This window comes from Neltuma alba, unplaced genomic scaffold (genome assembly GCF_004799145.2).
Source record: "Neltuma alba isolate B1F8T4 unplaced genomic scaffold, ASM479914v2 tig00004532_pilon, whole genome shotgun sequence".
NCBI lineage: Eukaryota > Viridiplantae > Streptophyta > Magnoliopsida > Fabales > Fabaceae > Neltuma > Neltuma alba.
In genome coordinates, this window is record NW_021633751.1 from 201329 (window position 1) to 273417 (window position 72089).

General features: G+C 32.7%; 5 protein-coding genes and 2 long non-coding RNA genes across 12 annotated transcripts; 3 read left to right on the plus strand and 4 right to left on the minus strand.

Annotated features, from left to right (window-relative positions):
* Positions 1-4743: 4743 nt before the first annotated feature.
* On the minus strand, positions 4744-8793 carry LOC114745122 (ankyrin repeat-containing protein ITN1-like). The gene is made up of 5 exons (XM_028933267.1): positions 8722-8793; positions 8277-8345; positions 7532-7678; positions 6807-7144; positions 4744-6028 (listed from the first exon to the last, which is right to left on the minus strand). The coding sequence occupies exons 1-5, from the start codon at positions 8759-8761 to the stop codon at positions 5327-5329; spliced, it is 1296 nt and encodes a 431-aa protein (XP_028789100.1). The 5' UTR covers positions 8762-8793; the 3' UTR covers positions 4744-5326.
* A 307-nt stretch (positions 8794-9100) lies between these two features.
* LOC114745108 (serine/threonine-protein phosphatase 6 regulatory ankyrin repeat subunit C) lies at positions 9101-9755 on the minus strand. The gene is made up of 2 exons (XM_028933250.1): positions 9233-9755; positions 9101-9141 (listed from the first exon to the last, which is right to left on the minus strand). The coding sequence occupies exons 1-2, from the start codon at positions 9753-9755 to the stop codon at positions 9101-9103; spliced, it is 564 nt and encodes a 187-aa protein (XP_028789083.1).
* Positions 9756-11731: 1976 nt separating this feature from the next.
* LOC114745124 (uncharacterized) lies at positions 11732-13627 on the plus strand. Its single transcript, XR_003740168.1, has 2 exons — positions 11732-11806; positions 12969-13627. It is a non-coding gene; the product is annotated as an uncharacterized LOC114745124 (long non-coding RNA).
* A 1356-nt stretch (positions 13628-14983) lies between these two features.
* Positions 14984-51248, minus strand: LOC114745120 (uncharacterized). Of its 5 annotated transcripts, XM_028933263.1 has the most exons (8): positions 31810-32360; positions 31574-31735; positions 31368-31436; positions 31005-31109; positions 28574-28750; positions 28002-28357; positions 27560-27894; positions 14984-15415 (listed from the first exon to the last, which is right to left on the minus strand). In XM_028933263.1, exons 1-8 carry the CDS (start codon positions 32336-32338, stop codon positions 15079-15081), a joined length of 2070 nt encoding a protein of 689 aa, XP_028789096.1. In that variant the 5' UTR covers positions 32339-32360; the 3' UTR covers positions 14984-15078. The 5 variants fall into 5 exon arrangements, with proteins under 5 accessions (XP_028789096.1, XP_028789098.1, XP_028789097.1 ...); XM_028933265.1 differs by lacking the exons at positions 14984-15415; positions 31810-32360 and adding an exon at positions 50819-51248 and having other exon boundaries at positions 26979-27894; XM_028933264.1 differs by lacking the exon at positions 14984-15415 and having other exon boundaries at positions 26979-27894; positions 31005-31097.
* Positions 16025-17881, plus strand: LOC114745123 (uncharacterized). Of its 2 annotated transcripts, XR_003740167.1 has the most exons (3): positions 16025-16133; positions 17113-17193; positions 17412-17881. It is a non-coding gene; the product is annotated as an uncharacterized LOC114745123 (long non-coding RNA). The 2 variants fall into 2 exon arrangements; XR_003740166.1 differs by having other exon boundaries at positions 17113-17881.
* Positions 51249-58767: 7519 nt separating the features above from the next.
* On the minus strand, positions 58768-59835 carry LOC114745109 (ankyrin repeat-containing protein ITN1-like). The gene is made up of 2 exons (XM_028933251.1): positions 59536-59835; positions 58768-59403 (listed from the first exon to the last, which is right to left on the minus strand). The coding sequence occupies exons 1-2, from the start codon at positions 59833-59835 to the stop codon at positions 58768-58770; spliced, it is 936 nt and encodes a 311-aa protein (XP_028789084.1).
* Positions 59836-68252: 8417 nt separating this feature from the next.
* On the plus strand, positions 68253-69036 carry LOC114745110 (ankyrin repeat and sterile alpha motif domain-containing protein 1B-like). The gene is made up of 2 exons (XM_028933252.1): positions 68253-68830; positions 69006-69036. The coding sequence occupies exons 1-2, from the start codon at positions 68253-68255 to the stop codon at positions 69034-69036; spliced, it is 609 nt and encodes a 202-aa protein (XP_028789085.1).
* The last annotated feature ends 3053 nt before the right edge of the window (positions 69037-72089 follow it).

Consider the following 72089-nt stretch of genomic DNA (forward strand, 5'->3'; position numbering starts at 1 on the left):
CGAAATAGTGTGAAAAACTCTTTTCAATTGAGGACTTCAATAGAATGAGTAACAAGTGTGGATATACAGTCCACGAGAATAAGTAACCAACAAGCACCGCTAAAGTCATGAAACAAGCATGGGAACGTTGCCCATAAATATCAAGTGAGCTCGAGAGCATAGCGCACCAAAACAAGCATAGACGCAGCCACGAAACAAGTGAAGCCGAAGCCACGGATACAAGTGTCAGAACAATGCCCACGGATAACAAGCGCGGCCAAAGCCATGAATAACAAGCAAGCTTGATATTAACCATGGTGCACCTAGGGCTAACAGTATTGTTGTTAGTGACTAGTGTTCTATGTTCAGTCCTCTAAAAATCATTTTCAAACATGCATGGGATCAATTTATCATTAAACGAAAGATATCCTTTTCCCATAATGAAATCTCATAAAGAAAGAATATTTTGTAATAAATGATCCCACCATGAAAGTCTTCAAATAATATTTTCAAAACTTTCCTTCAAATTCCATTAGTCACCGAAGAAGGATTATTTCAAACGATATAAGTTCATATAGGGATATTTTAAAAAATATATAAATCATAAGTCGAACTCATTATCTTGTCCAAACATTCAAATATCAATAAACAAATGTTATAGTTCCAAGAAGCCTGGTAATATAAATAAATATATATATATATATATATATATATAACATATTGAAAAACATATCATTTATAAGAATTACCATCGGGTGCATTTCACTAACCAACTACTTTCTTAATCATAATATTTGCTTATATTTATACAATTATGCAATGTGCTTACTCCTCAGTCCTCTAATGTCTAAGAACAAGATATTAATATTCCAACCAAAAATTTATTCAAGGATTTTTCATAACAATTTTTTCAATTCTTCTTCGCCAAATTTCAATAAAACAAAATACAAGATTTTGTATATAGATATTGCACTCAAGGCCAGCATCAAGGATTTCATTTTAATTTCAACAAAATTTAGTATTCGAATATTAAGTCAACATTTCAAATACATTTTCTAAGCCAACTCAATAACAATCCACAGTAACCTAATTCCTCTTCTACACCATTCCACAAACCAATTTATAAATATCCAACAATCTTAATTTAATTAAATTCTTCAACAAAATCGCACAACCATTCCAAGCATATCTTAGCGTAATTCATATAATAAACATCACACCTTAACAATCAACAACCATATAGCTCTTAGCTTCCAAGACTAGTTACAACACCTTCATTATTGCCTTCTATTCTTAGCCAAGTAGCTTCCAAGAAACCCTTAGCACAACACGAGGTCACATGAGTAAATTTCTCAAGACTATTTTGTTGCAGGCTCAAGGGGATTGGACTTAGAATGTGGAGACCCAAATGAGAAGACGGAGCCCAATCCAGTTAGAAGGAGCCAACACAATAGGAAAAAAGCCATGACAGTTGAGGGATCTAGAAGATATTGCAGGTAAGGGTAAAAACAAGACAGCCAAGGCCCTTGGCCTGAGCCTGTTAAAAGAGCTTGTAATTTTAAAATTTTCAAAATACATATTAAAGAATACATAGGCTAATAAAAAATGTAAAATATACATACTACATAATAATTATTTTTTATTATTATCTTTTATTTAAATTTTAATATCATAAGTAATATTTGAAATCTTAATTATAGTTAATATTATTGACAAAAAGTTATAATTATATATTAAAATTTAAAATAAGACTAGATATAAGTACAAAATAAAAATTAAAAATAAGATTAAAAAAGAGGCCCAAATCAGGCCTGATAGGCTTAATAGGCTTTCCAAAAAGCTTAGGCCTGGCCTCTTAGGCTAAACAGGCCATCAAAAAGGCTCAACCTGAGCTTTTTTCTATTTTGAAACAGGCCAAGCCACACGTCTCTGGCAGGCCACCTGGCCTATTTCTACCTGTAATTGGGGGACAAAAATGACAAAGTTGGGTAGAGTTGGGTATGGAATGCTTTGAATTGTTTCTCTCTCTCCCTTTCTAATTTCCTCTCTGACCCACTCTCTGCCTTCTTCTGTGATTCTGTTTCTTGTAGCTCTCTTCGTTGCATTGAAATAAGTCTTGTAATTATGATACCATTTAATATATATACCTTGGGAGCTGGTTATATTGATCATAGTTGTGATTTGCAATTCTAATGTGACATTCTGTAGTTGTGATTTGCAATTTTGATGTGACATTATGGTGGTTTCACTGATAGGCACATTGCTGAGAACACGCGACTGAAGGAGCTGCAAGCCAATATGAAGAAGACGAATGATTTCATAGAGGAGGCGCGCGGGTGCATTTTGATGGTATAGATAAGCGGTTCAACTCATTGGAAACGTTGTTACATGCACTGGTGCAGTCGATAGACAGTCTAAACAAGCCAGCAGAAAGATCTCAGAGTACGAGCAAAGACGGCTCACCATCGTCGACCATTCTAGTGTTCCAACCTATCAGCTATGTTTCGACGGGGAAGACATTGATTTTTTTTTAATGGCGCTTAATGTTTAAAATTGGAGATGATGGTGGGTGGGGCAGTGTTCATTGTCTTCTTCAAGGGCTGAACGAGGGACGGAGTGATTGAGGGAATGCGAGCAACATAGGAAAAAGAATCATCAACAAGCTATTGTATTCTGCCCGTATAAAAGAAAATAAGTCTTTTCTCTTGTGTTTTAGGAATTTGCTTCCTTTACTGTCCACTCTCTTTTTTCCCCCATGTAACAAGGAATCTCTTGAGGGTAATTTCATGCTGTGGTCTTCCTGCCCAATAGCTCAAGAATAGAAGGAAATACTAACAATATGCTGAGCATACCAAAACTGGAATTAGCTTCTGCAACTGAAATACTGTGTAGCTCAATACAACTCAAGATGATAGGTTTTGATACATAAAAGTCACCAAAACACGGAAGCAGCTAGTACTCATAATAGCTGAGAAATAAGAAAAGAAATCATGGAGAAAGGAGAGGAAAACAGCAGAAAGAAGAGAAGCCTTCCAGGAGAGATAATACCAAACTCAATCGCTCGCTTTCCCCCAATCATAATAGCTTACATTTGCCTTGCAATAATTTCATTGCTTCATCGAGGTAGGTCGAAGGCATAGCTTGTGCTCCCTCAATGGCTTCGTCCCGGGTTTAGCCCTTGATGAACAGTGCCCCACCATCATCTCCAGTTTTAAGCATTAAGTGCTATTTTAAAAAGAAAAGAAAAAAAAACCAATCCCCAGCTCTCTTGAAAGAGATAACGGAGTGAAAACAAAATGTTACGGTAAGGGTGGGATTGCCCCACTTTTATTTTATTAAGGTAAAATTGCACCATTAAAATTTTGAGTGTTGGTTTTACCTTTAAAATTTTTTCAAGATGCTTGGTGCACTTTTAGCCAAAATAAATTGAATTTTTTTTTAGATACTTCTTTTTGGATTTTCTTTTATAAAGAGGAGTAAAAAGATTAAATTAAAATCTAAATGAAAGAAAATCGATTAAAGAGTTAACAATTTAGATGAATTCCCCTATACAGCTTCAAACCGTGCCTTGACGAACAGTGCCCCACCATCATCTCCAGTTTTAAGCATTAAAGGCCATTTCAAGTTAAAAAAAAAAAATCAATGTCCAGTTCTCTTGAGAGAGAAAACGGAGTGAAAAAAAAATGTCAGGGTAATGGCATTGCACCGTTAAAAATTTTTAGGGTGTTGGTTTTACCTTTAAAAATTTTTCAAGGTACTAGTTGCACTTTTACCCCAAAATAAATTGAAAACTTTTTTAAATACTTCTTTTTGAATTTTCTTTTATAAAGAGAAGTAAAAAGGTTAAACTGAGATCTGAATGAAAGAAAATCGATTAAAGAGTTAAAAATTTAGATGAATTCCCCTATGCAGCTTCAAACCGTGCCTTCGTTGCTTCAAAAGATTTATGGAGTTTTAATTTCTAAATCAGTTACTTAAGCTTAAGTTAATTTACCTGTCAATGAGCCCTTTAACTAAAAGATTTCACAACAAAATTAACAACCCTCATTAAGCACCATTGGAATATATTAAACAACTGCGCACATTAAAGACTGAACAACAACTTAACTCAAAAAATTAACATTAAATCAACTCAATTCAATGTCAAGCAAGCAAGTCAAACATTAAACAATTCAAATCTGTACGCAATTATCTAATCTCAACATTCAAATCCCAAACTATACTACAACTGTAATATAATAATTCTAGAATCACAATCGAAATATCTAACTAAGATAAACCAAAATGCAAAATTGAAATCGGAGATAAGAATACAACCAAAACTCCCTAATTGATGCTCCGGCACAGTCTTTGCAACGAGGGAAAATGTCACGTTCAGCTGCTCATGGTCTGATTTAGTGCTCCACCGAGCTTCTCCAACCTCTTAAACATCATCACAGTGGCACGCACGAGCTGGAAGAAGAGGAAAGGGATGGGTTGAGAGACTGAAACAAGAGAGCAGAAGATAGAGGCCAAAGCAGTGATGATGGTGAAGAGAACGTGAGATGAAGATGAAGGTCGCTGGCTGTGCAAGTGGGAAGATGGAGATGAAGTCACAGTCGATGATGATGGAAGGGGTAGAGGTTGCCAGCCTTTATGGTGAGTGGAGTGAGATGGAAACGATGGTGAGTTGAGAGGAGGAAGATGACGATGGATAGTGAAGGTGGGATGCCGTGCCCCCCTGGTTCCCTCTTGCAAATGAAGATGATAATTTCCTTCTCCACATGCCCTAATCTGAACGCTGCGTTTCAGCAGTTCTTTTTTTTTTTTTGCCCCCACTTTTCTGTGGTCCTTCTTCGTGCTTTCAAACTTCACTGGTCCCTCATAGTCCTTTTTAGAATTTGCCTAAAATGACTAAAACGCCTTGCTATGCCAAATATATATATATATATTGGTTACACTTGTAATGCCATTTAAGTACCCTGTTATACCATATGTCTAATTAATCAAGAAGATAATGGCATTTTTTCCTTTTTCTCATTAATTCATACAATCATTCTTAATAAATATTTATGCATCAGTAATGTAACTCCAATCAATAAAAACACTGAAAGAGCTCAATAGTACATGAATTAACATATAAATAATTGAACATAACACCGTCTCCCAAACCACACCCATCCTGGGTTCATAAACGTAACATCTAAGGCCCTCAAATTAATTCTCCAGCAAAAACAAAACCAAATTAAATTACAGCATGATTTTCAAACAGTACTTTATTTATTGCAAGCAAAGGACGAACAATAAATATTAAATGTCACAAACCACAAACAAGCTTTCAAAATACATAGAAGTATTTAATGTTTGGTCATTTTTCATAATCTTCACAAATTTTCACAGTTTTGCTCGAAACATCTGCACATGCAGATTTTTGGTCTTTCTCAGGGGGCTTGGTTCTTGCAGGGAAGGAGTTGTGGCTAGGGGCCGGAAGCTTGGAAAAGCTAGTAGTCAGAAGATTCCAGAATACTGGAAAATTTGTGATAGCATAAATGGTGGCTGGGATTGATATGATAATATAAATAGGAATATAAACTTTTCGTGCCTTGTCAACAAGCAAGAAGGAATGACTGGCGCAGAAAGATATCCACATACAAAGAATGGAAATGAACATGGTGGACATACCAAGGAAGAGCCTGAAAGGCAGGTCTATGTAGAACTGAACAACATTAAAACGAGCAGTAGCGAGGGAGAGTAAGAGGATGGTGGCTATGAGAGAGAAGCAAAGGGCCGCCAGTGACATGGCCACAAAGAATTGGTATATTTGCTTGTGTATGAGGAGTGGGAAGCCGTGGTTTTGATCAAAACCGCCAGGCACACTGGCGGCTGTGGCAAACGCCACCGTCGCAATCAGCGTCGACACCACCGAACATGCTCCTGAGGTTTTACTCAACCACTCTTCATCCCTTTGGGTTATTAGGTCCTTGTGAGTCTCTTTGAAGATGTCATCTGGGCTTTCCAACTTCTTGTTGTATCTCGAAAACACACCACGCCGCATTGAACGTCTCACATACTGCATCACCCCATTTTGAATACAGCTCAGGTACTTCTTTTTATACTTAATATAAAAAAGCTACTTAACTAATTTATTGTAATATATGATCTATCTGAAATATCTCTGTGTAATGCTAAATTATAAATCGATTTATAAGTATAAATTAGTTTGGAAAAAATGATAAATACAGAAAACAAGATAGATGGAGGTATTATATTCAAAACCAAATCCAACCACATAACTAGCTCTTATATTAAAAACTAGAAGTAGTACTAAATAAAATACCTCTGTCTACTATGTCTGTTAAATTTAAAGTTTTATTCTCTCTAAGGTATTCCTACTGATTGCATATATTAAGAAAGTTTCTATCGGGTAATTCTAATACATATGATTAAAAAAAGTATTTTAAGAAAAACCAAAACACAGTTATTATAGATAACCCATTTGGTTAATCTTTTTAATATCCTCAAATTAGTAACATGTTTCTTCTATTAAAATACTAGAGAGTATCATAAAAAATTTGTAGCAACTTAACGTTTTTAACAGTGCGAAATTTCTATATATATGAAGACACAACACTTCCTCTAATCCTTATTATAGGCACCTAATAACAATTTTATATAAATATTAAAGTAGTTATAATTAGTCATTCTTGTAAAATATCAAAATTACACTCAATAAAATTCATAAGAGGAATTTGGTTAATTGGTTAGGAAGGGACGAAGTAGAAAAGGTTAATACTTGAGAACATGAGGAAGTATATATAAACACACACATATACCGGCGGCTTACGTACCTCAAACCACTTAAACTCCCATTGCATGAGAAATGCTTCCCCATGATGGTTCAAATTACGGCCGCCTCCATACCTTGCTGCCAAGTGCAATGCACTGTTTCCATCATTATCCACTTGCTGAAACAGACTTCCGGTGAGGGCAAGGATTTCCGGTTTGCATAAAAACTCGTATACCTTCGTTTGCTTCTTCTCTGCTGCTAATAAGACTATATTTTTCCCCTCATCATTCACGTCGTCAATATTAATGGATGATGGGATTTTTTTCAGAGCTTTTTTCACTATATCAACCACACCGTTCTTCGCAGCGATCATAAGAGGCGTCTCAATTCTTTCACCATCTATTGAATCATTCGGAGCCGCACATACATGCGAATTACGAAGTTAAGTTATTGCAAATGGAATTTGAGGGGGGGAAAACACAACAACAATGTTATAAGGACTTTGAATCTTCTGTAACATTTTGTAAATTAAAGGGGTCTGATTATGGTCGAAAACATAATAATAATGCATGCAATCATGTGGTCCAATCCAATCTACATTCATTGAAGTTCAACATAAATCTTTAAAACCAGTCTGTACCTACACGTAAATATATATAAGGAAAAATTATCCATTAAATTCTACGGGATCTTTGGTGTTTAATTTTTTTTACTTGGGACACGGATATTTTTTTCCTCTCAATATACAATGATGATGATGCCTTACAAGGATTTTTTTTTTATTACCTTTGTTAGTTGACATCTTCAGAAATGAGGGTGTCCCTGGTGACATAACCGAATGGGCATGAAGAATTTCATCCGTTATTTGACAAGACCATGTGTGCTTCTGCTTCTTTTGTCGTACCCCAAGAAATTCATAAATTGATTGTCCAGCTGGGAAAGTAGACAGCAATAAAGAGATATGTGTGTGTACGTATATATATAGAGTGAGAGAGATGATGGTGATGATAACGGTATATCACACTATATCGAATTAATCAATATAAATGTTATCCCAACATGTGCTCAATTGTGTGTGCGTGGTGATTCTGGTCCCTAGGGTCAGACAGTCTTTCTATGCCGTGTCCCGTCTATTTTTTAAAGATTTTTTAATTTGAAGCCCTGTCATACATATGGTATAAAGTTTCATGATAAAAACTATAGAAAGAAAATAGATAAAAATTGGCTAAAATTTTGGCAGTACACAAAAACATATAATCCATCTAGAAAAACTTATAAACGACATAACCAAAGCAATAAATGATAGGTAACATAAATTTATAAAATTAAAAAATATAATATACTAGGATGAGACACCTGTCACATTTCGAAACAATTTGTCCTATCCTATTTGGTCTTGCTTCAAAAATTTTTAAGATGGGATTATCCTATCCCAAAATGACTGGAACGGGACACTAGAATAGAGCATCGTTGGACTTAGAATAAACCATACACGGACTCTACATATTGCGAGCTAAGAGAGGTTGCGTACCTAGTTCAAAGTGTTGCAGGACCCAAATTGTGGACTTGAAAAACTTGATCTTTTTATATTCTTTTCCTTCTGTAATAAACACGACAGTCATAGAGAATTTTTATGTGGTTGATATACATATACATATACATATAGATGAGAATAAAGAATGTGTTTGACTGAAATTAAAAAAAAAATCACCAGTATTGTGAGCACAGTAAACTAACTACAAGAAAATTAAAAGGGCCTTTTTACAAACAAAAAATCTGCAGTGAACATCATGAAAATTTATAATTAAATATCAATATAATGCTCTCGTTAGTCATTAGTTTGTAAGTATATCTTTGCAAGTGTTTTTTAAACTGTGAGGCCTGCCTAGGCTCAAGCAAGCCTCAAGTCAATTTTTTAAAAGAGAAAAAAAAATCAAAGAAAATAGGTAGGGAAGGTTCATGCAAAAGGTAATTACTATTTCTAATCCACTTTTGGACCGCATCCTTGAGAGCCATGACGCACGATTTATGTTCTTCCTTCTCTAATTCTTCCTTCGTCGTGGCCTTATTCTTTGTCATATCGCCCAAAACTTCAGATTTCCACCAAAACGAATCCCATGTTACATATTTATATTGATATGTAGTAGAGAATTTAGGGGAGGAAAAAAGGTATGAATATTTATAGTACTTACGATAATACGCGAGATGTCCAAATGGCCGACCAAGGAGGGCACCACTTTTGAAAGCTGAAGGCTTTTCTGCCAGTAGATGGAGTGGAGACAACCCTTCGTCATTGAAAAAGCTCTGTTTCACGAGATCTTTATAAAGATGAATTATTTCGATGGCCACATCTGCTCAAAATAAGAAAAGAAAATGCATCGATCCAACATAGTAAACTAATTAAAACAGCAAAAGCAGAACATAACAACATTCTTATGCCACTAAATGGGTGAAAAACAAAAAATAGCATCATCAGCCTCAATGTACCCAGATGTTCTTCTGCAATTGCACAATGTAGAATGGTATCGTGGTTGTCCCTTATACAGTGAGCATATTCGGTTGAAGAGACTCCAGTTTCCATATACTGATAATGAAGCCAAAGAAAAGCTTTTCTGTGGCCGTGGAGAGCTGCCAGGAAGAGGGGTGTCTCGCCGGCTTTATTGCGTTTAGCAATTAAGGAGGGATTAACACCTCCAATCTTCTTGCACATTTCAATGTTTCCAATTGAGGCTGCTAAATGCAGAGGAGTGTTACCTTTCACATTCGCAGCCTCAAGGACGTAGCTCCTCTCACTACTCTCTTCATCTTCCAGAACTAAGTCCACCATCGCGGCCACCACCACCGTCTCGTCCAGAGCATACATTGCCATGTGAAGCACAGTGTCCCCTGTCGCGGTAACCTTGGCCGTGCGAAGCCCCCTGTCTTCCTCGAGCGTTTTAAATACTTCCGACCACTGGTTTTCCATGGCATTACGAAATAGGTCGTTCTTGTTGTCCTTCCAATTCTCCATGTGGTCGCCTGCTGCAATTTATCTCCTACACAATTGAATTCAATGGATGCATAAAATATGTGTCACACACACACATATATGTATGTATAATGTGTGTGTGTGTGTGTGTGTGACTTTTGGGGCATGCGGGTTTGCTCGGGCATCAAGTTATTCCCATTCTTACCATTGAATGTGATGAAGGAAAGAGAAAGTTGAAACATCATGGACAAGTTTGAACATAAATGAGTTCCACGTTGAAAACTACAAATTATAAAATATTAACAATACTCCTCAAGTCCTTAATATAAGACCTATTTAACTAATTTGATTAGATTAATGAAGTTAGGTAAGTTAGTTAATTATAAGAAATATGATATGTTTTTACTGAAACACCATAATCATCTTTCTTAATATTCTCCCTTTCTCTTCTACTTGATTATGGTTAAGGTAGTATCTATAGAAGTAATTTAGAAAAAATTGATAAATATGAAAAATAAGTCTTATATTTGGAAAAAAATTAACTCAACAATTAGATCCTATATTAAAGATCAGAGGAGTATTAAATGAAGTCTAAAGTTTCCCATCATATTATTATTTGATATCTGATTCCCGCAGGATCCATCAGTGCTGTGCTTTCTGTATTCAGTAAGTCATCGTACCTCAACCCCACGGGAGAAACTATAAGCAAACAGCATAGAAAACATTCAACCGAATATTTCACATCAGATTCCGCAGGAGATAGTAATTTTTAATTTATGGAGGCCGAAAAAGATCTGGTCTTACATTATATACTCCTCCGGTCCTTAATACAAGACATTTAATTACTTTGATTAGATTAAGAAAGTTAAGTAAATTAGTTAATTATTAAAAAATATGACATGGTTTTCTTAAAACACCACAATCATCTTCCTTAATATCCTATCTCCTTATTCTACTTGATTATAATTGAGGGAGATCCATAGGGGTAATTTAGAAAAAATTGATAAATATGAGAAAGATGTTTTATATTTAGGACCAAAATCAACACAACAATTAGGTATCATATTAATGACTGGAGGAATGTGTGTGTGTGTGTGTGTGAAATATCCAGCTTTAGCAAGCGGAAACTTCCCATTGCAGATTAAATAAAGCAACGGAATCTCCAGTTACGGCAACACGTTGAGAGAGATGGAAATGAAACAGAGAAAGAAAAAAACCAACACATCTTATGAAATCATGATTTGAAGAATTGTATCTTATGCTTTTCTTCCGCGTGCATCATGGGATGGAACATTTGATCTGCGTAAAGAAATGATGAAAGAAGCAGAAAAGCAAGTGGAATACTATATACCGAAACTTGGAAGCAAAAATTAGAGACAGCCGTTGCTTGCTATTGGCCTATTCGAATTTACCGTACAGGAATCGAAAGTGCAACGTAGACTTAATGATGGTTTTATATTTTATTGTGATTAAGCATATAAAATTAAATTTCAATTTTTAAATTTATTCTTTCGCTTTGGTGTTACTTTTTAGCTCCTCTTTACTTTACAAATTAAACAAACGATGCATTAAATATAAATTGGACGGACGTTGTAATATCCCAAATTTTATGGATTTGAGTAAAGCATGATGAAGGAGAAATTTTTAGAGAAATTATTGAGATTAAGACCTTTCAAATATGGTCTGAATAATTATAAAGTTAATTTCAGGAATTTAGGCCTATTTTCTTAGAAAATTCAAAGAAAAATAGTTAGAGGATAATTTTTAAGCTGAGATTTTTAGGATAATTATTTTTTTGGACTAAAGAAGCTAATGGAAGAAGAAAATTCATATAGATATCGAAGTGTGATTTCTGGAATTATTTGATTATCCAAAAAAAAAACGCAGAGAAGGATTAAATTGAAGGGAAAATGAAGACCAAAGGGTCACATCCCGCATCCCTCTAATACGCCCTAACACATACTCCCTTCTCATTTTGCTCTGGTATTCGAAGGGAAAACAGAGAGAGAGTTGAGAGACTTCGAGAGAGATCAAGAAGAGCAAAGGTAATCGGAGGAGGGAATCGATTTATACCAAAGTGGAAATCAAACAAGGTGAGTCTCATGAATCTTCTTCCATCTTTGTTTTCTGTTATTTGGTCATGCGTTGCAAGGCGATGATGAAGATGAAATCTGGATTTTGAGGGAGAAAGTGAAGAGTATGACAACCAAGCTATGAAAATCATGCTGAATGGTTAGAATGAAGTTTGTGGTTGAGATTTCTGCACTTGCTTTTTACGGTTGATTGCTCTGGTTATAATTTCTGAAACAGGGGTTTGAGGATTTAAGGAAATGGCTTCTGGTTTGGGTAATAGATGATTAACAAGTCTAAATATTACTAATTATTTTCTGGTTGTATGATTATAATATGTTGATTTTATATGCTCTGTGTAGTTATTGAGGGATTGGAGATGGTGTGCTTTGAATGAGGAAAATTCCAGACTTAATGATGGAAGGCCACTGTTTGATTTTGCTGGTCAAGAAGCATTTGAATGCTAAACGCATGAGCTATAATTATATATATTTATAACAAAGCCTTTTGAGACCGGAGCATTGGGAGAAAGAATTGGGCTCTTTATATATTCTTTTGGTTTTGGCTCCACGTTCTGAATTATAGTGAACAGATTTTCTTGGAGTTAAAATGGAAAAGTAATGCCAAAATCTAGAATTTTCATGAGTGAAGGAAATTGTTGAGATTGGGACCTAATTAAAGCATGATATGTATGTATGTGTTTGGTGTTTATCTCAGCAACGTTGATGTTATAACTTGAGGGATGAAACTAAATCCCATGGTATTAATTATGTATACCTGATTGATAGAGCAATCTGGAATTTTTGAAGGAATGGTGTAGAGGGTGAATAAATATATATATATATATATATATATATAATGAGGAATAAAAATAATGTTTTAGTTGAAGATTGATGCTGGAAAAATTTAGAAACAATGGCAGAATGGTGCTGTTCGAATTATGGTAGGTGTTTGGGGTGTCTAAATGCAAAATGTTTAAATAGGAAGTTTATAGGCTTATATAAATGTTATGTTATAGATATGTATGTCAAATAGGAGTCTTAAGAGGATGGAAGTTAAATGTGATGCCCCGTAAAAATGATCATAAAGGATTTAAATTATAAGGAATGTGTTAATGTGTTCACGTAACGCTCTAGATGAATATCTAGATATATATTAATCTGTCCTTGCTCAAATAATTTATAGGATTTGATATTTGTTTGAATCCATTAAGAAAGGAGCCAAGAAGGAGACCAAGGGAAGGGAGTAGGGAAGAAAAAGCAAAAAGTAGTCACTCTTTTCCTTTAATGTGATTGTGCATTGATTGCCACATGCTTGGGTATGCTTTTATGCTGATTTTGCATGAGAACATGTAACTTGCCTTTGCATGATAATATTTGTCATGACAATATGTGCTGGTTTCCATTTATTTTGGAATGTGGGTGCAATAGATAGCGATTGGCTATATGGGTGTATGGTGTATGTGCATCATTGATTATATTTGGAGTGTTCTCTTTGGCCTGTGTAGCATGTTGTTTGTGATCTTGTATGATTACGCGAAGGAAATTTGTTACTACTGAGATTCTTTAGAATCTCATCCCTTCTTCCATGTAATACAGCAAGAGCAAATACTCCTAAAGGCAAGGGAGTAGTGATCGGTGGAGTTTGAAAGGAAGCTGGCGATCTTTTGTATATATATATTTTGCTTAAAATGCATCTTATTTTGAAGTAAAGATATATTGTATATCTATTTTGGTATGTAAATATTCCTCCATAAGGAGATGGCTAAGGGCAGATAAACCATGATAACTGTTATTGAAGGAAATGATCAATATTTTGATATATAGTTATTATTTTGTCTAAAATTATGTGTATCTGTATATGTAACTCGTTGTATGAGCCAATGGCTAGAATATTGAATGTTAGATCCTAGTAGCTATAATTTATTTGATATAGGATCCAAAAGGCTGGATGGAAGAATGGGTTCGATGGTTGAATATGAACCATGGGTATTAGACAGTTTTTACCATTTTTGTAAAAAAGTTAAATCAGATACTCAAACCACTAGACAGGTTACTTTGAATGCGAATTTTTGAAAAGTCTTCAACTTTTCAGAAAATCTCGTTCCTTGAGGAACAGAATCAGACTTTGTGTTTGGGAACTGTGAAAAAAAAATTGTCTTCCCCAGAATTGGAACCTGGCTTTTAATGATTCAAGATTAAATCAAATAACTCTATTGGTATATAAAGGATAGTCATGACAGACGTCATTATCCAAAAAAAGATTGAATACTAAAAAAATTGAAAGATGATTGGAAGGATTAAAAAAATTGTAGAGTCCAGTAAATAAATTTTTTTTGAAATAATTGAAAATTTTGATGACTGAGAGGAGCTTACTGTTTATATATAGTTTATATGCAGCACGGATTTTTATTTTATATTAATTGTTAAAATTTTACTTTATTGCCATGTTTTCAATAAACATGATAATAAGACTGTGCCCTTACTTTTTGGCCGTCGTTTAAGGGATGGCCCCGCGATGAAGGGATGGATCAATATCTGAAATTAATATTTTCCAATCACATGATTTTGAATTTTTTGTACAATCGAGTTATGATTATAATTTCATTTGCTCTTATTACCAACGGTTAAATAAACACCACATGTCATGCTTATTATTTATAATAATTGATTGAATAAATATATTTTCATTAATTTAAATAGGTATGATTTATAGCGATTAATGTTTTATAGTAGTATATATGAAATGCTATTCATTTTCGCATTCATATTACTGATTGTTCCCTAATTTTATAAAGGAAATCAATCAGCTTGCACACTTCAGATTGTTGAAGGCATCTAGTACAAATGGCATAAAGTTTTGTCTATTCGCTTTTAAAAAAAACTTTAATTGTTCTCTTATATATGAGAGTTTAAGGCTATCTCATTTAAAGTAACATGAGTTAATATAATGTAATATAACTCGCGGTAAGAAGGTAAACTTGAATCGTGAACTCGGATCATAAATTCGTAAGAGTTTACATTATTAATAAATAGTTCTTAAGAATACATGATTAAGTAATTAAAATATAAAACATGACAAAAAATTGATTTAAATATATTTTAAATCTAAATCATTAAAATTAAATTAATCAGCATTTATAATTTATCATAGTTAGTATAATAGCTGGATCGAGAGCATGCTTACACACATTACTGCAAACAGAAGAAATAAAAACATCAAATAAGACACAAAAGCTTTTAAAGTAAAAGTGATGAACGGTAGTGTTGTTTGAATAATACAAACCGACAATCACTTAATTTTGGTGTCTTAATTCTCTACCGTTTTCCTCGTTCTTGGTCCTTCGATACTCAATGGGAAGAGTGGCCCTGTATCTATAGGTGGGAAAATGTGAGATCTGAGGAAATATGGGACGGAGGAATGTTGGGACCTGTACAACAACCAAAAGGATGATCATCAATGAAGAAGGCATATAATTTCTAAGAAAGTAATGCAATGTTTGAAGAGTGACATCGAGCATGAAGAAATCAGCAGCACAGAAAGAGATCGACAAAAAAACAATGGAGATGAACATGAAGGATATACCAATGTAAAATTTGAAAGACAAGTATGACCAGAGTAAAACTCGGGAATGACAAATGTAACACCTCAAATTTTCAGATTCAGGAAAAGTAGCAAAAAAAATTTATTAAAATTATTTAAAGCTTAGGAAAATTTGGAAAAAATTATGGAACATTAATTTCAGGGACTTAGAGATTTTGTGGAAAATTTTATTTTGGCCAAAATGACTTAAATAATTTTAAAGTTAATTTCGGTGGTTAAAAGGACCTATCTTCTTGAAAATTTAAGGAAGATAGTTAGATATTTATATCTAAGCTAAACATTGTAGGATAATTATTTTATGATGTAAAGAAGCTAATTGAGGCATAAAATCCTTAAAATAAATTAAGGATTAATATATTGAATTAAGGGTTATTTTCTTGGAAAATTCAAAAAAAAATAGTTAGGAGTTAATTTTTGGCCCAAAATTTTTAGAGAAATTATTTTACGGGTCAAAGAAAATAATGGAGAAGGAAAATCCAAACAAAACATTGTGGTTAAATTTGTGGATTTATTCCATGATTTCAGAAATTTAGTGAAAGGATGAAATTGGAAATAAAAAGGTTAGAAGAGTAAAATGGTCTTTTCTCTCATTTAACTCATCTGAAACTCCTCCTTCGCCTCCATTTCGATCAGACCAGAGAAATTAGAGAGAGAGAGAGAGACCGAGAAAAACGAGAGGGAGCGAAGAAGAAGAAGAAGTTAATCGAAGGGCATTTTCCTTGCATGCAACCGGCGATCTTGATCAAGGTAAGCCTCCTAAGCACCATTCCATCCTTATTTCTTTCTGTGGCTGCGTTTTTGGGTGAGGTGTGTGGGATGGAAATCTGTTTTAGAGAGAGAAGTTAAGGAACAAGGAAATAATCGAACTAAGCTTGCTTTATTCTGATTATGGTCGCCGGGTCCACTGATAAAAGGCCAGAAGAAGCATGTTTTCTTGGTTGCATGTTGCGTAATCATTCTGGGTTGTGAGCTACCAAAACAGGGGTCCGATGAATCTAGAGCATGGCGTTGAGTTTTGGGTGTGAATGAAGAAGGGGTTAATGAAATATATATATATATATATATATATAATTGCTTGACTGTTTGACCGTGGGAGCTGGAATTTTAGAATCTGAAATAGTGAGAATATATAGAAGTTTTTTTTTTCCCTATCAAAGGGAAATAAGTGAAAGCAAAACAATATATATATATATATATATATATATATATATGAATGGCGTGAGATACATGGGAAAGAAGGAAGTTATGGATATATAGCTACATTTGCTAATCAAATTGAGGGCTCTTGATGTGGTTTGTGTGAGCTTTAAATCTGGAATTTAAATTTAAAGATGAAGAAACAAAATTGTTGATTGATGTTTCGGTATGGGAGGTTTGCCGTGGAGATTAATTAAACTTCTACTATTTATTGATGAACTCAACGGCTAAGCCAATTGATTATAAAAGTTAATAATTGATTTAAAGTTGAAGGAGAGACTTAAATAATTTGAATTGTTTGAGAGCTAGAGTGAGAAATGGAGAAGAACGCTTACTGTTTGATTAGTTATATGGTTAACTATATTTGAGTTTTATGGATATATATTATATATAATTTCTTTTCCATGATGACCAACTATTAAACAAAAAGAAATGAAGTTCATTAATAGGTCAAGAGAAGTTATAGTTTGGATAATAGAAGCTAAATGGACTAAGCATTAACTGATTCATATGTGAAATCATATTATAGGATTCAATATCTGCACGAGCATGCCAAGAGAGCAAGAAAAGAAGAAATCTAGAAAAGGTAAATAGGAAGAAAGGACTTCAGGTAGTAACTCTTTCTCTCATATGCTTATGCAATAGTTCTGCATATCTGTTTGTGTCATAGTGCCTATATTCTTTAATGAATATATGGTGGTTTTGATTATGGGAGCTATGTGCTTGATTATGAATGGTGGTTTGATTACGGGAGTTGTGTGTTCGATGAATGGTGGTTTTGATTATGGGAGCTGTGTGCTTGATTACAAATGGTGGTTTCGATTACAGGAGCTGGGTGCTCTATTATGAAAGGTGGTTTTCATTATGGGAGCTATGTTCTTGATTATGAATGGTGGTTTTGATTACGAGAGTTGTGTCCTCGATTGTGAATTGCAGTTCTGATTAAGGTAGTTGTGTGCTTGATTATGAAGGGTGGTTTTGATTACAAGAGCTGTGTGCTCAAGTATAAATGGTGGTTTTGACTACAGGAACTGTGTGCTCAATTATGAATGATGGTTTTGACTACAGGAGCTATGCACTTGATTATGAATGATGGAAACTCACAATCTGTGTAAATAGTGGCACTGTGTGTTCCGTGTCTTGTGTGAATACTGGAATTGTGTATTCTCTTAAACTCATATTTTGTGTGAATATTAGAACTATGTGTTGTCTTAAACTAGTATTCTGTGTGAATATTGGAACTGTGGGTTCCCTAAAACTCGTATTCTGTATCAATATTGGAATTGTGTTTCCTTGAACTCATGTTGTGTGAATACTAGAACTGCGGGTTCCCTAAAACTCGTATTTTGCGCGAGTACCAGAGTTGTGTGATCTATAATGAACTGTATATGTTGTGTGAATCTTACTAGTTATGTTGATATGCTAAGTACATATTATATGGCTTGTTTTGCATGCTTTGTGAACCCGTATATGTGCATGATAGACTGTTGTTACTACTGTGATTCTTAGAATCTTACTAAAGTATACTTGCCCTTAATTTGTCGCTTTGGGGTTACTCCAAAAATTAACCGAATTAGTGCAATATAGTGCAAAACTCGGGTCGTTTCACTTTGAGGAGCCGAAAATGAAATTAAATCCTAGTAAATAAATGCAAGTAATCTAACTATAAAAAGGATTTTTGATTTGATAATTGCTAAGTAAACACCTTGAATTAAATTGAAATTAAAATTTTTTTTTGTTTTTATATAAAAATAATTAAAATGAATGAAGATTAAAGAAATGAAAATGAGACACACAAATAACAATGATAAAAATCAATTCTCCAATTCAACAACGCAGGCAATCCTCACTCTAAAAGATACGGGAGTTAAAACAATGAATTAAGAATTATAATCAAGCTTTTAATCCAACAACCGAGCCACCTCGAATTGCCATGGAATATTTTTCCAAAATCCTAATTTACTAACTGCAACCAGAATAGTCAAATAGAATTAAGGATGCTAAAAACTAATGCTTAATTAAAATTCTTAAATACAAAATAATAGAATTAAAGCTAGCAAGGACAATATGATCCAAAATTCCAAGCCACCTTAGAAAATCACAATATATTAACTCCAAAAGTCAATATAAATGTCATAACCACAACATCATAATTGAAATCAAAGCTATAAACAACCCAATGTCAAATGCTAAACAATAATCCAGCCACAGAAATCTCCACAAATAATCATATTTAACAATACAAAATTTTCTAATAATCAGAATAACTATCCTAAGACCTAGGAATTGTTAAACAATTATTAGATAGGAAATTAAAGCAACTAAAACTCCTCTTTGATGATCCAAGCTCCTGCCATTATTGTTGAATTACAGAATTGTAAAGCTAGGCTCGATTTCCCATGAGAAATATTGCCTCCAATAGTCTACTATGTCCAGCCATGAAGAACAAGGAAGAAGCTATTGGAAGAACCAAAAAGACACCGAAGACAATGATAGAACAGTGAGGAACTGAAGAAAAACAACCGAAGATGATGATGAAATTTGATGGGGAATCAGACAGAGTTCACCGGCTGTGAACACTATAAGTCGATGACTCGCTCTGCCTCCTCTGGTCCTTCGTTCTGTTTAGTCGAGAAGAAGAAGATTAACGCAATGGTGATGGTGGATTTCGGTGAATATGGAAGATGATGATTAGAATCAGTGGAGGTGAAGAAACGGAATCTAGAGGTGATCGCCAGCGTCACACAGGTCCTCTCACGCCGTCACTCCATTCACTCCACTCTCTCTCCTCGCGTCCTGTTCTTCCTCAGCGCCGTCCAGCTCGCCTTCCGTGTTCAGCTTGTTTTGTGCTCGCTGGTTGGTGTCCCCCGTCACTGATTCTCTCTGCCACCAGTAAGATTCAACGGAGAAGATGATGAATGGTCCCCTCGCTCGCCGCCCAGCTCGCTTGCGCCTCTCCTCTGTTTTCGTCTCAGCTCCTCTGTCCGCCTCCAGCTCGCTCGGCCGTTCTTCCCGCATGAAGAAGATGAATATTAGGTTGGGGCAAAACATCCACCTTATTATTATTATTTTTTAATTTAATTTTTTTCCTTTTTCTTTTCTTTTTTTATTTTTGAATCTTCTAAGAACCTGCAAGCAAAATTCAAGGATAAGGTAGCATTAATTGTCCTCAAAAATCAATTAGTCATAATTAAACCAAAATATGACAATTTTGCCCCTATAAAATAATAATTCAAAATAAAACATATTAAATCCATTAACAATAAATTAAGGCCAAAAAGACTAATTAAGTTGACAAAACCCATATAAAAGATATCAAAATATATAAAAATAATTGAGTTTGTCACTCACTCCTTTCCTTCCATGCCGTACAGCAAAGGCAAGTGGCTCGAAGGGCAAGAGTGTGGTGATTGCAGGGAATTGAGAAGGTTGGAAAAAAAAATTATTTGTATAGTTGGTCATTGGTTTATGCTTTTACAGTTTGAACTTATAATTTTTTTATTAGTCGAGTATGGCTACCACTTATTGTATATAAATACGTAAATATATAATTATATATGAGCTTATGGAATATAAATTCCTCTATAAAGAGAAACCTTGAAGTTGTAGATGAGTGCCATTTGCTTTAATGGCTGTGGTGGTAGGTTAGTAATATTATTAACTTACTATATTATCGAACCCTATATACTGGAAAGTTTACAAGAAAATTTCTGCAAGAGTATTATATTTCTAGGATCAAACATGGCGTAGTGTTTTGAAGTTATCATAAATTGACCCATATGACATAGAAAATTAAGATATTACCAGAAGCAACTATAGAGAGGAAGTAGATGGTGGAAATGAGGGAGAGGTAGAGGGCCAAAAATGAAAAGTTTGCAAAACATTTGAATTCTGACTTGTTTCTAAGGATTGTATAGCCCTTGTCATTGTCAAAACCACGTCGCACATTGGTGTGTGCGGCGAAGGCCACCGACATAACTAGGGTTGACACCAAAGAACATGCTTGTGATGTTTTAGCCACCAACTCTGCCTCACTTTTTATAAGTTCTTTGTGATTCTTTCCGAAGATGTCGTCCAGTGTCTCCATTTTCCTATTGTATCTGTCCAACAGACCACACGGCATCGACCTCTTCAAAAACTGTACAATTTATTGATAAGTATTTTAATTTTTGAGTTGAGCTCATTAGTAATAAAAAGAAAAATTAGTAACAAATAGATAGATACGCATCTCAAACCAGTAGATTTCCTTTGGCATGGAGAGTGTTCTCTTAGGATTGGGCCAATCAAGCTCGACTCCAAGCCTTGCTATAAAGTGCAATGCATTATTTCCGTCTTTATCTACTTGCCCCTGTAGACTTTCACGTAACCGTTTCTGTTTGTTCAAAAACCTAAATACCTCCACCTGCCTATATTCTATTACTAGGAGAAGTATGTTTTTTTTCCCTCAACGTTCACATCTCCAATCTGGAAATAATTCTAGAATTATTTCCACCATTTCTCTTATACCATTCTTTGCAGCAATCAGTAGGGGTGTCTCAATTGTTATTGCACCAAACTCTGACTTTATCTGCTAGTTCCATTCACAGTCCCAACCACAAAATTAGTTTATAATTACAAGATATTTTTTTAAAATGATACCCACGCACGCCACTATCATTGCAAGAGAATATATATTTTTTCGGAACAATGAGTATATATATTATGGATGAGAACGGAATGAATGGAAGAGTGGTGGCTGAGAGTATTAGAGTCTTGAGGCCGTAGCGTCACAGCATGTTCGTAAATAACCATGCAAGAAAACTGCAGTCGAGTTTGGTCTAGCCTTATCTATGTAACTAATTACTCCTCCTTTTTTTTTTTATAAGAAACAATCTCTCTCATAGTAGTGTCCCTAAATATAAGAAACACATTCTCTTTCTGAAATTTTAAACTAATATTTTTATTTTTATTCCTATTAAATATATGTCCCTTATTATCTTACTATAATACATTTTTACTTATTATCTCTCATATATTCTTTTTACAAATAAGGGTATAATGGAAAAATTTTGTATATATCTTATATATTTATTGTTTTTAACTAAATTTAACTAATACTTTGAACTATATGATTTTGATAGTTGTTTCTTATAATAAGCTATGGAGAGAGTAACATCTTGGGGTTTTGATGAATCATTTTACCATTATCCATTTCTGTTTGTTGGGAAATTGAGAGCTGCTCAGATGTAGTTCTTGATATTATTTGTGACATGTCTCGATCAGAAGCATGCTGAAGAAGTTCATTCATTATTGGAAGCGACCATATGTGCTCTTTCTTCATTTTCCTCATCTTGAGCCATTTCCCTAGGAATATTAAAGACCCCTGAGTCAGTAGGGACAAAATGATTAAAGAAATTGTTATTTAAAACCAATTTATAATTGTATATATAATTAATAAAATCAGATATTTTCATTTTAGATCGGTACAAAATCCTAATTAGAAGGGAGCACACCACCACCACCATCATCAATTTAACATATACACACATGCATCAAAAAATTTGAGTTTTTTCACATATGTATAATTATATGTAGAGGTCTGCCAATGTCAGGAATATGCAGCAGATAGAGATACATATATAGCATGCACGTTATTCCGAATTAATCATTTAGGAATACAAATTATATCAGTGTGTCTATATATGTATATGATTTTCATTAAATAAACTGCAATGGCGTGGCCTACCTGCTTCAAAATATGAGAACGGGGGCATCATCATAATGTCCATAAACTTGATGGCCAAAATATTTGCTTGATTATCTGCAAATATTAAGCAAGACACATAATTTTAGTGTCTTGTCACTCTACCTCTTATCTTACATATAGATCCACTTGTACTGCCAAATGGCTCTTATATTTAATACCAAAAGTAGTAATTTAGTACTACCTCTGGTTTTTAATATAAAAGCTAATTAGATATTTAATTTGGTCTTAAATATAAGATTCCAATCTATTTCATTTATAATATTTATCCATTTTACCATCAAGTAATCTTTTTGATGATTGCATATGTTAGGGGGTTTTCATCAAAGGGTAGTTTCATTGTACATTATAGATGGGGTATTTTAGGAAGGACAACATTTATTTATTATAAATAACTAATTTAACTAATTTTTTTAATATTTGTAAATCAATTATCTAGTTTTTATATTAAGGACCGAAAGATAGTATATTTTTGTTATCACAAAAACTATACCTATACGCAGCTACATGCTCATTGACTTGGGGTACCTTTAGAAAATATCAAATTCACAAATCTTTTATTTTTAAGAACTATTAATAATAAAGTTTCATTGTTCCATTTATATATTTATGCTGTGTGAATAATAAATATTGTTAACCATTTTTGTTATAAATTTGCGTCATGTGAATAATAAACACCTGTAGTCCGATTGAAAAATTAGCATTATATGAGTAGTAGATTTAATGTCTACTTTTTCCTATATCTTATTTCTTCCTAATATCACAGTTTCATATTTAAGCTAATGGTAGTTCACATAAATGCACATTTACAATTTGTTGCGATCAAAAGAAAATAGCTGGGGAGTAACATGTAAAGAATACTTACTTTTTGGCAATTCTTCGAACGTCGTGGCCTGATTCTTCTCCTGAGCTTTTAAAATCCCTTCAAAGTTCCAAACAAACAGGTCAGATGCATATTATATATATACATACATAACTGTTAATGATCCAATATGTATAGTTCGAATCTTGCCGTACATTCAAATTAATATAATTTTACCCAAATTTTTTTATAAAAAAGACAAATAATTTTAACCCGTTCAAGTTAAATTAAAATGATGTGATTGGGAAATACAGAATATAGTTTATAGTTCTAATTTATGAAAATGGGACAAGACCCAAGGTTAATACAAACATGACTTCTAAAATTGTTAATATAAACAACCACATATTTATATATTTCATTTTTGTTAGAATAGATTTATAGTTTAATGAGTTGCAAATGAGCATTGCATTTTTTTTATAAAAAAAAATACTGTTGAGTGTCTAAATCTTATATTATTGTGTGCGGGATTTTTGAATATAATAGCATGAGCATTTGTGCGTTTCTTGCAAGGTGTATCTTTCTCTACTTTCCATCTTCTAAAAAATTGATAAATGGTGTTTTGAAAAAAAAAAAATTGGCCAGCCCTTTTCCTTTTTGTTTTTTGCCAACTGCCCAGCCCTTTTCCTAGAATCCAGCTAATCATGTTTTTTCTTATTGGTTTAATTAAAGATAGGGAGATGATTTTCCATTTTTAAGATTATCATAAAAGTTTATTTTAATGGTAGTGCTTCTTACTTGTTTTTGGGCCATCGTTTTCTTCTTTCTTTCTTTGTCTTTTTACTAACAAGAAATAAACATTCATTAATGCAAAAGATGCACAACCAGTTCTACAACCAAAAGAACGCAACTACAAAATACAAAACAAACGAAAAGAAGAAATCACATCCAGTTTCTAAGACTTCCTAAGCCACCGTTCTTTCTTTACTGAGTGGTCAATAATGGTTTTTTATTAGTTTATATACAAAGGCATGGTGTATTTAATTAATATAGGGAAAAGGTAAACAATATTTTTAATTTTGCTGCAAGGTTATCTTGGTCCAATAATTAAACGTTTCAAGCAACTTGGAAGTGCTTTGTTAGGATTTGAGGATCAAGCTGAGGTTGATTCAAAAATATATTATGGAAATCAAAGAAGACCAAATGGGGACAAAACCATCGATGAAAGATGTCATTTGAGGCCAAATAACTCATTTTCCAGAGATAAAATGAGCTGCATTTCACTACCATATTTGAGCTGCAGCCAGATTCAAACAAACCTGGCCGCAGCGCAAAACAGTTCGGCCACGGCATAGTATTTTAGATAAATTTTAAAATTCATAGCATATACTTAAAAATATAGTATTGAGCTCATTCTTGTCCATTTTTAAAACTCAAGGAGCCATCTCTCCGTGACAAATATGAAACCGGACCTCACATGTGCCATCTAATTTAATTGTTCAGATACACTGCCCCGTTTCTCTTTCCAATTTTAAAGATCTTTTAGCTTAATTTTGAAAATTCGCATCTTGGGACACACTTATCCTAATGAGATGCTCCTAGACTTATTTTGAAGCTATGTAAGTCCTTTATAAAGGAAAAATAGGAAACAATATGACTTTGCCGAGCATTCCTCATGTCCTCGCTTACAATAGTTTGTGATGAATTAATATACATACGTATATAAATATATATATATATATATATATATATATATAAAGAGGATACAGTATATTACTTTGCAAACTGGAAAATGACTTCTTCTGCCTCAAATGACGTGGTTTATCCATGGTTTTGCCTCCATTTGGTATCCTTTGATTTCCATAATGTATTTTTGAATCAACTTAGCTTGATCCTCAAATCCTAACAAAGCGCTTCCAAATTGCTTGAAACGTTTAATTAATGGACCAACATAACCTTGCAGCAAAAGAGTAAAGAAGGACCGACCGTAGCTGTTGGGCTATCTATATTTTTTTGACTTTTTTTTTTTAGGCCGTTCGGTTCTTGCGAATGATATCTGTCGACATTTGAACTTTGAAGTGAAATGGTCATCATATCAAATTAATCACAGACAATGTTCTAAAAATAAAGGCTGATGATGACGGGTCCTTGTTTGAACATTATGTTTCAATCTGTGGGAACTTTATTTTCTTCCATTTTCTTAATGGCGTACTCAATGGCAGGGGCGGCCCTATGGCTAGGGGATGGAACTGTTCCAAAACAAAAACAGTGATAAGAACTGAAGCTAAGATATAAACAATAAGATAACTTTTATGGAAGTGTTTATCAAGCACAGAAAGAGAGCCAAATGTTGGCAACGGCCAAGAACAAGAAGGTCAAGCCAAAGATAAGCCTTCTTGTTTTTTATCGTTAGATTCTGGACAAAATGAGTGAAATTTTGATATATTATAAATAAAAAATGGCAGTTTTTAGTTTTTTTATGTTTTTTCAAAGAAAAAATACTTTCAAAATGGCGCAGATTCCTTTTAATTAGATACAGGTTCTTTGAAGATGATTGACGCATCGAATTTAAACAGAGATCTACACTCAATGCATGCTTAAATTTTAACACACTAATATTTCTATATTTTAAAGTTAAAATAACGCTTCTGAAAGATTTTAAATACTTTATATTTTAATATTTTCATCCTTTAGTATTATATTTTTGTATTTTAAAATTAAATTAAGACTTACGGCTTGATGTTAAATGGGTTGAGTTGTTGGTGTGAAAGGCGTAGAATAATTCGCAGAGATCCGAGCTGCTGGTGTTGAAAGTTTAGAGTAAGCCACACATTCGTGATCTTTCATTCTAAATATTCTTCAATTTACAAATTTTAAATTTGCTTAGTCGATATTTTCCATTAATGCGATTCATAACAGTGTTAAAAATAAGGTATTGAAAATAAAGTTTATAAACTTAAGAGATTAAACTAATACTTAATTTAAATTTAGCTGTTCAAACATACACTTTAGTCAAGAATATAAAACCAATGTAATTCACTGAAGTGTCCTTCCAAAAATTTCTAAAATATCATGGGATTTGAAGAATTACATTAAATAACTCTCATATTCTAACTAATGTAATGTGTGTTATTCACATGTAAATCAATATAAAAATCATTAGAAACTGCAATAAGTTATTTTAATAATCAGATTATGTTGATTAGCATGCATACTAGAGTTTGGGGAGATTAGACACTTGTATTTGTTCCTAATGTAATTCCATTGAAAGACTAAAGTGTCCTTCCGAAAAATTCCAAAATAACATGAGATTTTAAGAAAATAATTATTCTATTCTAAACAATGTAATACTACTCTCGATTCTTAATATAAGAGCCATGTAATTAATTTGAGTAGATTAAAAAAATTAGTTAAATCAGTTATTTATAATAAATAAGTGTTGTCTTTCTTAAAATACCCTTGCTAATCATGTGTAATAGCTAGAATTAGGATTTGATGAAACATTTAACATGTGCGACTACTACAAGAATTACTTTAAGAAAAATGGATAAATATGAGAAATAAAATAGATTAGGTCTTGTATTTAGGACCAAATTCAATATCAAACTAGCTCTTATATTAATGATTGGAGGTAGTACATAAAAATTAGAAACTCCAATAGGATATTTTAATCAGATTATATTGATTAACACATGTACTAGAGTTAGGAGGATTAAACCCGGTGTTATTCAATGTGAAACTTCCCGCATCAACTTAAATCCGCTCAACATTTACAAGTGTCAATTATCCCAATATAATTATTGAATTAATCGATCCAATTAATTAAATTACTCAATAGGGGTAAGTCATACATTTGAATAAGACAAGATGATCATTATGAGAACCCCAAAAGCCACCAATGAGGAAGCAATATAAGTGAGGTTGAAAAAAAATACAACTCAAACTACAGTACGTGATGGAGCGAGAGTATGCCTCCAACACATATTGTTAGAAATAGAAAAGAAATAAAAACATCAAATCACACAAAAGCTTTTCCAATGGAAGTGATGAAGGTAGGTGTTCTTTGAATGATACAAGAGATGGGCTTAATTTCGGTGGTTCAGATCTGGTCCGTTTTCCTTGTTCTCGGTTCTTCGGTACTGAATGGGAGAAATGTGGGCGATTCTAGGGGCAGGAGTGGGCCACAAAAACCGAGACAATTTGTGATCAAGGAATATGGGGAGCTGTGAGCCAACAATAAGGATGAAGACCGATGACAACAAAATATAAGTTGGAAGAGCCTTGTGCAATTTTTGAGTGTTGTCATGGAGCAAGAAGAAATCACCGGCACAGAAAGAGATCCACAAACAAACAATGGAGGCGAACATGAAGTACAAAGCAAAGTAAAATCGGGAAGGAACGAACGTACGAGCATAAAAATATTGATGAGAAGGAGAAGCAACTATAGACAAGAAGCAGATGGTGGAAATGAGAGAGCAGAAGAGGGCCACCAATGAAGAATCTTTAAAAATTTTGAGTGCTTGTGTCTTGTTTCTAAGGATTGCATAGCCGTTCTCATCATAAGCGCCTGGTACATTGGTACGTGTGGCGAAGGCTGCTGATACAACAAGGCTTGACACCACGGAACATGCTTGTGAGGTTTTAGCCACCCACTCTTGCTGGATTTTCATAAGTTCCTTGCGACTCTTTTCTAAGATGTCTCTCGGGGTCTCCATTTTTTTATTGTATCTTGTGTACAAATCATAGGGGAGTGACCTCATCACTAACTGCATCACCATATATACAAACATCAGCTTACCATGTCTATATATTTTAATATCAAATAAATATTTGAAGTACTTATATGCTTTAAATTTATCCATTAGATACCCACAAAAAGCCATCTTAGCTGTTCGCTTTGCATGCTGAATGCTTCCCCAATGTCTCGATTAGGGTCAAATTCGAGACTCACTGCCAAGTGCAATGCATTGTTTCCCTCCTTATCTACTTGGCTGGACAGACTTTCCTTTAGCCATTTCCATTTACACAAAAAACAGTATACATCTGTTTGCCTATATTCTATAGCCAATAGAAAGATATTCTTTCCTTCGGTATTCACATCTTTAAACGTCGACGGAAACAATTCAAAAATTGCCTTCACGACTTCTGTCACCCCATTCTTGGTAGCAATCATTAGGGGCGTGTCAATTGTTATTGTACCAGACGCTGGTGTGGGCATTGACTCCAGCTCTATCCACCAACAATGCCATTCACAGTCCAAATCACAAAATTAGTTTATAATTGCAGGATTTTTTATTCGGCACAAAAATATACCCAATATATTTTATCATTGCAGGTGAAAAATGGTGTGTGATTCCTGAAATGTCAAGTGTTATATATGAAAAGTATAATAATAACAATGCTTTTATAAACTAACATCTTGGAATTTTCAATAAACTCTTTTACCGTTATCTTCTTCTGTCTGAAGGGAAATTGAAAGATGCTCCGAGACAGTTCTTGATATTATTTGTGACATATCTTCTTTGGAAGCATGGTGAAGGAGTTTGGTCATTATTTGATGCCACCTTGTGTGCATCTTCTTCATTTTGGGTGCAGAAAACGGACTGCGCCATCTAATTATGACTATTCATCAAGATCCATAGGTTAGCAGGGACAAAATGTTTTAAAAAATTTATTACCTCTGGTCCTAATTATAAGACCTTGTTTGTAGTCTATAAACAAGGTCTTATAATTAAAACTAGAGGTAGTATTATTTAAAGGTATATAATTAAAATAAAACATGTGAAACAAGAAAGAAGAATATTTTATTGGTGGGTCTTACCTATATTAGGTGATACCCACTATTCCTCGAGAAAGTCTTATATTCATGCTCTGACCAATGAGATGATAACAACCTAAATGTTTTTATCCCATATGTCAATCTACAGGCACTCATTTCTCTCACCATTATTTTAATTTTTTTTTTGAAATGCATGATTTTTTTTTTAAATGCATGCTGCTTGAATCCTTGATACTCTCTCACCTGCATCACTTCTCTAAAAACTCTCCCCCCCCCTTGCTCTCTCCCTCGCTCCACACATCTCTCTTCCCTCACCTCACACCACTCACTCTCCTCCCCCCACCCTAACTCTCTCATATTTTTGTTCCTTCTCGAATGTTTCCTCAAATAAATTTTACGTTGATTTTACGAATGAAAAAAAATCAAGAGCATATGTTATGAATGAAAACAATTGAATTAAATATAAATATATGCTGTTGGTTTTTCATAATGTCTCTTTAATTTATTTCTTTCATTGCACATATCCTTATTTTTTTGTTCCATAATATCTCATATATAATTCTCATATTTAAATCAATATAGATATTATGAAGAAAATCGATAGTGTATATTATAAATGAAAAAATAGAATTAAATATATATATAGCTTTTAATTCTAATATTTTAAATTAAACTGAAAAGGTAAATCAAATATTATGAATGAAAAAGATCAACGTGAACTTTATTTGAAGAAACATAAAAAGAGGAAGAAATATGAGCACTGGGGAGGAAAGGGGAAAAGAGAGTGGCATGAGGTTGGGGAAGACTGAAGAGAGAAGTGTAGACCGTGGAGTGACGGAAAGAAAGGGGGGGGACAGTTTTTACTTTTCGGAGAAGAAATGCAAGTGAGAGAGCGTCGGGGATTCAAGCAGCACTTATTTCCAAAAAAAAAATTAAAATAATGTTGAGAGAAATGGCTGCCATGTATGTTTATTTGTACTTTAGCTGGTTATTCAAATCACTTAGTCCTTAAATGTTGTCTTTAGTCAAATAACCGGTGAAAAATAAGATAAAAAGTAAAGCTAAGTAATATGAAAGAAAAGCGTAAATTAAATTACACACGTAAACATACATGTAGATCTACTCATGAAGCAGTTTGTCAGGAGCACCAAATACCATAATTTTTTTTTTCGAGTACAGAAGTAAACATGAAATTTACAAACTAGTACAAAAACAATATGACTGTTAAGTTAACCAACTAACGTTGACTGTTTTGCAAAAATGTCAACTAAGAAAATGATACGAAAATACATATAAACTGTTTAAAATGATGTAAAAATATATATAAAGTTTCTAACAACTGTGACATTTTTGTAAGATTTTGAAAACTTTCTTTATATTTTTACATTATTTTCTTGACCTATATGTTTGCTAAATGGTTAACATTAATTGACTTAAGGCCATGATATTTTTACACTACTTTAAAATTTCATCTATACTCTTGCACCCAAAAAAAATTTATACTCTTGCACTACTTTAAACATGATGTATATAGTGAAATATTTCATAGGTAAATTTCTACCTCAACCCAAATATCAAATAAAAATGTACATTCGTAGGTTCAGAATCGTAATAGATGATGACGGCGTCTTCATCATCAATAATTTACATACACACACACGCATCACAAAATTTGAGAGGGGGATAGATAGATGCAACTAATCTATACCATTTAGATCTAATTTGAATGATCCAAATTTATTTTTATTTTCTAAAAACAATTATTTTAATGAATTAATATAGAATTTAAATTAAAAATTATCAATTCAGAATTTTAATTCTAAATAGATGCATAATCTAGGTATATAATCCAAATAAATGTAATCTCTTAATCATAAATTTTAAAAAAATAATTTTTTATTTCAAAAACATTAGTTAAAAATTTTAAATGTAGACCATTAGAACTATATCTAAATGATGTGTATTTCACTGTATCAATGGGCATCATGATGCATGTAATTTTGAATTAATAATCAATCAATTCAAATTTCATCAACGTGCCTATATAAGTATATGCGCATGATTTTAATTAAATGCACGCTCTTGCATATGCCCTGCCTGCGTCAGAACATGTTAACTGCAGGAATGCCTCGGCGACCCGCAGGAGGATTAATGCGACGCGCTTCATAAATTTGACCAAAATGCTTTTTCCTTCATAATTTTCTGCAAATTAAATATTAATTAGTCAGAAAATTTGTTAGTACTGATGAGTTGTGTCAAACTAAAATTTGAGGACTGAGTTATCTTCGAATTAAAATTTCAAGGATTAAATGATTTTTTTTCCCATGTTTCATCTCTTTCTAGTATCATAGCTTCGAATTGCTGAAGGCAAGGTCTTTAAGCTAATTCGAATTAAAATAAATGCACATTTGTTATGGACAAAAGAAAACAGATGCGGAGTAACATGTGAAGCAAACTTACTTTTGTCTTTCATGGCTTGCAATTCTTCAAGCGTCGTGGCCTGATTCTTCTCATTAACTTTCCACAACCCTACAAAAGTTCCAAACAAACAAGCCACATGCATATAAATATATAATAATTATTAAAAGAATGTCCTTTGAAACTCGAAATTACAAACACACACATGTACGCATTGCATTCCCTTCACAGACATATATAGAACTTACGATAAATTAGAAGAGCAAGGATTGGTACTTCATGGAGGCTAGTACTTTTGAAAGCACTACGTTTTGCTGCTAGGAGATGAAGTGGAGACAACCCTTTTTTGTTGCGCTTCATCATCTCTTTCAAATGATCTTTATAAAGGTGAACTATTTCGATTGCCACACCTGCACTTAGTAATAATTCATCATCACAAGTACATTAACAGTAAATGAAAGAATGAATGTTAATTTAGATTCACCAGCATGCCCTTCTGCAATTGCACAATGAAGAATGGTATCTTCGTTGTCCCTTATACAGTGAGCAAAGCCAGTTGAAGAAACTCCATGGCTTCCCACATACAGATAATGAAGCCAAAGAAAAGCTTTTTTGCGGCCATTGAGAGCCGCTAGGAAAAGGGGTGTCTCGCCGGCGATGTTACGGCGAGCAATTAAAGAGCGATCCGTGCCACCGATCTTCCTGGACATTTCAACAGACCCCTCTATTGCTGCTAAGTGTAAAGGAGTGTTTTTTCTATCATTTTCAGCACTAAGAACGGTATTCATGTTCCACGTTTCCCCATCATCTTCGTCCATTGTAACCACCACATCATTTTGGGGGAAACTTTTCTCTTGTTCAACTAGGAATTCAACCATGTTTGCCACCACCTTCTCTTCCCCACTAGACACAGCCATGTGTAATACTGTGTCTCCCGTCCCTGTTATCTTGGCTGTCCAAAGCGCCCTCTCTTGCTTGCATCTTTCAAATGCTTCTGACCACTTTCCTCCCATGGCATCACTGTGCAGTTTCTCGAACGAACTCATCATCTTGAGCACGATTGACTTCAATGAACAAGTTAATGGAAGGGGTTGTTATATATATGCGGCAAGCTTTGATCAGCTATCAAGTAATTCCCAATCTTGAAGAGAGAAAATCAATCACATTTAGAAAAGACCTTCAGACAAACAGAATAAATAAATACATAAATGCTGCAAAGGTCAAAATACAATACTCAATATAAGTTATATATTTATAATTTATTGTTTTGTGGGCAATTATTTTCTTGGACTTATCAGTTGAAGTGTGTGAAGTTAAAGTTAAAATGCAGTCAATTCTCCAGTGAATAAACAACACTAATACAGTAACACTGTAGGGAATCGAGCATTCAAGAACGTAACAGAGCAAACGAAGAAGAAAGGCAGATAGAAAACTGCTGATCTTAGTTCTTTTCCTTGTGCACACCTCTACTTTACTTTCATCAAAGTAGTCAATCCCGTAACTAAAGCAACAATAGATGTAAATTCGGGTATAATTTTAATCTCGTTGTACTGGTCAACAACTTTTTTTTTTTTTAATGACTACCGACTTTAAGCCCTTGCCAAATTACATTTAAATGATGCAAATGAGAACTATAGGTCATAGTTATGGAAGACCAGACCAAACAAGAACCCCATAAAAAGGAAATATAATCATGACGCCCAAAAGAAGGAAAACTTGAAGAAGAAAGAGGGGATGAATGAGGAGGAGAAGAAGGAGAAAAATGAACCAACAAAAACCAATAAGAAGTTAACGATGTCAAAGAAGCAGAGGCTTACTAAATTAAAGAAATAGGAGAATGAGATTGCAACTTCGCCCAAACCAAATTTTAAAGAAGCAGAGGTGAGTGTGGAGAAGAGAGATAAAGAGGGGGGGCATTATATAGACAAGTAGACCCTACATCCTCCTTAATCTTTTTTCTACCTGACGGTGACATCCCAAAAGACAATTCAGTGAAACTTCAATCTCAACAATCAATCAGCAAATTACGCGTAAGAAGGATGAGCAGAAGTGGAAGACTTGCTTTTGGGTCAATTTCATTTGATTAATAATATGGGTCAGTTTCAATTAATAAAAAGGCCGAGTGAGTGCGTGTTTAAATCAAAAGTAACTTTTACTTCATCAGATTTTTGTAAATATGAGTTAAAATAAAAATGAGTATGATGTGATTGACATTTATAAAAAAATCAGCTTAACAAGTTGAAACTTGTTTTGATGATTAACAAAAAATAAGTTTAGATGTAAAATGACTGAAAATGATACTATTTTTATTGAATAATACATATTTACATATGTTTATAATATGATAATTGTTAGAGAATAATTAAAATTGAAATTATAAAATAAAAATAGCTATTTGAGAATAATTAAAATTTAAATAATATATTTAATTTTTAGGAGAAATTGGGGGAAAATCCTAACATATAATTGGTGTGAAGGATGAGAAGACAAGTAGACCATATATCCTCTTTTAAGTACCCAAATCTTGGAAGTAGACCAAATTGGGGGGAAATCGCAAAATATAATGGGTTGATACTTGTAACTACCCACCAAGTGAAAGAGACTCATATTACTTTAATATGACTTGAAAATGGAGCAGGTAATTTTACATCCGCTTAAACATAAATTGAGGAGAGAGAGAAGAGTATTAACGTAGTTGTCCACTTGTCCAGGATGTTTTTATAAATTAAAAAGACTTGACGAACTTGTGTATTAATATGACTTATTTATATTGACTAGTAATAGTCAATATGAGAGTCACTTCATAATCATTATATATATATTGGCCAGAAATGTAACTCTTCCATTATTATTTCAATCTCAACGACCCATCATCATTCAACATTTCTGGTCTAAATCCTTTCCTTTTTCTCCAATCCTTTTAATCCTCAGAAACCCGTATACACCCTTGAATCAAAACATAGATGGTTTTAGATTTAGCATTTCATAAAATTATTGTTATTTATATTTTATAATTTAAAATTTTTAAAACTTTTACATTATAATCATGAACTGCGCATGTCAAAATTTAACAATTTAAGTTTATTTTTATAATAATAATTTTATGACATGTTAAATTTCGACCATCCATTTTTAAATCTAAATATATAGCTGGATCAAAATTTATGATATATATTTTTTAAAGATTTTTTGGCCAAATCTTGGGAATACTATCCTCCTACAAAATGCATTCTGACTTGAGAAATTTTTTTGACCAGGGGCTTTACAAAATTAAAATATATACTAATCAAGAGTTAAATAAAATTTATTTTTGAATTTCTTGGTCAATAATACTTAATCTTTTATTGGAGTATATGCCATACTTTGGATCGTTACCGATGAAGTGTTAAGGATTATTAGAACACTATTATACGTTATTTCATTATTTTTGTCCACAAAAATGCATAAAAAATTGAAATCCTAATTTTAAAATTGAAATGTTAAATAAATAAAATTTTTAAACCTCAAGGAGAAAGATATAAATACTGTAAAATAATGAACGATTGCCGATAATGTTATACATTGACAAAAAAAGGATCAAATGAACATCATTTTATTTATTTAAATAAATAATTTAGTGTAGATTTTTTTTGCCAACAATTTATTGTAGATTCTCGACTTTAATAGTTCAGAAAATATTATTTATGACATTGATCCAATTCATATCTTTGATGCGTAAATAAATTATATCATTGAAGATCATAGGTCACCTAACGATGATTTATTTAAACATTAATATTTATCCTAAAAAATTTTATAGGATCAGTATTGATATGAAAGTATTAATGAAGGAGAACATTAAGATTAACCATTAAAAAACTAATGTTATGGATTAATATTTTTAACAATTAAGGGCCATATTACTCCTTCTTTTTTAACACTTTCATGATGATATTAATGTGAAAAACTATTAAATGTATATATATAGATATATATGCATCAGTATATCTATTTTAATTAGAATAAATTTATTTTTAAATAAGATACATAAAATTATTGGAGACGATCTAAACCTTCTCGTGAGTTGGATTTTTTTAATTATAATATGACCATGCGCGCTTGCGGGAAGGTGTGAGCGTGACCTTCGCTGTTTTCAAAAAGTTTTTAACAACATTAACAAATGTGTTTTAAAAAAAATTTGGGCCAGCCCTTTCCCAGGTATCCAGCTCTCATGTGTTTTTCCCATTATTTTCTTAAATCTTTTTGGCTCAATTAAACATTGGAAGATGTTTGCCATTTTTTAAATTAGGTTAAAATACAGAAAACACTTAAACTTTAGATCAATTGCACACCGCCTCCCTAACTTCTAAAAATTTTAATTAAGGTATCTAATATTTCATGTTTTAATTATCAACTCCCCTCCTGATAAAAATAATGGTTTTTGACATGTCAAAACTTTTATATTTTTTTATTATAAACCATTTTATTTTAAAAAATAATATTTGCCATTTGACATGTAATTCAAGTATTTTTTTTAATTTTTATTTAAAAATATGGTCAAATAAATATTTTAAATGTTTTTGATGTATTTTTTATATTTTTTTGAACGAAATGATGGATAATATGAAATGCTTTGCGTTGTCATATCTAAGATTCAAGTTGTTCTGAAAGGCAAAAGCATCTTTTCCATCCAAAATCAAGCACTACTAGCCGTTTTAATGAAGGGCATAAGTAGGAGAAAGTGAAAAATAAAATAAAAGATTTGAACGTGCTAATCTACTTATGTGTTCGTTTCCTTCCTTCGTCAGTCATTTCTTATCATCATCCTTAGCTCTTCTCTTTTTTAACCAAATCATGTTCAATGATTTAAAGTTTTGTTTTTTCCCCAGTATGAGATGAGAGACCAGAATTTGATTTCAGATTTAGATTTTTCAGACAGAACGACGCGGTTTTAGGCAAGTCGCAGGATAAAAATAACTAAATTGGTAACCCACTCCAACACCGTTCATCTGGTTTAACACCACTTATGATGGCACGGAAGCAATCATCCATCATATTAATTAATGATGAACCGTGTGTGTGTGTGTGATGGGCCAAAGCCGAAGCCGAGCATTTCATTCTGAGGCTCTGGCCCCATAGATCATGAGGTAATGTAATGTAATGAGACAATTCCATCCGTATGTTTAAACAAATAACAGGCATACCCTCGTTGCCATTGTAAATTTGAAAAATAAAAATAAAAAACACATAAATCTCTTGTATCCTTGTTGTGAAGTTTTCTAATCCGAATAATAGAATCGTCTGATAAAATCATGACAAATCCACGACCATTGAATGTAACACATGATTACATATTCACGTCATCAATTCAATAACGTCCTCCTAATAACCAAACTTAGTGCCTTAGCATTTTAACTAATTTGAATATTAAGAAAATCAGTTAACGTAATTATGCAAAACAAATTAAATGTGTGTTCTTTAATTATTTACATTGAAACTAAATATAAATTTGGATAACAAAAGTGGATTAAAATTTCATATTTAGAACTATATCCAACTTCTTAATTAGCTTTTATATTAAAGACCAAAGATGGTAAGATGAAAGAATATCAAGTCAATATAACCCTTCCTTCCTAAAGGACTAAAGCACAATTCCAGAAATTTTTCAAAAAATAATTAGAAACTGAAACAGGATACTTCTGCTTCTAAATATAAAAACTAGCAAAAAGGTTTTCTTTGATTCTAAATATAAAAATTCTATTTTATTTTGTCCTTTTTTTTTTGTACAAAAGAGGGCATAGCCCAAAAAGAAAAATTAACTCAAGATGGGACTAAATAAAGCCCAAGAAAATGGAGAGAACCGAACTTTTTATTATTTTATAAGAAAACATTATGAGTCTGCTCTTAATACAGAACTTAAGGCCCATATATATAGACCTGCGCAACAGACACTACGAATGGGCTTTGAGACTAAGCCCAATACCCTATAACTTATGCAGAACAATCCATTACATAGGATAACACTTCTGACAGTCTTTCAAATTTATAATTCTTTTCCCAAGCTGTAGGACTAGTTTAGGAACACTTCCTTTTTCTTGGTCATTTGGTACTCGAAGGCGTGAGTGGTCTGCATCATTACCATTTATATACTAGCACAATTATTTTTACTGAAAAAATATAATAATTACAAAGCTCCAACTATAACAAATGCTTACACATATCATTGTTTTAAAATAAAAGTGATGAAGGTTATAAAATACAAGACAATCACTTAAAACACTCAAACTACAGTATGACGGAGCAAGAGTATGGTAGAACGTATTAGTGCAAACGGAAAATAAATGAAAACATCAAATTACACACAAAAGGGATGAAGATTGGTTTTGTTCGAATAATATAAGACTTCTACTTAATTTTGGTGGTTCAAATCTGTGTCGTTTTCCTTGTTCTCAGTCCTTTGGTACTCAATGGGACGACTGGTCTTGAGTTTTGGGGCGGGAATCCTCGACATGCTAGACAATGTGGGACCAAGAAATGTGGCGAGTTGAGTGATAACCAAAAGGATGACCACCGATAACAAAAGAATATATCTTAAAAGAGCCATATACAATTTTTGATAGTCATCATCGAGCAGGAAGAAACCACCAACACAGAAAGAGATCCACAAACAAATGATAGAGCCAAACATGAAGTACATACCAAAGTAGAGTCTGAAAGGAACGAATCTCCAAGTGTGAACAGATTGGGAAGGAGAAGTAGCTATAGACAGGAATAAGATGGTGGAAAGCAGGGAGAATAAGAGGCTGCGAATGAAGAGTCTACAAAAGTTCTAAAAGTAAGTGGATTGTTTCTAAAGATTGCATAGCCTTTGTCATCATAACTGCCTGGCACATTGGTACGTGTGGCGTAGGCCACCGACGCAACTAGAGTCGATATGACTGAACATGCTTGTGAGGTTTTAGTGGCCCACTTTCCTTTGCTTCTCATAAGTTCTTTGTGACTCTTTTTGAATATGTCTTCTGGGGTTTCTATTTTCCTATTCTATCTCTCCCACAAGCCAGGTGGTGCTGAGGCCTTCACAAATCGCATCACCATATATACACACTGCATTAAATTCTGAGACGAAAGAAATCTTTGGCACCACCAAGTCAATTTAATGTATTCACTAATAGATGAGTATTTTCTAAATTTTTTGTTGACCTCATGAGGAGCAAATAGGAAATAGCTACGTAGATACACCTCACACCAATTGATTTCTCTGGACATGGAAAGTGTTTCCCCAGGATTGAGCCAATCAAGCTCCACCCCAAGCCTTGCTGCCAAATGCAAGGTGTTGTTTCCCTCTTTATCTTCTTGCCAAAACAGACTTTTCCATAGCCATTTCTGTTTGCACAAAAACCTGAATACCTCAGTCTGCCTATATTCTCTTGCTAATAAAACCATATTCTTTCCCTCGGAATTCACATCTTTAATTCTTGATGGAAATAATTTGAGAATTTTCTCCACCATCTCTATCACACCATTCTTCACAGCAATCACTAGGGGTGTCTCAATTATTATTGTACCAAACAGTGGAATCACCATTGACTTTGATTCTATCCATAAGCGCCCTTCATAGTTTGATTTACAAAATTAGTTTATAAATGCAAGACTTTTAGGCATAAAAATATATATACTCAGTATTTGAAACAACCTTCCTAAATAAACTTAACTTTTTCATAGTAACTTTAAAAAATAACTTTTTCTAACCAAACCATCCTAAATACAAACTCAAATTATATCACAATCATCTACACTAACTAATTATATAATATTGTTATCCATGATAGAAAGGAGCAGCACCCAATTATACATCCTATCACGGATAAAAGAACTTTTCTTAACTTATTCCAATACAAACTATGTAAAAAATGACCAATCTCATCTAATATAGTTATAAAACAACATATAATGTAGCTCATAAATCAAAATATTAAGAATTAAATCTTAATTCATACTTTATAATAAATTCATAAACAAATCACATGTGATCCTAGGCCTCTGGCTAACTACTAGCACACATATCCCAATAGTACAACTCAAAGGACATAAGATATAATAATGCATGAATCAATTAAACACAATTTATCCTAAGGTAACAATATACAAGATACAACATAGCTCATAAATCGAGAAGACGCTACAAGTCGCTAATGTAGCTTTACTCCTCTTGAGCCTTCCTTTACGTCCTTCCTCTAAAGCTTTCACTTGCAAAATGTTAAACAATAGGAATGAGACAACGTCTCAGTAACTAAATCTTTATCTATCACACATACTAGCATGGGCTAGTAAGGTGTCAGGTGGGATACACAGGGTTAACAAGAGTCGATAGGAATTTATTTAACATTCAAACTCATAATAACCATATAAGACAAATATTTCTACTAATCTCATGCATTTGATAATTTCAAAAAAGATTACATACTTTTCATTTATTCAAAAAATATAAACATTAATGAAGATCCCATGTCATATGCAATTCCTGAACCCAAATCCATCCTTATATCCTCCTTATTTCCATCAATTGGACCCATGGGTTAAGTTCTTTCCATTTGACTAGCAATTTTGACAAGCTCATCACACGAGTGATGTGGACTGGCCAAAGACCACAGAGCACTCGGTGGACCATGGGTCCCTCCTCGAAAAACTAGTGGGGTGTCGCAATCCCTCGAAAAACTAGTGGGATAATAATAGTGGCCAACCATAGAGCTTCGTATGGAGGCCGATACCACGTGGTTAGTATATAAATCTTAATAACTCCAATCATCTCCTTCCCCCACCCAAATTAGATGTATAGGGTTCAAAATAACACATCTATATATAATCAACCGAATTCTAGAATAACACCTCATAGTCATAATCATTAATTTCTAACAATACAAACGATTTCAATCCTTTTCAAAATAATATCCCACAAGACAGTTCATACAAAATATAATATATGTATATGAAACTTGGTTATAAAATCACTCACCAACTTCATACCAATACATGTAACAGATAAAAATTTAGTTACTTGGTCTCTTTGCTAACAGTCAAATACAAACGAGGCCCGTACTCAATAGGATTTATATCTACAATTGAAATTAAAACATTATCTCTACAGCATTAGAGTAAACTACTCACAACTTTTTTAGCCTTTAACACTCTCTCTAATACCTTCAACTGTTGCTCGAAATTCTAGCTCGAATGGCTTTTTTAAAGGTTTGGGGTAAGAACATATATATGTGATTTAGATTCAATTCCTAAATTTTTCTTGCTTAAATATTCTTTAATTATTAGATTATATTATTAAAATTATCAAATTCATAACGTAAATAGAAAAACTACAATTTATAACTTATGTTTTATCTTCGAAAGACTTAGATAAATAGATTTAATACAAGTTAGGTTATTCTCACTACAGAAGTTAAATCCTTAATCTGACCGTTGAATTTAATTTTCTATCTATCATGATACTATCCTCCAAATTATAACTCAATCTAACAGTGGACAAACTTAAATATGCTAATTTACTATTCAGGACTCTATCTGCTAAATCTTTAAAAAAAAAAGTGGAAAACATACCTAATAACTTGTAACTCAGAGATTGAAATGACAATCCAACCTTTGAAATTGATGATTCGGATGTCTCAAATGGGCTGACCAAATTTTAATCCGATTCAACGGTTAATGAACTTAAAACTAGCACTTTTATGAGGCTATCTTAGATATGTGCGAAAATTATTTACTTATTCCAAACTTCACCCACTACCTCCTATATATAGGCTCCTCAAGCTCCTTCACTCTAGTGATTAGTTGATATGGGACTTCTATATCATTGCTATTTTATACATCTTTCTATCATTTAGTTAATGTGGGACTTCTTAACATTGCTATTTTATTCATTTTCTCATACACACACACATATACACATATATAAAATTAGAATTATTTTAATTGCATATATATATTTAACCTCTACCTATTGTATAAAAGTTTGTTTAAATATTAGAGATATGAAAGTTAGGATGTTACAGTATTTACTCTATTTTATCTTTTGGTGATAGAAAACTCACAAATACATCATAAACTAACATTTCATGAATCTCTTTTACCATTATCCTCCTCTGTTCGTAGAGAAATTGAAAGCTGCTCAGTGGCAGTTCTTGATATTATTTGTAACATATTTTCATCAGAAGTATGCTGAAGAGGTTAGTTCATTATTTGAAGTAACCATGTGTGCCTCTTCTTCATTTTTCGTATCTGATAGAGACATCTCCTTAGGAATATTAAAGAACCATACATAGTTCATTAAGGACAAAATGTGTTTAAAATTATTATTTAAAAGCAACTTATTGTTATATATAATTAAAATAATACTACCTCCGATCCTTAATATAAGACCTTGTTTGACTTTTATTTTGATCCTAAATATAAGACCCCAATCCACTTTGTCTCTCATATTTATGTATTTTTTCTTAAGATAATCCTTTTAACAATAGTAATCTAGCCAATACACTTGATTAGTAAGGATATTTTAGGAAAGATACCACCTATTTATTACAAATAACTAACTTAACTTCTTTTCTTAATCTCTTTAAATTAGTCAACTAGCTCTTATAATTAGGACCGGAGGTAGTATATAACATTTTAGACTTCTTTTGAAAATGTTGTTTTACCAGATCTAGATCTAATTAAAGCCAAAAATGTAAAGAGAAAAGTTAAAGAAAAATCTGCTTTGATAGGTCTCGCCTGTACTTCTATCTTTCTATTTTTACTCATACTCCAATTATTTTTGGCGAAAATTTAATCCTGATTAATATTTGAGTTTAATCAAATAGTCGGTGTGTAAAAAAAAAAAAAAAGAGGGAGTAAGATAAAGGAAAAGTGTATATTAATTGCACAAACAAACACGTATGCATATTCAACTTTAACAAGCTTAGATTAAAATATTATATATGAAATAAAAAATTGTGTTTATGCATAATGCATTAAACGAACTTTTTTTTAACCCATATATACACCCTCCCTTTCCCCATAAGGAAGGAGAGGACACCGCTCATCATATTCAACATTATAAAATGATCATTTTAAATGCTGTTATAGGGAGCTCGAAAATGCGTCAGAAGAAAGGCAAGGATCCCTTTCACAGAGAAATAGAACTTACAATAAATTGGCTCAACAAGGAGGACAATACTTTTGAGAGCTGAACGATTTGCTGCCAGGAGGTGAAGTAGAGACAGCCCTTCCTTATTGCGAATCATCATTTCTTTCAAATGATCTTTATACAGGTGAAGTATTTCGATTGCCACATCTGCATTTATAGTAGTACCTCATAAGTATGTATATATATATATATGAATGAAAGAATGAATGTCATAGTTTAGATTTACCAAAATGCCCTTCTGCAATTGCACAATGAAGAATGGCATCGCCGTTGTCCCTTATACAGTGAGCAAAGTCGGTTGAAGAAACTAGAGGGTGAGACATATACTGATAATGAAGCCAAAGAAAAGCTTTTTTCTGGCCATAGAGAGTCGCCTGAAAGAGCGGTGTCTCACCGGCGATGTTACGTCTAACTTCTTACATATTTCAACTTTTCCCATTTAAGCTGCTATGTGCAGAGGAGTGTTCTTTCGATCGTTCTCAGCCCCAAGGACGATGTTCATGTTTGAGCTATCCTCGTTGTCTCCATCCACTGTAACCACCAAATTATTCTGAGTGAGACATTTCTCTTGTTGAACTAAGAAGTCAATCATGTTTGCCACTACCTTCTCTTGCTCATTTGACACAGCCATATGTAACACTGTGACTTGTGTCATCGTTATCTTGGCCGTGCGTAGCGCGCTTTCTTATTTGTACGTTTCAAATACTTCTGGCCACTTGCCTCTCCAAGCGTCGCTTTGTAGTTTCTCCAGCTTTTCTTGCTGGTCACCAACTAACGAACTCATCGTCTCTTGCAAATTAAATCTAGACAAGAAATATATACATCACATCCAAAGACAAGGTGATATATAAATTACCAAGCCTAAATATGGAGATATATGGAGAAAATGAACTCATCAAGATGGACCTAAATATGGATCAAGCCTAAAAGGCTTTTGGACATTAAATCAAGTTAGCTTTTAGGCATGCTTCTTACATAAGTCACGTTAGTTTAATTTGGCGTGTAGTCACCACAGAATTAGAACCCTAATCATCTTCATATGTGCACTCTATTCTAAACTGTATGCAGAGATTACTGAATTTCATTTTTCCAATATCCACAAATATTGGTGAACTGTTGAAGCCGACTCAATTTTCTTTATTGTCAACGAAGTCATCAACTATAATGAAACGGTGTGAAATGTGAAATATATATATACATATATATATATATATATATATATATATAGACACAGACACATAGAGAGGGAGGGGTCATATGACTAGTTATATGAAAATCGGATATATAAAGTACGACCATGACAGCCAAAAGAAGATAGTAAATAACGTGAAGAAAAGAAGATCAATCCAAAGAAGAAGAATCCGAAGATGAAAAGGGAGGGATAGATCTAGCCAACAAAATATATATATACTTATATAAATGACACAAAGAACCAGACCCTTACCAAGAAATTAAATAGGAGGATGAGATTGTGGCTTCATTAACCAAATCCTAAAGAACTGGAGATGAGTAGAAAGACCAAGGTGGAGAAGAAAGAAAAACAAAGAAGCATTATATAGAAAACAAATAAGTAGATGTAGATCATCCTTCCCATGAGCTGCGTTAATTTTAGATTATATTTAGTACTATAAATATAACAAGCGCAGCGCAAACGCAAAAAAATCACATGACCGTTTCCTTCCAAACCTAAAAAAAATGAACAATAGTTTTAAGAACTTTGGTCAACCTTTCTCTTGGAATCCAGCTATTACTGTTAATTTTGTTTATTTTAATTGAACATATATGGGATCGGAAATGATTTTTGATTTTAAAAATTATTATAAAACTTATTTTTAATTTTAGTTCTTTATTTTTTTGCTCAACGTTCCTTCTATATTAAATGACGAATTAATGGTCTTTTTGCTATAAATACAAATAGTACACTTTAATTATTAGCCAAGTCGTTGTAGATTTTTTTCTTACCGAATCCTTACACTTTAATTATGAACATTCATCCTTATATTCATAATTTGTTAATTTATAAGAAAAATGATGTTAGTAACATAAAACATGTCTCTCACTCAACATATAATTGGGTTAATTTTGCTATATAGACCTAAACAAAATCAAAATCGACCATAGTGCAAATTATACACAGATGCAAAGAAACGTTTATAAGTATAATAATTTTATTATCCTAATAATAAATAAATTTTATTCTATTATTTAATTTTTTAAAAATATATTTTTTATTTTGTATTTTATGATAACCTATATGTTGCTTAATTAGCATTCACATGAGTCATAATTAACATATTATACGCATAAAAACTAATGCCTATAATTTTTGATACTAAAAGGACTTAATGAAAAGGCCAAAAAACTAGAAGGACGTTGACCTCATTAAAAATGAGCTAAAACTCCACGGACTTAGGGATTAATTTTTCTCATATTAAATATAGGGAAAAAAATCATAATTGACTCCGATGGTTTATATTTTATCCAATGTTGAAATTAGTCCCTAGACTTTAATCTTTTCTAATGGAGTGGTTTAAGTTTTTGGTTTTTTAATACGTCAATCCCTCATTTTCATCCCTATACTTTTTAACTCGGTCAGGAATATTTATCTCTTATCAATATTAATGATATCGATCGATATTTTTTATTTGCAAATAATTTATCATTGATGATCATATGTCACCTGACGACTGACGATGACTTATTTCATGCAAAATTTAAAATGTTATTATACAGCTAAGTCAATCGAAATTGGCAAAAAAGAAAAAATCAATCGACATTAATTACCATTTAATGGCTGTACAATTTAAATTATATAGGAAAAAAAGAATATTCATTGAATGCAAATAATACCAATTTGAAGTCAGACAATAAATATTAAAATTGTTAGATATCATGTGACTCCGTCGACAATAACACTGCTAGGATCACAATATTTCTATGCGTCATACCCATGACATGTGCTATCATATGGATAGATCAGAGGTTATAAAATAAGATACCTGTTAAATTTCAAAATGATAAGTAAATTATTTGAACAGATTTTAACTTGTCAAAGTCATTGCAAGAGTTGTCAACATGATCTATTTATTATTTTTAAATTTAGCAGGTTTTTTTTGTTATTTCTCCGAGATTTAACTCCCATATCCCTATATATTGACCAATTTTAAGAATTACTAATAGGGAATAATTATTATATTTTTTAATCGTGTATGTACATTACTTTTTTGAACTTCGACTATTTATTAAATAAAATAGACATGAACTTATAAACTCACCCAAAAAAAAACTTAAAGTTACTTTCTTTTATATGATATACACGCTTCTTATGACTAACATTGAAATATTTATCATATTTCATCTGGAAATCAATAATATTATTATTGATTTACAAAATTGGATGGTTCATATGTAATATCTTATAAAGTACTAGTATAATACTATTAAAATATAAATAAATGTAAGTTGTTAAAATATAATCTACCCAGTTCGCACCAATAGTCTAAAAAATAAATTTATGAAATATTTTAATAATATTTTTTAATAAAATTTTACATTTGAATTATTCATCTTTGGATTTAAGGATCAAGAAGAAATTTTAAAAAGAAAAAGCCGAGAATTCTGAGATTCTGAAAGGTTTCAAATCCCAGAGGATGTGGATCTGGATCTGTGATGGATGAGATTTTGAAACCATTAGAAGTCAACAGACGACGTGGCAATATATGATCATTCTCATATCCATCGCCATAAAAAAAAAAAAAAAAAAGCTGTTATACGCAACACTGTTGGTTTGCTATAATGCGTCACAACAGGTTCAGTGCTTTTTGATCTGTTATTACTGAATAAAAATTGAATGCACCCCACAGTTTTCATTTTATGGACCAAATACATGGCAAGCAAGACCAAGATTTACTCTTCTTTGATTTCTATAATGTGTGTCTAAATCAACCTTTTCTTTGGCCAAAGTGTCTAAATCAGCTTTTGCTTCTGGGAACATTTAATTCTTGGGCTAAAATATATCTTGCAAAATTGACAGATTTTATTAGCTCATAAATAATAAGGATAAAAGCCAAAATATGCACAATTAAATATTAGCGCATGACCAAAAACATCATGTACATTTTTTTTCATTTTTGAGTATTCAATATATGCACAAATCCATCAAAAAGTATCTGAAGTTTAAAGAAAATATACTAAAATGACACAAGATTCTAGAGATTAGCACATCAATATATGCACAAATGCATCCAAAAGTAGCTAAAGCTTAAGAAAAATGTCCTAAGCAACTAAGTATCAAAAATAAAGAATTAACTTGAAAAGGGATTGATTTTCTTGTCCTGATTGGCAAAATTTAAAAGGATGTAAAATGAGTAAATAATTTTTGGATTTTTAGTTTATAAAATGGATATGAATGAGATAAACAAAGAGAATTAACAAGTGATAGCAATTGGAAAAGCAATCCTCTAGCACAATGATTAAGGCTATCATTACTTCAATTAATTTGGAAGTTAGCTAAATTCAAAAGACTCTAAGGGCCACCCCCTAGACTCGGTTTAATTAGAATAATCAACACCAAGCCACCTTGCATATTAATTATTCACAATTAAACTGTTTCAGCACAATTAGCCAAAAAGAAAATCAAAGAAAAGCAATTAACATTTTTAGTCCAATAACCAAGCCACCTTGAATTACCACTAAATGTTCACAATAATTTCAAAACATAGTCTGACCCAGTATAATGTAAAGAAATTAAAGCTAATCATAGCATGATGTTAAATGCTAATCAAAGATTCTAACAACTACAACCAATTTCAATACAAATATAAATCATCACAGCCCATTCAAACATTATAAAATTCATTCTAAGACCTAGAAATCACAATTATAATGAAAGAAGTAAAGATTAGAAGAGTTGAAACTCCCCTTTGAAGCTCTAAGTTCAAGCCATAACCATTGCTCTAGAGAATTGGAAGGATTTAGCTACTCCTAACCATCACCACAGCTCCACCAAAATTCCAATTCGGTTCAGCCATGAAGAACAATGAAGATGGAATCTGCAGGAGTGATTTTGCCGTGAAGCTATGGTCCTTCGTTCTCTCTTCCTCGCCGCTGGTCTCTTCATTATCCAATGTAAAACTTTTCACACTAACTCATATTCATTCACATTTTGGCATCATAATAATCCTCTTCACCATTTTCACCACACCATTCTTCACAGCAATCATTAAGGGTGTCTCAATTGTTGTTGTACGAGATGGTGGCATCGCCATTGACTCCCTCTCTATCCACCAACGCCATGCATTGTCCAAATCACAACATTAATTAGTTTATAATTGCATGATTCTTTTTTTACAAAGAAAATACAGCCGTAATAGTTACCATAACATATATACACACTTATGCATACGACTATCGTTGAAAGAGTGTGTGCGCGTGCATGTGTGTGTGTGTGTATTAGGAACAACGAACACACACACACACATATTATTATTATTATTATTATTATTATTATTATTATTATTATTATTATTATTATTATTATTATTATTATGGAATGGCTGGAAGAGTAACAGCTGAAAGTATTGAATCTTGAACCCATAGCATCACAACATGTTCGTAAATAAACATCCTGGAAAATTGAATGCGGGATTGATCTAATCTTGTATATGAGTATTCGTCAAAATTCAAAGGAAATAGAGAACATCCCTAGATGTAATTTACTATTTTATCTTTTGGTGAAAAAAAAAAAGGGTTCACCAGTGTGTCATAAATTTGTCGGGAGACATTTTGTGAGCATTGCAGGTGAAGAATGATTTATGATTCAATAATATCAAGTTCTATATATGAAAAGTATAATAAGAATACTTTATAAACTACTCCTCCGGTCCTTAATATAGGATCCAATTCTTAAGTTGGTTTTGGTCCTAAATATAAGACTCATTTCTCATATTTATCAATTTTCTCTAAATTACCCCTATAAATACTCCCTCAACCACAATCAAATAGAAGAGGGAGGGGGTATTAAAAAAGATGAATATGGTATTTTAGGAAAAATGTGTCACTTTTCTTATAATTAACTAACTTACCTAACTTCCTTAATCTAATCAAATTAGTTAAATGGGTCTTATATTAAGGACCGGAGGAGTAACATCTTCCAGTTTTCATGAAGTTTTACACCATAACTCTGTTCTGGTTGCTGGAGAATTGAAAGCTGCTCAGAGGTGGTTCTTGATATTATTTGAGACATATCTTCCTCAGAAGCATGTTGAAGAAGTTCGTTCATTATTTGAAGCGACCATTTGTGCTTCTTCTTCATTTTCCGTATCCGATACAGCCACCCCTCTATGAATATATTCATGACCCGTACGTAAGTCAGTAGGGACAAAATGTTTTGGAAAAAATTAATTACTCAAAAGTAATTTATATTTATATATAAGCAAAATAATATATGTATATGTTCAAAATGACTTCTATTCAACTCTAGATCGAATTAAAACCAAACATGAAAAGAGGGAAAGAAAAGTGTCCATTGATGGATCTCATAAGCATACATATATGCTCTTTTATGTATTTTGACGTGGCGTATTACCTGCTAATAAAAATAAATCCTCGGAGATCATTAGGGGGCATAGCGGAAACAAAATCAAAAGCACAAGTAGACACAAAAGTGTATCCCCAGTCATCACGGCCAAAGAGCAGTCTTCATTGCCGTCATCATCATCAAGATGATCTGCAAATATGACAGAAAAATGCATGAATAAACCATATACCATTTGATTCCCAAACAATAATTATTGATAATCATATCGCCCTTTAAATTTTGTCAATGTAAATTTTTTGTTGAACTTAAAGAAATATGCATATGTTGGTAAAGCCAATGACAAAGTAACTACGCTATTCAATTTTGTCATGCATATGGGTCACCGTCAGACCTGACCTTTCTCGCAGTTTTCAGTAGTTTGGTTTATACTGTGTGTGTAATATTAATGGGATACAAAAGGCTTTGGGGGTACCCATCTTTTTCAACCATGCTCGTAAATCATACTTACTTTCAGCAGAATCATACAACGCATTGCACAGGACCCCGGTTCCGAATTGACGGCGTTCCAATGCTTCCCTCGTCATGGCACGCTTATTCTTCGTAACTCTTAAAAACCCTTCCAAGTTCCAAATAAACAAGCTAAGCCACACGCATATTATTATTTTTATAATGTACAACACAATGAATATAAAAAGCATGATGACCATTTTTTCAAAAATATATACACACACACACACACACACACACACCCATATTTGCACTCTTGAGAAGAGTATGTTTTTGTTGTTGAAAAGAGACCATATACAACATTCGAGAACTCTCAACCATATTCCGCATTATAAAATGGAGATATGTATCATTTTCAAACTTTCTCTTAATAAATTTACAGAAACATATCCAATGCATCAGTATTTTGATTTTTGAAAAATATAGGATATGATTCTTTTCGGACACACACACATAAATATATGAGAGCACCAAAAAATTATAATTGCAATGGAAGAAGGACAAATGAGGAACTTAATGAAGAACAATAATGCTTGTAATAAATCGTGCTTACATCTAACAAAGCTGTTGACAAATGCGCGCAAGAGGTCCCCGACGCACAGTTTGCGTTCACGTTTCTCCAATTCTTCCATTGTCGTGGCTTGCTTCTTCTTCGTAACTCTCAAAACCCCTTCCCAAACATAAAAGCCACCCCCGAATTACATTTGTGTATGTGTATATAGTATGATATAGTCCATCCAGTCTTTAATATGAGATACATTCTACAAATTTTTTTTACTTTATCCTTGATATAGCAAAGTTTGTAAAATTAAGTCAACATTTATGAGCTGTTTCCATAAAATTTTGAATATCTAAGCTAATTTCTTTATTTGTGTGACAATATTTGCACTCTTGACAGGTCTATTGTCAATATCAACCATATTCAACATTATAAAACGGTTTTCAATCGTTGTTATAGGAAGCTTGAATCGCAACAGATGAGATTCAAGGATGAAATTACAGACACATATATATATATATGTATACATGTTGCATTCCCTTAATGAACAGCATAGAACTTACGATAAATTTGACGAACAAAGATTGATCGTTCAAGGAGGGCAGTACTTTTGAAAGCTGAACGCTCTGCTGCTAGACAACCCTTCCTTATTACGCACCACCATCTCTTTCAGATGATCTTTATAAAGGTGAACAATTTCAATTGCCACATCTGCACTTAGCAATACTTAGCCATAAGTACGTTAACAATATGAGAAGTGGTGAATGTTAGTTTAGATTTACCAGTATGCCCTTCTGCAATTGCACAGTGAAGAATTGTATCGTTGTTGTCCCTTATGCAGTGAGCAATGTTAGTTAAAGAAACGCCACTGCTTCTCATATACTGATAATGAAGCCAAAGAAAAGCTTCTTTCTTGCCATTTAGAGCTGCTAGAAAAAGGGGTGTCTCACCGGCAACATTACGGCGAGCAATTAAGGAGGGTTCCACATCTACGCCACCCATTTTCTTACACATTTTAACATTTCCCACTGTTGCTGCTAAATGTAGATGAGTGTTGTTTCTATCATTCTTAGCCCCAAGAATGATGTTCATGTTCTGACTCCCCTCGCCGTCTCCATCCACCGTAAGCACCACGTTATTCTGGGCACGAACTTGCTCTTCAAGAACTAGCAAGTCCACCATTTTTGCCACCACCTGCTCTTCCTCATCAGAGACGGCCATGTGTAACACAGTGTCCCCCATCACTGTTATCTTGGCCGTTCGAAGTGCCCTTTCTTGCTTGTATGTTTCAAATACTTCTGGCCACTTACCTCTTCTAATATCCCTTCGTAGTTTCTTCAATTTTTCTTCCACAGAACCTACTGACGAACTCATTGTCTCTTGCAAACTACTCCTCTGGTCCTTAATATAGGACCCAATTGTTGAATTGATTTTGGTCCTAAATATAAGAACCATTTCTCATATTTATCAATTTTCTCTAAATTACCCCTATGGATACTCCCTCAACCATAATCAAGTAGAAGAGGGAGAGGGGGTATTAAGAAAGATGATTATGGTGTTTCAGGAAAAACATGTCATATTTTTTATAATTAACTAACTTACCTAACTTCCTTAATTTAATCAAATTAGTTAAATGGGTCTTATATTAAGGACCGGAGGAGTATATTCAAATGCTGTAAGTAAATTTTATGTGTGTGCGTGTATATATAGGCTATATAAAAAGTTGGGGCGTGCCAAACAAGACTACCACGTATAGAAACTATATACATGACATCCAGAAAGAAGTTAAATATAAATACGAAATATAACTTAAGTCTAATCAATTTCATTTTTATATTATCCACTGATGGTAAACTCTATCTTAAGACAACTCTATTTTCCTCGTTGTAAGAATATTTATCCAAACAATGACTTGAAAATATAAATTAGAAACTAGAAATGTAAAATTAAGCTATATTTTTAATCTCGCCGCACTTGTCTATTTCATATATTTCTGAAATTGAGTATTACAATTAAACCCTTCGCAAATTAAATTTAAATGATGTCAATGAGAACCATAGGTCATAGTTATGCAAGACCAGACCAAACAAGAACCTCGGAAAAGAAAATGTAATTACTCTTCCGGTCCTTAATATAAGACTGATTTAACTAATTTGATTAAATTAAGGAAGTTAGGTAAATTAGTTAATTATAATAAATGTGACACGTTTTTCCTAAAATACCATAATTATTGTTCTTGATACCCCATCTCTCTCTTCTACTTGATTATGGTTGATGAAATATTTATATGAGTAATTTTAAAAAAATTAATAAATATGAGAAATGGGTCTTATATTTAGGACCAAAACCAACTCAATAATTGGATCATATATTAAAGATCGGAGGAGTACCATGACACCTAAAAGAAGGAAAAAACTGAAAGAAAGAGAAGATGAATGAGGGGGGAGAAAATGTAACTAACAGCAACGAAGAAGACGAAGTCAATGATGTCAAGAAGCAGAGGCTTACTAAATTAAAGAAATAGGAGAATGAGATTGTAACTTCACCCGGACCAAATCCTGAAGAAGCAGAGATGAGCGTGGAGCGCCAAACAAAGAGGCATTATATAGTAACCAAGTAGACCAGACGTCCTCCTAAATCTTTCTTCCCAGACGAAAATTCAAGGAAATTTCAACTTCAACAACCCGTCAGCAAAAACGCGTTTGAAGAGCGAGCAAAAGCGAAAGACAGACTTGCTTAGCGTGAGGAATGGGCGCTTTTGAAGACAGGAGGTATAACGAGGCAAGCAACTACAGATTTGGGATTAAAATAAAGAAAATAAACAATAATAATGGCAACATATGGTTGTCTTCTTCCTCGCGCTTTCTCTTGTCTTTTCTTCTTCTTCCATTTGTTCTTTTTTTAACTTTGCTACCTCTTCTTCTTTGCCTACGATATTCTGTAGTCTTCTTCGTTGTTTTCTCTTCTTGTTTTGTTGTTTTGTTTTTCTTAAAGAGTGGTTCATTCTAATTCGCTAAGCCACCGTTTCCAGTATAGTTCAAGATTAGCCACAAAGGTAATTCTCTGGTGCTTTCCAGTTCAGCTGGTTTGCATATTGTTAATACTCCCTCCGTTCCTTATTATAAGAGACAAATAACCGAAGTACGTTGATCAAAAAAACAGTTAAAATTAGTTAAGAACAATTAATGTGCAAAAAATATAATTTTTTTCCAAAAATGCCCTTATTAATAAGGAGAGAGAGCATGAGAGAGAATCATTAAATTATTAAAAGAAAGAGAAGTGAAAGGGAGAGAGAGTGTGAGTTGGAGATAATAAATATGGGTAAAATAGTAAATCAACACAAAAAAATAGAGACAACTTGTAAGTGTCTCTTATATATAGGAACATGTCATAAGCATCAAATGTCTCTTATAATAAGGAACGGAGGGAGTATTATTTTATTTGAATAATCTTTATAAAGATTATTCTCCTAAAATATATGCATTTTACAACATTAGCCACAAAGTTAATTATCTAGTGCTCTCCAGTTCAGCTGGTTTGCATTTTGTTAATCTTATTTTATTTGAATAATCTCTATAAAGATTATTCTCCTAAAATATATGCATTTTACAAGATTAGCCACAAAGTTAATTCTCTGGTGCTTTCCAGTTCAGCTGGTTTGCATATTGTTAATATTATTTTATTTGAATAATCTCTATAAAGATCATTCTCCTAAAATATATGCATTTTACAAGATTAGCCACAAGGTAATTCTCTGGTGCTCTCCAGTTCATCAGCTGGTTTGCATTTTGTTAATATTATTTTATTTGAATAATCTCTATAAAGATGATTCTCCTAAAATATATGCATTTTAGATATGTTTGGTCCTCTACACTTTCGTCAAGTTTCACTTTTATCCCTTAAGTTTAAAAAGTGTATTTTAAATTTCTTAATCTTAACACTGTTAGTCTTATTTAACAAAAACGTTTACTCAGCAAGTTTAAATGGCGACTCTACCTTCAAAAAGGAGGAAGCATTTCATGTATTGATGGTGAAAAGATATATTAATATATATGGTGGTTGTTGGGAATGTGCCATTGATACTTGATAACGCGAGGAATGTTGACATAATTCTATTTTTAAATTCATCGGCATAAAAAATGTTCAATAATTGAGAGTGAAGTCATGCTCAATTATTACATATTGGACAGAAATGTTGATGACGGTATTGAAATTGAAATTGGGCAGCGCAGGTATACTCGGGAATTTTTATTTTATTTTTTAAAAAGAAGTTTATGAATTTAGGCAGGTTTATGTCGCTGATCTTGTTACACCCACACATTTGTTTAATCAAGTCAGGTTCAAATATTCGTTGAACTTAATTGGAGATACTTCTTTTAAAAACACTTTTTGTGTTCATAAAAACTCAAATTTGAGACGTTGTATTTAAACAATCAAAACTTACTACTACAAAATTTGACTTTCTTAATGCTCGATATTTGTTTTCCGTTTGAATAGAGAAGTATCAACCAACAAGCGCTTGGATCGACTACTTAACAACTGGTCTTGTGCTCGAGTCCTGGATACGTAGCCGTGATAATTATTCGGTGGTAATGAGACTCCGCACATTGTGGGCCCACAATCCAGCGAACCGGACTAGTCTTAGTGTCGGATACCAATGAAGAAATCTTAAAAATAGAAAAATATCAAGCAACTTAAGCGGAGTTGATATTTATTTGATGGTTATATCTTAACCACCAAATAAGTGTTATTCAAAAAAAAAAAATCATCAAACGTCTTTTTCTTTTTTTTTGAATTTTGAGAAATTTATAATTAGTTCACAGTTCTCAAAAAACAATTGTCAAATAATTAAAGCCAAGATTTGGCTTTTTTGGGGAAAAAAAATTGTCAGACAAATTTATGTTTATTTGTTTTCTTTTTCAAACCAATGTGTCTCATCTAAATTCCCATTATAAGCCCCTGTAATAACGTATGTTTTCACTTTTCTCAGATGCTTGAGCTTTCTCCCCCATAATTTTCTTTTCCTTTCATCATTATTTACTTAATAGTCAATATAATGGTCGATGGTATTTTATTAGTTTACATGCAAATGGTGCATTAAATATAGGTAATTAAAAATTGAACATTAATTTGGTATCTGTAGTCTTGTCCAATTATAAAATCAGTCGATAGACTTTAATTTTTTAATGGGTTGGCCAAAAAAAAATTAGCGGACACCGTGTAAGATGTTAAGGCCTCCTTTCTATAATTTTTAAGCTGACTGTGGACATATTACTTGTCAGCTCTTTGGACATTCGTCAACCGGAACACAAAGTTGACTTTGTCGTAGAAATTGGTTATTTCTAAGCATTTATAAATTATAATTACATGTGAAAATTTGGCTTAAAAAAAAGAAATACATGTGAAAATAATTAACAGATCCAAAATAAAGGATAAATAATATGTGAAAGTCTTTTTTAACGAATTTAATGTTTATGGTAAGGGTTAAGTAATCTAGCTCTTTTATTTTTTAAATGCGCTGTCACTTCGCATCGCATGAGCATGGATAAGAGTTAAATTGTTAGATATTGTTTTAGTTTTATATAAATTTATGATATATTTTTTAAATATTTTTTTGGCCAATTATCCTTGGAGTGCTATACACCAACAAAATACATTCTGATTTGATAAAATTAAAATAAATAGAGTACTAATCAAAATTCCAAAAAAATGATTTTTGAATTTTAAAATTTTAAATTAAGAATTACGATAAAAATATATCGTCATTTGCTTTTCGAGGATAATTATTTTCTTTACAAGTGTAGTAACTAGTAATGATTTGGAATTTTGAAATTTAACATATTTTCTTTAAAATTTATTTTTAAGTTTCTTGGTCAAGAATAGAGTCAGAAAAACAGATAAAGCCCGTCGGGTCGACCCGTTTAAGCCTAAAAATTATAAGGGTTGAGCTTGCAGTTTTGCCTCTCAAATGGGAAATAGACCCTACAGGGCTAGCCCTGTAGGGCCAAGGGTTTAAACAGATCGACCCTACAGGACCAAGGATCAGCGGGTTTATGCTCTATTATTTTTTTTAATTTTTTTGTGTAATTATAATATTATTAATTTTTTACATTGCTAATGATATTTTAAATATTTAGTTATTATTATCATTTCAAAATTAAATTTCACGAAATGATTTGATTTATTTAGTTTTAGACAATAATTTGTCTAATTAAATTTTTAAAAAATAGGTCAATTTTAGATTTTAATAATGATTTGATTTATATCATAGATGTTGATATTTTTAAACTATATATATTTGATAAGAGAGTATTTTTATACTTATATAACTTGTGATTCTATAATTTGAATTAGAAATTTATGAGTTTTGACAACAATGTTTCTCAAACTAAAGTGAAATAATAGCTAGATTGTAAAATTAAAAATTAAAATTCTTATAAAGAAGAAAAACTTGATATTTTTGTTACGAAAGAAAAGCATACTTATTAAGAAGAGTAATTGATTATAGTGATAATGAAGTTTCAAAAGATTAATGATAGTATTTTTTTATTACACATTTGTACTATAGATGAAACTTTTGGATGTTATTATCTTGTTAATAAATGTTTTAGATATTCTTAGATGTTGATGGATATTTATATATGATAATATTTTGTATTTATGACTTAATTTTATTTATATTTATGTCTTTTATTAATAATTTTATTAGTTTATTTTCTTTTTTTTAGATAAAAAATATGAAAAATATAAAAAATAGTATTTTTTCTTAAACGAGCCGAAAACTTGCGGGCTAACCCAGAACCCATTAGCTTAAGGGCCGGGTATAGCAAACTTTATTCCCACCTCTAGACTCAAGAATATCCTCCAGCCGAAAAAGTTCAATTCAGATTTTCCCACGCTTTTTCATGAAATCATTGACAACAGAATGCTTCCAGTTGTTTCTTGTTCATCATTTTACTCTCACCGCAGTCAAGAACGTTGGAAAATGGCGTCCTTTTAACCGGAAAAACAGCCCAGAGCCACCGGGACGGGTGGCTGAAAATTGCAGTGACGGCGACATGGGAGTCTATTAGTGGTAGTGAGGCGGGTCGGGTAGGTTAACCCGTCCCACAAAAGAAGACGGGCCACATGACATCGTTTTGTCGTGCTGGATGGCCTCTTCTGTTGTGTCCAAAAATGGGCGCCATCCAATGCCCATGAAACGAACTGTTTCACTTAAAAGGCAAGTGGGCCAGACGGGCGTCATGGGCCTCTGCAACTTTGTTCAATTTTATCTAATTTTACTCAGTTTTCAGTTTGGGCTGCGAAAATTTGGATTTTTCGTTTATTTACTTGTTCATTTCTGCCTTCCAATTGGACCTAAATCTTTGGGCTTGTGAAAATTTAAATTATTTCCTGTTTTTGTTTCCCGCGAACTGGACCAAGTTCATTGGAGCTTCCAAGATCAAATTAATTTATAAAATTCTGGTTTCGTTAACATTGGGATCTACCAATTTTCTTTCCTCATTTTTTTCATTTATTTTCCAGATGGGGCCCATTTTGCTTTAATTTCAGAAACTGTTTTCGCCACGGAAATTATTTTAATTTCTGGAAAATTGGAACTTGGTCCCCTGCTTTTCTGGGCTTTTCATGTTTTTCGCAGAACCGCCCCTTCAGTTTCTGGAGTTTTTGTATTAAAGAAAGGGGGGCACAGTGAAGTGGACATTGCGCTTTTGGACCCTTGTTTAGTTTGTTCAGTTCATTTCTTGAGAAAGTTTATTTGGGCTCATATTTGGTTATTTGCAGCCGAGAGCCATATTGCGTTAATTTACAGTATTTTGTTATGCTAAATACGCAGCAGCTGTTTAACACATGGACTATTTTATGTGCCATTTAAATTGTTTAAGTATAACAGAAATCAATTTGGCTGTTTTAACATATTGGAAAATTTTGCAAAATCCTTTTGCCCATTTTTTAATTGTTTAAATATTTTGTTTGAGGTAATTATATATTTGTTTGAATTTTTCAAAATTATATTTGAGTTAGAATATGCTGAATTTGATTTTTAAACAATTTTGGGTGCATAAAATAGTGGAAGAATTTAATTTTAGTTATTTAGTCACTTATGTTGATTAAATTAATTGGTTAAGTTCTCTATTACGTTGTGCATATATGAAATTTAAACACATATAGTTGACAATTGTGATTAGCGTGGAGAGTTGATGAGGAGTAGTCACAGTATTTCTTTTATAGTGCATGCATAAATAATCACATATTGATTTTAAAATATCAACTATAATCAATGAGCAATCATAATTTGATCACATAGATGATTTAGTTAATCCAATTAATTAGTCAAAACTCTCATTGTACTGTGTGTATATGGAATTTAATTATACCTATATGATATTGGTGATTAGCATACATATTTTGTTTAAGAAGTAGACATGGCATCCTTATACACATGTTCTATGTATAGACAATCACATGTGGATTTAAAATATCAATTTTGTTTAAATGTATAATTAATATTTGTAATGATTTGATGTCTTTGTGATGCGCATGTAGAGTTGAGAAGTAGCCATGAATGGTGAAGTTTTATAAGCGAGGTTGAAACAGAATAATAATTATAAAACTCAAACAACAGTATGATGGAGCAAGGGTCTGCTTACACATATTATTCCAAACGGAAAAGAAATAAAAACATGAAATTACGCACAAAAGTGATGAAGGAATAATACAAGAAATTCACTTAATTTCGGTACTCAATGGGACGAGTGGCCTTGAGTCTCCAGGTAGGAACAGGGCTACTGCTAGACAATGTGGGACCAATGAATGTGGGGATTTGGCAAACAACGAAAATGATGATCAGCAATGACATCACAATATAAAGTTCAAGAGTATGGGACGACTTTTGACTGTCATCATCCAGCGTGAAGAAATAGCCACCACAGAAAGAGATCCATAAAGAAACAATGGAGGCAAACATGGAGCACATGCCAAAGTAAAGTTTGATAGGAACATGTTTCCAAGAGTGCACAGATTGGGAAGGAGAAGCAACTACGGTTGACAAGAAGCAAATGGTAGACACGAGGGAGAAGGACAGGGCCGCAATTGAGAAGCTTGAAAAATATTTGAATGCTGGTGGCTTGTTTCTAAGGATTGCATAGCCCTTGCTATCATAACCGCCTGGCACAGTGTCACAGGCGGCAAAGGCCACAGACATAACTAGGGTCGAAACCACAGAACATGCTTGTGAGGTTTTAGCCACCCACTCTCCCTCGGTTTTCATAAGCTCCGTATGACTCTCTTTGAAAATGTCTTCCGGTGTCTTCATTTCCCTATTGTACTTTTCCAGCAAACCACGGGGTATTGAATCCTTCACATACTGCATCACCATATATAGATCCATCTACTTTAAATAATGATATGCTTTAATTTATTCATTAATAATTACGAATTTCTTGATAAAAATTTTAATTCCCATGCGGACTGTAGTACAAAATACATAGATACATACCTCAAACCAGTTGATTTCCTTTGACATGGAGAGTGCCTCCCCATGATTGAGCCAATCAGGCTCCACTCCAAGCCTTGCTGCCAAATGTAATGCATTGTTTCTGTCTTTATCTACTTGCCGAAACAAACTTTCAGTTGGCCATTTCTGTTGACATAAAAACCTGAATACAGTTGATTGCCTGTATTCTATCACCAGTAGAACTATATTCTTTCCATCCTCATTTACATCTTCAATCCTCGAGGGAAATAATTTCAGAATTTCCTTCACCATTTCTTCCACACCATTCTTGGCAGCAATCATTAGGGGTGTCTCAATTGTTATTGTACCAAACACTGGTGTTGCCATTGACATGGACCCTATCCACCAATGCCATTCATAGTCCCAATCACAAAATTAGTTTATGATTGCAAGCTATTTTTTGGTAGAAAAATATGCTCATATACCATGGCAAGAGTATATATTTAGGAAAAATGAGTATAAAAGAATTACAATGAGTGTGTGTGTGTGTGTATATATAGGTATATATTATGGATGAGAGTGGAATGAATGGAAGAATATTAGCTGAGTTAGTGTTGAACCCGTAGCGTCACAGCACATTCGTAAATAAACATCCAAGATAACTGCATGCGAGATTGTTCTAACCTTATAATATAAGGTTAGACCAGTATTATTTACTCGATATTTTATCTTTAATTTGGTGATAGAAAATTCACAAATGCATCATAAATCAGTCGTAAAAAATTTTTTGTGACGGTCATTGTAGGTGAATAATGATTTATGATTCTTAAAATGTTAAGTTCTGTACATGAAAAGTATATTCACAACGCTTTAACATGTTGGAATTTTCAAGAATGTGTTTTTACCGTTATTCTCTTTTGTTTGCAGTGAAAGCTGTTGAGACGCGGTTCTCGATATTATTTGTGACATATCTTCCTTAGAAGCAAGTTGAAGAAGTTCATTCATTATTTGAAGCGACCATGGGTGCTTCTCCTTCATTTTTTGTATCCGATGCAGCCATATTCCTAGGAATATCAAGGACCGGTGGGTCAGCAGGGACAAAGTGTTCTAAAAAAAAATTGTTTTTGAAAAAGCTATTTATAATTATATTATAATTAAAATGAAATATTTTCAATTGAGAGACTTTTTATTCCCAAAACGGTTTCTTTCCAGATTTAGATCTAACTTTCAACCAAACATGTCAAGAGACGGAGAGAAAAATATACTAGTACTTAATTAGATCTCACATGTTAGATGAGACACCCACTATTCCTCTCTCCCTTTTTGTTTATACTCAAAGTTTATCTACAGAGAAGCGTTAAATGTTGTCTGAAATGTTGTTTGAGTGGGAACATATATATGTATATATAGAGAGAGAGGGGTGTGCCAATGCTAGGAATATGCAGCAGATATATAGATAGATAAATATTGCACGCAAGTTATTCAGAGATAATCATTAATCAATACAATTTATGGAAACAGTTTCGGGTTCAATGCTCATCGTAATGATGAGACCGAAATCAGTTTCGGTGCTCATTATAGTAAGGAGCACTGTCATGGTCATTGTTGCAATGAAATCTATATCATTCAGATAGAGTTTTAATAGCCTAAATTTAAAATTTTTAACTAATAATTTTTAAATAAAAAATTATTTTTAGGAACCATACATTTAAGAAATTATATTTATTTTGGAGTGTGTGCCTTTTAAAGGAAAAAGGTTTTTAAGAAAATAAGAAAAATTAAATCTCGACCATCCATATTAAATTTGAATGGTTTAGATTTGATTAGCATTATGTGCTCATTACTGTGATAAGTACCAAAACTAGTTCTAATGATGAGCATCATTGTGGTTTGTATAGTTTAAATACAATTTTAATTGTTAGATTTAAAATTTTATTTAAATTAAAAAATATTTTTTTTGAAAAAGAAATTATTTTTATTTCATATTCTATGCACAATCAAATAATTTTTCTCAAGAATAAAAATAAAAAATAACGATTATTTAGGATCATCTAGATTAGATCTAGCTAGATGGTGCACAGTGGTCATATATAATGAGTTATAGATACTTATGCCTCCACTTGGCACTGAAACTTTAGTATTCCTCCGATCCATAATATAAGACCTACTTAACTAATTTGATTAGATTAAGAAAGTTAAGTAAGTTAGTTAATTATAATAAAAGTGACACATTTTTTTTTAAAATACCATAATCATCTTTCTTAATATTTCCTTTCCCTATTCTACTTGATTATGGTTGAGAGAGTATCCATAGGGGTAATTTAGAAAAAATTGATAAATATTAGAAATGGGCCTTATATTTAGGATTAAAATCAACTTAAAAATTGGGTCCTATATTAAGGATCGGAGGAGTATTAGATTTAGGATAGATGACACAATAAATTAATAAATATTAATTATATATAATTATATACTATATATAATATATATTAATATTAAAATTAAAAATTATATCTATATATATAATGTTAATATTAGGATCCAGAATTTTAGATAATTTGAATAAGAATTTCTATGATATTCCATTCCTACAAATAATATCAGCGTGCCTCTCTGTATGGGTGCGCGGGCCTATATATATGGTAGAATCAGGAACAGCGCCCACAAATATTTAAGGACGACCGGAATGTTTTCTTCATTTTCTGCAAATATTAATGAAGTCAGAAAATCTATCGGTGTCTTAACCATATGAAAATCTGTCAGGGACAAAATTGATGTTTTAAGAAATTTATTATTTAAAAAGCAATTTATAACTATATATAATTAAAATAAAATATGTTCCTCTTGGAACTTTCATGAATCTTTTTACCGTCCTCCTCTTCTGTCTGCACGGAAATTATATGCTCCGGATCAGTGGCTCTTCTCGATATTATCTGAGGCGACCATATCTGCTGGAGCCATCTCCCTAGGACTATTCAGGACCCATATGTAGGTCAGCATAGACAAAATGTTTTAAGAAAATTCATTATTCAAAAGCAATTTATAATTATATATACTTAAAATAAGATAAGTTCATTTTAGACTTTTTCCCGCAAATAATTAAAACCAAACGTGTAAAAAGAGAATGAAGAATGTGTTTTGATGGGTCTCACGTGTAAGGGGAGACCCAATTGTACTTCCCTCTTTCCGGTTTTATTTGTACTCCAGGTATATTTAGAAGAAAAAATTTGTTCTAATTAATTGTTGTGTGTAGTCAAGTAATCGATTGGGAAGTAAGATTTAAAAAAAAAATGTAAATCACACAAACATGCATGCATGTAAATGACATGGGGTACCTGTTTTAGAAAATAATAAAGGAGAATCATGCATAAGGATGAAATTCACAAACTTTTTCTTCCTAATGATTTGGCTTGAATTTTCACCGGAAATAGTAGTGTGCGTACCATGTTCTTGTGCTCATATATACCACTCCAGATCTTATTATAAGTCACTTTAGTGTATTTAATGATTGTTTTTTAATGCTATCTTCATTTAATTCTCATTGGAAAGAAAGAGAAATGAGAGAGAAGCGGGAATGATTTGTAAATACAGAGAAGGAGGGGGAAAAATTTAATAAGGGTAAATTTGAAAAACTTTATCAATTTAATGCATTCTTTAGCACGTGAGAATGAGTTACAAGTGGCTTATAATAAGGACAGGAATAATACATGATTTTCATTTAATACATGTCTTATGATTTTCATTTAAAATTCTCTCCTCTGTCGGTGTAAGAGAATATTAATCCAATACAAAAGCCTCACGAGTACCCATCATTCAATTCTCCATATATATTGCACTTATGAATGACAAAGCTTGTAAATATTATACTTACCTGTAACATACTCCTTCAATGTATCATAGATGACCTTCACGCACGGTTGGCGATCACGCTCCAGTTCTTCCTTCGTCGTGGCCTGGTTCTTCTTCTTAACTCCCACAATCCCTTCCAAGTACCAAACAAACAAGTCACACGTATTTTATTATTTAGATATATAAAGTATAATTTGCTGCATCGTCTTTATGATGAGACACATTCTAGAAATTTTGCTTGGCCCTTAATATAACAACAACAAATGATGGGCCTCATCCTTTTTAGCTGGCGAGTGGTGTGATTATTTTTTATTCAACTCTATAATTTTGAAGGCTTAATTAGATAGATACTAGTTCTAACTGCACTGAATAGAACTAGTCCGCAGCAGGGCATGCTCATCCCCAAGACAGCACAGTTTTGGGATGAGACCCATCTTTTTTAAAAAATTTTTTACTAATTTTTATTTTTATTTGTTTGTTTTAAATTGGATTCAATACTGTCAAATATTTTTTTTTAGAAGTGTCTAGTATTTTAAATTGATTGATTTTTAATGTATCGACACCCTAAAGTATATTTTCAAGAGTACTTAGTATCTTAAATTTATTATTTTTAGTGCATCCAGTATCCAAAAATATTTTTATAGTACCGAATATCCTAAATTAATTAATTAATTTTTAGTGGGTATTGGGTGTTACTGGGCAATAAACATTCATTAATTTAGAATATAGGGTACCACATAAAACATATTAATTGAAAAAAAATTTTGGGTGCACCAAAAATCTATTAATTTTTTATGCTGGGTGCTACTTAAAAAATACTTTAAGGTGTTAGATTCAATTAAATTCAAATAAACCAACAAAAATTAATAAAATTAAAATTAAAAAAGAAAAAGAAAGAAAGTTGGTATCTCATCCCCCGCTGCTGTTTGGGTGATGAGCATTCTTGCTCATCGATTGCTCTAAAAATTAATTAATTAATTTAGGATACTGGATTCTATAAAAATATTTTTAAGATATTGGATGTATTAAAAATTAATTAATTTAAGATATTGAGTGCTGCTGAAAAGATATTTTCGGTTACTGAATATACTAAAAATAATGAATTTAAAATACTGAGTACTCCTAAAAATATACTTTAAGGTACTAGATGTACTAAATATTAATCAATTTAAAATATTGGGTACTTCTAAACAATATTTTACAGTACTGAATCGAACTTAACCCAAATAAATAAAATTAAAAATTAAAAAGAAAGGGATGGGTCTCATCCCCAAACATTGCCGTCTGGGGGGTGAACATCCCCTGATGCGATGAGCAGGGCATGCAGACTCGAAGAGAACCTAAGCTGCCGTTGCTGAATGAGGATTTCTTAAGTAGGATGTTGCATTCTTGGCTATTAAATTATTGTCTAGAGACTGATTTATAATTGCACATACAAAACTATAGGTGCCAAATTAATGGTCAATTTTTGTTTGCAAATTAAAATAATGTTTAACTTTTATCTATATTTAATACACCATGCGTCTGTTTAAGTAAACTAATAAAAGACCATTGACCATTCAGTATAAGAAGGAACTATGGCCCACAAAAAAGTAAGAAGCCCTAAGCCACTGACATTAAAATAAACTTCTATAATAATTTTAAAACTTGTTGGGAGACCCTACTAGCCAAAGTGATCTTTCGAAGCTCGATCTGGATTAATCAGTTACTCAAATAACTGGTAATAGAATCAAGAAAAGGCGCTGGATACCAGGTGGCCCAAACAATTATTAAAAGAAAGCAAAAAAAAAAAATGATAGCAGGATTCCAGGAAAAGGCTGGCCAAAATTTTTGAACACCATTTATCAATTTTTTTAGAATTTTTTTTGGCACTAAGAAAAGTTTAGGTGAGTTGGATCCCAGAGGTTCACCAGAGTCAGGACATGCTTCTAGGTTCAAAGAGTGCTTACAGAGCTACTTATAGATCACCCACCAATAAGGTCCTCACATTGACAGTGAGATTCGAACTCGCAGCTTTGTGGGTTATAAATCGGTTCTTTACCAACTAAACCAACTCTTGTTAGTATTTTTTAGAATTTGAAAAGTAACGGAAGTTACACCTACCAAGAAACCCACAAACAATCATTGCTACTATTAACAAATCCAGCAGGCGATAAGATCTAGAACGTATCCAGTATTTTATTTAATGCAATATAATGCTCATGCGCAACTTATTGACAAAAATAAATATATTCAAATTAAAATGAAATATATATAAACATGAGTTTGTTGTTTATATTAAAAAAAATGAGTCATGTTTACATTTTCCTTTTGAGGTCGTTGTGTTTGGTTGGGACCGATTTTCATAAATTATAACTGAACTATATTCTATATTTCCCAATGACACCATTTCAATTAACTTGAAGAGGTAAAATTTATTTCTCTTGTTTTTTTAAACAAAATATTGGTTAAAAATATATTAATTTGAATGTACGGCAACATCAAAAATATAAGTACACCCACCATTCGATCAAGTTCAATTTCTACTGAGCCTTTGGTTACGGCGTGTGCGAAAGGGAAAGAATTAAGAATGTGTTTGGATAGGGATTTAAATTTAAAATTTAAAATCTCTCATTCAAAATTCTTGCATTTAAAGTCTTTTATTTAGGTGGCACAAAAATGAGTTTGAACTCCCCGTTGCTTATGTGGCGATTACTTAAAACTGATCTTTCAGAAGAGGAAAACGGGCAGTGGGACTCAATCCATTTCACTTCAAATTCCACAGGACTTCGCATGTTTGTTCCATCTCGCCATCCTTTGGGTGTATGTTCTTTACAACGAAGAAAATTGAGTCCACTTCAATAATTTACCACCTCTGGATACCTAAGAAAAATGGAAAATCCCTACACAGGCTCTCAAGGAAAATATGTAATTATTTAAAAAATCCCACAACAAATGAGTAATATGGACTTGTTGCCATTTCTTGCACCAGAACTTTCATCGTATATATGTTGCTCACTTGCTGTGTGATTTTCTTATGACTACATTCCTTTCTTGAAGTCTCATAGTGATTTTCTCTAAGATATGATTTTTGTGGGGAAGTTGTTGGTTTTCTATATTAATCCGCTTTTCCCTAGAGGGAAAGGTTTTATGTATTACTATTGATAAAGAAAATATGAAACGTGTTAATCATTTGCCAACTAGTCTATTAGCCATAAACATCTTGGGCATTACTTGTTGACGTCCTGATTCCAGACCATTATTAGTCAATATATTTAAGTCATATTAACAGACTATTTAGATAACTCTTCTAGTTATAAAAACATCCATGATCATTACCAGTTAATATTCTTCTCTCCCCTCAATTTATTTTCAAGTGCATGTTAAATTAAATTACTTGTTCCATGTTCAATTCATATTAAGGCAATATCAAGTCTCTTTTGCTTGGTACGTAATTGGTTGGTCAAAAGATGAAGGCGGGGAAAATAGAGCTACAGTGGTAGGTATGATCTAAAGTGCTTTTTTTGGGTTAATACAACATTTAATCCCTCAAGTTTGCATAAATTTTAATTTTAGTCCCTCCGGTTTGAAACCATGAGTTTTGCTTGTTCAAAGGACAAACTGGTTTAGGCTTTTATTAAATTATAAGGAACAATCTTCTATACGGAAAGAAAATTGAGAGGCGAAAGCCTATGGTTTGAAATTTGAAGGACCAAAACCAAAAATTAGAACAAACTTGAGCCATCAAAAATTATATTAGCACTTAGTTTATTACAGATGAATAATTAGCCTTTTATTATCACATTAATGATAAAAAATTATACTGGAAACGGTGGCTTAGCGAATTAGAATGGATCAGTCTTGAGAAAATCAAGAAAGAAAGAAGAGAAACCAGTGAAGAAGACAAAAGAAAACCAAAGAAGAAGGAAGAAAAGAGAAAGCGCGACGAAGAAGACGACCATGTTGCCATTATTGTTTCTTTATTTTAAACCCAAATCTATAGTTGTGTGCCCATTGACCCAAAAGCAATTCTTCCTCTTTTGCTCATGCTTCATACGCGTTTCGCTGACGTTGTCGAAACTGAAATTGCTTTTGATTTTCGTTTGGGATTTCAGCGCAATGAAGAAGAAATTAAGATGAAGGATGACGCGTGGTCCACTTGTTTTCTATATAATGGTTCCTTGTCTTTCTGTCTTCTCCACTCTTATCTCTGCTTCTTTACGATTTGGTTTGGGTGAAATCTCATTCTCCTATTTCTTTAGTAAGCCTCTGCTTCTTTGACATCATTAACTTCTTATTCGTCTTCTCTTTCTTTTTCAATTTTTTCCTTTTTTTTGGTGTCCTTGTTGCATGCACTTTTCGGGGTTCATGTTTGGTCTGGTCTTCCATAATAACTAGCGTGCACTTCTCAATTACGTCATTTGAATTAAATTTGGGAAGGGTTTAAATTTAGTAGTCATTTCAAATATTATAGGTTTTGAAAAATATATTAAATTCGTTTATTTTTTGTTGCTTTGGTCACGAATTTGACTGCCTTAATGAAATGACATATGCACGACAGGAAAAGAATTAAGAGCTTTATCGTTCCTCATTTATATTTCCAAGTCATTGTTTGGATAAATATTCGTTTACAAGGAAAATAGAGTTGTCTTCAGATATACTTTACCATTTGCAGATGTTAGAAAAATGAAAATCAATAATTCGCACATACAGTTTGGTTTAGGGAGTGCACATCCCAAGATGACTAAACAATCTTGCATGCGGTGGGTGTTGGAATGATTTTAATGTTGCATGTGTATTAGCATTAATCTATAATCAAACTTATTATCAAGTTGCAAATCATTATACTAAGTAATATTTCGTATTTCTATTTAACTTGTTTTGGATGTCATGTAGATATTTCTTGTTTGGTATTATATTTGCAAGAGACAATGAGTTCGTCAGTTGGCGCCCAGGAAGAAATTGTAAAGAAAATCAGAAGAAATGCTATGAGAGGCAAGTGGCAAGAAGTATTTGAAACATACAAGCAAGAAAGGGCACTTCGCACAGCCAAGATAACGGGGACAGGAGACACGATATTACACATGGCTGTGTCTAATGGACAAGCGAAGCTGGTAGCAGACGTGGTGGAGTTATTAGTTCTTGAAGAGAATAATCCACCTCAGAATAATGTAGTGGTTATAATGGAAGGAGAACGCGGGGAGAGCCAAAATATGGACATCGTCCTTGGGGTTGAGAATGATGAAAAAAATACTCCTTTGCATTTAGCAGCAAGAAGGGGCAACGTTGAAATGTGCAAGAAGATTGGTAGTAGAGTTCCCTCCCTAATTGCTAGACGCAACATCTCTGGTGAGACACCCCTTTTCCTAGCAGCTGTCTATGGAAGAAGAGAAGCTTTCCTTTGGCTTCATTATCAATATATGGGTAGTCCTGGAGTTTCTCCAACTGACTTTGCTCACTGTATAAGGGACAACGACGATACCATTCTTCACTGTGCGCTTGCAGAAGGGCATTGTGGTAAATTTAAACCAACATTCATTCATTCTTTTATATATATGTATGTATATATGTATGTATGTATGTATGTATGTATGTATGTATGTATGTATGTATGTATGTATGTATGTATGTATGTATGTATGTATGTATGTATGTTCTTAACATGATTAAGTACTACGGTGCAGATGTGGCAATAGAAATAATTCACCTTTATAAAGATCTTGTGAGAGGGACGAGACGCAACAAGGAAGGGTTGTCTCCACTTCATCTCCTAGCAGCAAAGCGTTTAGATTTCAAAAGTACTGACCTCCTTGAACTATCAATCCTTATTCATCCAATTTATGGTAAGGTTTGTGTCTGTAACGGGAATCCTATATGTTTGTGATTTTATGCATTTCGAGCTTGCCGCAACAACATTTGAAGGTTCCATTTTATAAAGTTGAATACGGTTGACATTTCTGCTTTGTTTTGCATGGCCTCATTTCAAAACCAAAAATAGCACGTTTGTCAAGAGTACAAATATGTATAAAGTCAAATATTCCACACAAATGGACCAATTAGATATACAAAACATTTCTAGAAATGACCCGTCAATACTTCACAAAATATATGAAGTTTTTTATATTAATGACCAAGCAAAATTTCTAGAATGTGTCTCATAATTAAACACAAAAGGCAGCATATTGTAATTAATATATATATATTGTGTAGTGGTAGTGGTAATAATAGTATATGTGGCTTGTTTGTTTGGGACTTCAATTTTAAGGGCTTTTGAAAGTTGAGGAGAAGAATCAGGCCACGACGTTCGAAGAGTTGCAAAAAGGTAAGTATGCTTCACGTTACTCCCTGGCTATTTTCTTTTGTCCACAAATGTGCATTTATTTAAATTAGCATCAGCTTAAAGAACTTGCCTTTTGTTTTAATTTAACAAATGGTGTTTGGGAATCGAGCAGGATATGGTTTATTGTTAAATACTACCTCCGGTCTTAATTATAAGAGCTAACTGACTAATTTGATGAGATTAAAGAAAGAAGTTAAGTTAGTTATCTGTAATAAATAGGTGTTGTCTTTCCTAAAATATCCTTACTAATCAATTGTGTTGGCCAAAACTACAATTATTAGAAGGACTATCTTAAAAAAATTATGTAAATATGAGAGATAAAATGGATTGGAGACTTATATATGGGACAAAAATAAAAGTCAAATAAAATCTCATATTAAGGACCGGAGGTAGTAATATGTTAAGACACTAACAAATTTTGTGAATTAATATTTACAGAAAATCAAGGAAACATCTTGGTCAATTATATGTTGCCGTGGTTCCTCCCGCTATTCCTGACGTTACTATTTGTGATGCAAGGTAGGCCATGTCATGCATGAGTGTATATATACAGTTTATTTAATGCCTATATATATATATATATATATATATATATAGGCACACTGATATAATTTGTATTATTGTTGAATGATTCATTCGAAATAACGTGCATGTTATAGATCTGTCCCTACATCTGCTGCAAATTCCCAGCATTGCATGAAAGTGAGCATCACCTAACACGTGAGACCCACCAAAGCAAATTTTTTTCTCTCTCTTTACATGTTTGTTTCAACTTTCAAGTTAGATCTAGGTCCGGAAAGAAATCGTTTTGGGAGGAAAACAGTATAAAATGAACATGTTTTATTTCAGTTATATATAATTATATAAGATTTTTTAGATAATAATTTTTTTAAAACATTTAGTCGTACTACTGATTATGTACAAATCTTGAATATATCCGACTATACCTTAAACAAGTTTATCTCCAATATGAGAATACAGAATAGAATTTAGCAATAGAATTCCATTCTATCACAAATTTTGTTACTAAAATTATTGATGAAATTTAGTGACAGAATATTTTTGTCGCTAATCTATTGCTAATTTTATTATAAAAGGATTAGTGACAGAAATTATCAATGATGAAATTTGTCACTAACTTCCTTCAGTAATTCATCACTAACTTTCATCACAAAAAATTCTGTCATTAATTAATTCTATAGCTAATTAAATTTTGTTGCTAATTTTGATTAGCGATGAAAATTTTGTTACTAAATTAAATCAATCACTAATTTTCTGCTTTTCTGTATAGTGAGCCGAATTATCAACACACTTCTTATAGGTATTTGAGTCTAAGCAGGAATCGAGATGATGACAACTCTAAATCTTGTTGTTGACTTTAACATATCCATCATTTCATCATTTACATTTCCAAAATAAAGAATATCTTCACTCTATATATATTTTTAGTTCAACAAAAATCAAGTGGGATATGCTTTATTATTGTATTAATATGTTAAGAGACTAACACATTTTATGACTTAATATTTGCAGATCTTGCAGACTACGCATTGGAATACTCTCTGCTATTCTGGGTGTTACAAGGTAGGCCATGTCATGCAAGAGCATACATACAAAGTTTATTTTAACTTAGAGTGCAAATAAACAGAGGAGAGAGGAATAGTGAGTCCCACCCAACACACGAGAGCCACCAAAGCATATTTTTCTTTGTCTCTTTGTATGTTTTGTTCAAGTTAGATCAAGATCCGGAAAGAAACCGTTTTGGGGAAAAACTGAAAAAGTCTAGAATGAACATTTTTTATTTTTATTATATATAATTATACATTGCTTTTAAATAATAATTTTTTGCAAATTGTTTGTCCCTACTGAGTACTGACTTATGTACTGAACAGTCCTAAGGATATGGCTCTCTATCCTGCAAAGAATGAAAGAGAGGCACACATGGTCGCTTCAAATAATGAGCGAACTTCTTAAGCATGCTTCTGATGAAGATATGTCGCAAATAATATCAAGAGGTGCCTCTGAACATCTTTCAATTTCCTTGCAACGAGAAGAACTTAATGGTAAAATGATTCATGAAAATTTCAAACATCAGTTTATAAAGCATTATATTTATACTTTTCATGTATAGAATTTGACAATTTAGCAATCATAAATCATTTTTCACTTGCAGCGATGGTTACGAAATTTTTATATCAAATTTATGACGTATTTTTAATTTTTTATCACAAAAAAATGAAACATCGAATAGATATTATAATTTTATTGTTATGCCGAAAACTAATTTTGTGATTTGGATTGTGAATGGCATTGATGGAGAGTCATAGTCAATGGTGGCACCAGCATCTGGTACAATAACAATTGAGACACCTCTAATGATTGCTGCCAAGGATGATGTGGTGGAAATGGTGGACAAAATTCTAGAATT

What these genes read in the sequence shown, in the direction of transcription:
- LOC114745120 (XM_028933262.1), bottom strand. Translation starts at nt 32,338, where the DNA reads ATGGGAGGAAAGTGGTCAGAAGCATTTGAAAGATGCAAGCAAGAGAGG. An exon ending in GTTAACATGTTCTGACGCAG is followed by an intron (nt 28,751 to 31,004) that starts GCAGGGCATATG and finishes CTTGATGAATAG; the next exon opens with TCATAATTAGATGGCGCAGT. An exon ending in AACAGCTAAGATGGCTTTTT is followed by an intron (nt 27,895 to 28,001) that starts GTGGGTATCTAA and finishes ATGGTGATGCAG; the next exon opens with TTAGTGATGAGGTCACTCCC.
- LOC114745110 (XM_028933252.1), top strand. Translation starts at nt 68,253, where the DNA reads ATGAGTTCGTCAGTTGGCGCCCAGGAAGAAATTGTAAAGAAAATCAGA. An exon ending in CACTGTGCGCTTGCAGAAGG is followed by an intron (nt 68,831 to 69,005) that starts GCATTGTGGTAA and finishes ACTACGGTGCAG; the next exon opens with ATGTGGCAATAGAAATAATT.
- LOC114745109 (XM_028933251.1), bottom strand. Translation starts at nt 59,835, where the DNA reads ATGATTGCTGCCAAGAATGGTGTGGAAGAAATGGTGAAGGAAATTCTG. An exon ending in AGGAAATCAACTGGTTTGAG is followed by an intron (nt 59,404 to 59,535) that starts GTATGTATCTAT and finishes ATGGTGATGCAG; the next exon opens with TATGTGAAGGATTCAATACC.
- LOC114745108 (XM_028933250.1), bottom strand. Translation starts at nt 9,755, where the DNA reads ATGGAGAATTGGAAGGACAACAAGAACGACCTATTTCGTAATGCCATG. An exon ending in AATTGCAGAAGAACATCTGG is followed by an intron (nt 9,142 to 9,232) that starts GTACATTGAGGC and finishes TGTTTTAATTAG; the next exon opens with TTTACTATGTTGGATCGATG.
- LOC114745122 (XM_028933267.1), bottom strand. Translation starts at nt 8,761, where the DNA reads ATGGCTCTCAAGGATGCGGTCCAAAAGTGGATTAGAAATA. An exon ending in CCAAAAGTGGATTAGAAATA is followed by an intron (nt 8,346 to 8,721) that starts GTAATTACCTTT and finishes TGTTTATTACAG; the next exon opens with AAGGAAAAGAATATAAAAAG. An exon ending in GGGAGTTTAAGTGGTTTGAG is followed by an intron (nt 6,029 to 6,806) that starts GTACGTAAGCCG and finishes GGGGTGATGCAG; the next exon opens with TATGTGAGACGTTCAATGCG.